Genomic DNA, 72,089 nt, shown 5'->3' with positions numbered 1-72,089 from the left:
ACTTTACTCAAAATCAACGGATAAAAATAATAAAGAGAAGTAAATTACCCAATTGAAATTGCCTAAAATAGCCGTTTTAGAAATAAACTGTAAAAATTCCAATCATTATCCGTCATGTAATGCTTACAAACTGTAAGTATACTCGATGGATAATGTTCAGTGAATTAACAGTTAAGATTTAGACACTTTGATGGATGAGGATAAACTGTTATCCGTCGAGTTTGAAAAGATTCCAGAAAAATAATTGATTTTTATTTACAATTTGTATATCGACGGATGACTCAACTCGATGGATAATGGTCATCCGTCGAGATGCAAATTTTAACTTGGCCAAAATTTCATCCAAGACTAAAAAATCAGTTAAAATTCTGGCTACTTTTCAACTTGCAAAATAGTTCAGATAATTTCAAGAGTAATTAAGCATACCTAACTCACTTACCAACCTAGAAAAGGTGGATTCATCCAGTGGCTTGGTAAAAATATCTGCAATTTGCTTCTCACTTGGAACAAAATGTAACTCTACAGTACCATTCATTACATGTTCCCTTATGAAATGGTACTTGATGTCTATATGCTTTGTTCTTGAATGTTGCACTGGATTTTCAGTGATGGCAATTGCACTTGTGTTGTCACAGAAAATGGGAATCCTTTCAACTTGCAAACCATAGTCTAGCAATTGATTTTTCATCCATAAAATCTGTGCACAGCAACTGCCAGCAGCAATATATTCAGCTTCAGCTGTAGAAGTAGAAACTGAATTTTGCTTTTTACTGAACTAGGACACAAGCTTGTCTCCTAAAAATTGACAGGTTCCTGTTGTGCTTTTTCTATCAATTCTGCAACCTGCATAATCTGCATCTGAATAACTAGTTAGATCAAAACCAGAATCTCTAGGATACCAAATGCCAAGTTTTGGTGTTCCTTTGAGATATCTGAAAATTCTCTTAATAGCTATCAAGTGAGACTCTCTAGGATCAGCCTGAAATCTAGCACACAAACATGTAGCAAATATTATATCTGGCCTACTAGCTGTTAAGTATAGAAGTGAGCCAACCATGCCTCTATAACTTGAAATATCCACAGACTTTTCGGCAGTGTTTAGTTCAAGCTTAGTTGCAGTGGCTATGGGAGTTTTTGCAGATGTGCAATCTATTAGATCAAACTTCTTTAAAAGATCAAAAATATATTTAGTTTGACTAATGAATATTCCATCACTAACTTGCTTAACTTGTAAACCAAGAAAGTAAGTTAGTTCTCCCATCATACTCATTTCATACTTGCTTTGCATCAGTTTGGCAAACTTTTTACAAAGTTTCTCATCTGTAGAGCCAAAATAATATCATCTACATAAATTTGAACAAGTATGCTAGAGCCATTGACATTTCTGAAAAATAAAGTTTTATCTACAGTACCTCTTGTGAAGTGATTTTCCAAAAGGAACTTTGATAAAGTGTCATACTAGGCTCTAGGTGCTTGCTTCAGTCCATAAAGTGTTTTCAGTAGATAATATACATACTCTGGGAAATTTGGATCTTCAAAGCCAGGAGGTTGACTTACATACACTTCTTCCTCCAAATCTCCATTCAGAAAGGCACTTTTGACATCCATTTGATAGACCTTGAAATTGGCATGGGCTGAATAGGCTAAGAAGATTCTGATGGCTTCAAGTCTTGCAACAGGAGCAAATGTTTCATCAAAATCTATTCCTTCTTGCTGACAATAGCCTTTAGCAACCAATCTTGCTTTGTTCCTTACTACTATACCATATTCATCCATCTTGTTTCTGAATACCCATTTGGTGTCTATTGGATTCTTTCCTGTAGGCTTGGGTACCAGCTTCCATACTTTATTCCTTTCAAATTGGTTTAGCTCCTCCTGCATAGCTAAAATCCAATCAGGATCTAAGAAGGCTTCTTCTACCTTCTTTGGTTCTTCCTTAGACATGAAGCTGCTGTATAGACATTCTTCTTGAGTTGCTCACCTGGTTTGAACTCTGAAAGAAACATCACCAATAATCAGTTCAAAGGGGTGATCTTTTGTCCATTTTCTTGGTTGAGGTAGATTAGCCCTAGATGAAGAGACCTCAATGTTGTCTTGATGTGTGATTGAGTTTTGATTGCTAGAAACTCCCCCTGAGTTTGTGGATCTTTGATTTGAGATAGGGGTACTTTCTATGGGTGATCTGCCTTGACTTCCTGCTCCTTTTGATAACCCGACGGATGGTGAATTTTGAGTACCGACGGATGAGGCAGGTTGTCTTCCGACGGATAATACAGATTGTCTTCCGATGGATGAAGCATTATGTAACTCGATGGATGTTGAGTTTTGTGCTTCATTTGTGGTAGATTTGTCTGCATTATCCTTAGACACTGTTTCTTGATCACTCTCATCATCACTTTCATCACTGACTATCTCAACATTGTCGAAGTTGAGGCTTTCATAGTAATCTCCATCTTTTAGTCCTTCAATCTTTTTATCATCAAACACAACATGTATAGATTCAACAACAATGTTGGTTCTTAGATTGTAGACTCTATATGTTTTACCAATAGCATATCCAACGAAAATTCCTTCATCTGCTTTAACATCAAACTTCTCATTTTGATCAGTTTGATTTCTCTGAATATAGCATTTACAGCCAAAGACATGAAGAAAGTTTAGAGTTGGCTTCTTGTTCTTGAACAATTGATAAGGTGTCATGCATCTTGCTTGATTAATCAGAGAGATGTTCTGAGTGTAGCATGCAGTGTTTACAGCTTCAGCCCAGAAATAAGTTGGTAATTTTGATTCTTCAAGCATTGTCCTTGCAGCTTCAATAAGAGATCTATTCTTTCTTTCCACTACTCCATTCTGTTGTGGAGTCCTTGCTGCTGAAAACTCATGCAAGATCCCATTTTCCTCACAAAATACTCTCATGACATAGTTCTTGAACTCAGTTCCATTGTCACTCCTGATTCTTCTAACTTTGAAATCAGGATGATTGTTAACTTGCCTTATGTGATTGATGATGATTTCACTAGCCTCATCTTTGGACTTTAGGAAATAGGTCTAAGAGAACTTTGAGAAATCATCTACAATTACTAGGCACAATCTTTTCTTTGAGATTGACAATATATTGACTGGTCCAAACAAATCCATGTGAAGCAGTTGCAGAGGCTCTTCAATTGCTGAATCAAGTTTCTTCCTGAATGATGCTTTAATCTGCTTCCCTTTTTGGCAGGCATCACACAGTCCATCCTTTGTAAACTCCACCAGAGGAATGCCTCTAACTAGCTCTTTCTTTACCAGCTCATTCATGGTCTTGAAGTTCAAATGGGATAGCTTCTTGTGCCATAGCCAACTTTCATCTTGACTTGCTTTACTAAGAAGACAAGTTACAGATTCTGCTTTAGTTGAGTTGAAGTCAGCTAGATACACATTTCCTCTTCTCACACCAGTGAGAACCACTTTGTTGTTTTGATTATTAATCACAACACAGGTTTCTTTGTTGAAGGTTACTGAGTTGCCTTTGTCACAAAGCTGGCTGATACTTCAACAGATTGTGTTTGAGACCATCCACTAAGGCAACCTCTTCAATGATGACATTGTCCTTTGAAATCAAGCCATATCCCACAGTATAACCTTTGCTGTCATCTCCAAAAGTGATACTTGGGCCAGCTCTCTCTTCAAACTCTGTGAGCAGGGTAGAATCACTAGTCATGTGTCTTGAACAACCACTATCCAAGTACCAACGATTCCTTCTGTTTCCCTGATTGCTTGAATAACTTGTCTCTGTTTCATCAGACTTAGCCATAAGGGCTAGATTGACATAGCTGACATCTTCATCTTCATCCAAGCCATCAGCTGCCCAGTCATTCTCTTGTGTAATAAAAGCCCTTTCCTTTTGTTTGAGTAGATCAAAGTATTTTTGCTTGTAATCTACAGACTCAAATCTTTTCATACTGGAATCTGACTTTTTACACTCATTTGCAAAATGCCCTGCCAAGCCACATTTGAAACACTTGAATTTTGATTTATCCACCATGTTTCTATTTGGCTTGGCAGCTCCAAAGTTATTCTTGAACTTGAGCTTGGAAAATCTTCTTAAAAGGAATACTATGTGCTTTTCAATGTCCTCCATGTCATCTTGGCTCAATGAATCTTCATTTTCTGCAGCTAGCCCTTTACCCTTACTTTCACAGGCCTTTGAAGTTGATTCCACAGCTTCCATCTTCACTTCCTTCTCCTTTTCCAGATCATCAACTAGTGCAATGGATCCTCCTTTCTTCTTTCCTCTCTCCATTCTTTCATCCTGCTCAATTTCAAGTTCATAGGTCTTCAGAATGCCATACAGTCTCTCCAAGGTAAACTCCTTCTAATCTTGTGAGTTTCTCAGTGAGACTGTCATTGGTTTCCATTCCTTTGGAAGAGATCTGAGAAATTTCAGATTGGAGTCTTTAGTCTGATAGACTCTTCCATGCAATTTAAGAGCATTTAGTAGCTTTTGGAATCTACTAAAAATGTAAGTGAGTGACTCACTTTCTTCATTGTGAAAATGCTCATATTGCTGAATCAGGAGCTACATTTTATTTTCTCTTACTTGCTCAGTACCATCACAGATTATTTGTATTGTGTCCCAAACTTCCTTGGCAGTCTTGCAGTTGATAATGTTATCAAACATGTCTGCATCAACACCATTGAACCAGAATGTTCATGGCCTTTTTATCTTTCCTGACTTGTTCAATATCAGGATCAGACCATTCATGCCTTGACATTGGAACAGATGGTTCATTTCCTGTTGCAGCTCTCATTGGAACATGAGGGCCTCTTTCCATGCAGTCCACATAGGCCTCATCTTGAGAAAGCATATGAAGATGCATCTTTACCTTCCAATGATGGTAATTATCTTTATCAAGGAAAGGAATCTTGACTCCAACATCTTTCTTGTTCATCTTGCTGAATTGTTTTGATCTTTAAACTCTTTGTAGATTAAGAGCTTGCTCTGATACCAATTGTTAGTTCCTTAACAATATAGCAAGAATTACAAAAGGGGGGTTGAATGGAATTCTTGAACCTTTTTCTTGAAATAAAAATGTTCAACTCGATTATGGATATATTTGTTTTGATTAGCACAATGCGGAATGTAAACTTGAATGAATCAAAACATAAGTAATTAAAAACAAGAGTCTTTAAAAACTTTCTGGTGGATCTAAACAATTCCACCAGAGATATATATAATATATCGAGAGAACTCTGTGTGCAGAAATGCTCACAGCTGCTTACAAAATAGAACTGCTGAGAATACAGGAAATGTTAAAGATTGTGCTTACAAAGATTTCTCTGTTTTTATGTTTCTCAACTATCTCAGTTATTTTCTATTTGCTACTCTCTTGGTTTATATATTACCAAGATTACAAAGTCAAAAGAACTGAACAAATGTAAAATCTAACAGTCTTGATCTTTGCTGCTTTTCGTCCTCTATTACCCAGTTAATGGGCTTCCACAGTGTGTTTGTATCCAACTCGACGGCTGTGTGTTAGCTTTCACTGTTCAACTGATGTTTGAATCTTGATATGATCATCCGTCGACTTTCAGATCATCCATCGATGACTTAATTGATCATCCGTCGACTGCTATGTTAAACATCTGTTGATAGTCATTTGATCATCCGTCGAAGCTTTGTTAATCATCCGTCGGTAGCTATTTTGGCACTTGACTTCATTTCACTTATACAGAATTACAAGACATTGCTTATGTACAGTTAATCAACCTATTCTGCATATCTAGTTAAAGTCAACATGACTTATATGCTACTACAGATTCTATACAAAGGTGCATACATAACTGTGCTACGAACTTATTATTACATAAGCTACTCACTCGATGGATAATAAGTTAATCATCCGTCGGGACTATAATGAGTTATCCGTCGGGACTATAATTCTTATCCGTCGAGAGCTACATAATTTCACTAAGTAAAATCTATTTAGATATTTTGTTTAAGTGATCATCAAGTACACAACATATTCACAACACATTACACGACGGATAATGGGTGGAATTTTTACAGTTTATTTTTAAAACGACTATTTTAGGAAATTTCTATTGGTTACTTTATTTTACTTTATTATTTTTATCAGTTATTTTTGAGATAGTATAAAAGCTTATTTCATTGCAATTGTTTTCTTTTATCATTCTCAAATTCAAATGCTCTAATTTCATTCTCTTTCAAGCACTTACTCTCCTTCTCTTCAAGCTTTCATTCTCTAACAATGGCACCTGTAGTAAAGATTATGTCTCAAACTGGGTTCATTTATGAGAAGAACAATTTCACTGCATTAGTCAATAAGGGTATTCAGCAATCAGAGGACTACCACAAGATGATGGACTTTGTGAAGAATTGCAAGCTCAACTACGCCATGCTGGAATCACCCACAATCTTCTGTGAAGTTGTTGAAGAGATGTGGACCACTGCTACCTACAACTCTACAGATAAGACCATCACTCTAACCATCAAAGGTAATGAATTCTGTGTCAATAGTGATGTGATAAAAGCGTGTTTCAGAATTCCTGATAACAATGTAACTTCACCACACAATGATACTGATATTATCAATATGCTTAATTCCATGCATTATGCACTTCCTGTATCTAAACTGAGTGATATTAGGAGAAAGGGTCTTAGGAAGGAGTGGAGTTTCATGTGTGATGTAGTTACTAAGGTTTTCTCTGGAAAATCAATAATTTTGATTTAGTGAATATTTCCATTCTTAACATGCTATATGTTATTCCCAGTGGACTAACAATGAGATTTACAGAAGGGGGGTTGAATGTAAATCTCAAAACTTTTTCAAGTTTTGAGCAGTTTCTAAGGCTAAGTGTTTTAGTGAGCAAATGTGTGTGAATTGCTTGAGGCTAATACAGACAGATATATATTCAAACACAAATGTAAAGAACACAAAGAACTTAAAAACTTTTCTGGTGGATTTGTTGTTCCACCAGAGATGTGTTATTTTAGAAAATCTGTGATTCAAAGAATTAAATCACAGCCACTTCTTAGTACAAACTAGATGATTTTCTCTCTGGATTTTTCTAAACAGCTCTTGAAAATTCACACCTAATTACTAGCTGCTACTTGGTTTATATATCACCAAGTTTACAAGTGAAGACAAAACTGTAAAATACAATTAAAAAGGCTCTTCACATGTTTCTTCTTCATTTCTCTATTCAATGCAATTTGGGTTTAGCTGTTAATCTTTGAATACTCCCTTGTTTGCACCAGAATGGAAATGCTGCATTTTCTTGATTCCTCCTAGAGGCTGCCACATTCCAGTTTATCTCTGTCAACCCATATGCCTCTGTCAGCTTATGAATTGTCACTATCAACTGTTATTGAACTAAGCATCCGTTGAAGCTTTCATCCGTTGATGCCTTATCCGTTGAGGCTTTATCCGTTGAAGCTTTATCCGTTGATGCATTAGTAGTTGAAGTCTTATCCGTTGAAGCACTTATCCGTTGATTGATATTATCCATTGAGGCTTTAGAGACATCCGTTGAAGCTTTGTTTCTTATCCGTTGAAGGTCTTTAATATCAGTTCATACTTCTTCACTTATATAAAATTACAAGGCATGAAATATTTATAATTAGCCCTCATATTTGCATATCCACTAGTAGTCAACATGACTGATAATTTCCTACAACATCTAAGAATTACAACTTGAATCCAGAGAATGAAATGTGCTACAAAACTAAACTTATTGCTAAGTAAAGCTACTCCTTCAACGGATAGCCAAGATGGTCTTATCCGTTGAGGCTACAAATACTAGATTTCTACTTAAGTGTTTTGGCCATGGGAGTTTTTGCAGATGAACAGTCCATTAAGTCAAACTTCTTTAAAAGATCATAAATATATTTAGTTTGACTAATGAAAATTCCACCACTAACTTGTTTAACTTGTAAACCAAGAAAATAAGTTAGCTCTCCCATCATGCTCATTTCATATTTACTTTGTATTAACTTAGCAAACTTTTTACAAAGCTTATCATCTGTAGATCCAAATATAATATCATCTACATAAATTTGAACAAGTATTGTAGAGCCATTAACATTTCTAAAGAAAAGAGTTTTGTCAACAGTACCTCTTGTGAAGTGATTATCTAGAAGAAATTTTGATAAAGTCTCATACCAGGCTCTAGGTGCTTGCTTTAGTCCATAGAGTGCTTTCAACAGATAATACACATAGTCTGGAAAGTTTGGATCTTCAAATCCTGGAGGTTGGCTTACATAAACTTCTTCCTCCAATTCCCCATTTAGAAATGCACTCTTGACATCCATTTGATAGACTTTGAAATTGGCATGGGCTGCATAGGCTAGAAAGATTCTGATGGCTTCAAGTCTGGCAACTGGAGCAAATGTTTCATCAAAATCTATTCCCTCTTATTGAGAATAGCCTTTAGCAACCAATCTGGCTTTATTCCTTATGAGAATGCCATTTTCATCCATTCTGTTTCTGAATACCCATTTTGTGTCAATATAACTCTTGTTCTTTCGCTTGGGTACCAGCTTCCATACTTTGTTCCTCTCAAATTAGTTTAGCTCCTCTTGCATTGCTAAAATCCAATCTGGATCCAAGAGAGCTTCTTCTACTCTCTTAGGTTCCTCCTATGATAGAAAGCTACTATACAGACATTCATCTTGAGTAGCCCTTGTAGTTTGCACTTTAGATGTAGCATCACCAATGATCAGTTCAAAAGGGTAATTCTTGGTCCATTTCCTTTGAGGTGGTAGATTAGCTCTAGATGAGGTTTCCTCAGTATTGTCATGATGTGAGATAGAATGTTGATTGGTTGAAACTCCCCCTGAGTTGCTGATCCTTTGAAATGAATTGGGAGCTTTATCAACTGATGAAGTGAATTGATTATCCGTTGACAGACTGTGATCAACGGATGCTTCATTATGAACTTCAACGGATGATGCACTTTGTCTTTCAACGGATGCTGCATTGCTTCTTTCAACGGAAGCTGAATTATGACTTTCAACGAATGCAGCATTCTGTGCATTATCCAAAGGCAAATTTTGAATTCTTCTTGAGATGCCTTCTTCATCATTCTCATCTTCATTATCATCACAATATATCTCAATATTGTCAAATTTGAGTCCTTCATGATGTCCCTCATCTGTTAGCCATCAATCTTTTTATCATCAAACACAACATGCACAGATTCCATGACAATGTTGGTTCTTAGATTGTAGACCCTATATGATTTTCCAGCAGAATAACCAACAAATATTCCTTCATCAGCCTTTGCATCAAACTTCCCTTTGTGATCAGATTGATTCCTTAAGATGTAGCATTTGCAACCAAAGACATGCAGAAAGTAAGTTGGGAGTTTTGACTCTTCAAGCATTGTCCTTGCAGCTTCAATTAGTGATATATTCTTCCTTTCTACCACACCATTTTGTTGTGGAGTCCTTGGAGCTGAGAACTCATGCATGATCCCATTTTCTTCACAGAACAACTTCATGGTTGAATTCTTGAACTCAGTTCCATTGTCACTCCTAATATTCCTTACTTTGAAATCAGGATGATTGTTGACTTGCTTGATATGATTGATAATGATTTCACTAGCTTCATCCTTTGATCCAAGAAAATAAACCCATGAAAACTTTGAGAAATCATCTACAATCACTAGGCAATATCTTTTCCTTGAAATTGACAATACATTGACTGGTCCAAAAAGATCCATGTGTAGCAGTTGTAATGGTTCATCAATTGTAGATTCAAGCTTCTTACTGAATGATACTTTCTTTTGCTTTCCTTTCTGACAAGCATCACACAGTCCATCCCTTATGAATTCTACTAGAGGCATTCCTCTAACTAAGTCCTTTTTGACTAGATCATTCATTGTCTTGAAATTCAAGTGGGACAGCTTCTTGTGCCATAGCCAACTTTCAACTGGACTTGCTTTGCTGAAAAGACAAGTAATAGATTCTGCATCTATAGAGTAGAATTCAGCTAAATACACATTCCCTTTTCTAACTCCAGTTAGAACCACTTTATTGTCCTTCTTACTTGTGACAATACAGGCTTCAGAATTGAAGGAAACAGTATTCCCTCTGTCACATAGTTGACTGATGCTCAATAAGTTGTGTTTGAGACCATCAACCAATGCAACTTCATCAATGATGACATTTTCTTTTGAAATCAAGCCATATCCCGTAGTGAATCCTTTGCTGTCATCTTCAAAGGTTATGCTAGGGCCAGCTCTCTCCTTAAACTCTGTGAGCAGGGTGAAATCTCCTGTCATGTGTCTTGAACAGCCACTGTCCAAGTACCATAGATTCCTTCTTTTTCCCTGCACACAACAAAATCAATCAAGTTGATTTTGGTACCCAAGTTTCCTTGGGTCCAGCCTTGTTAGTCTTTTTCCTAGACTTCATTCCTCCTGCATCTTTTGACTTAGGTAACTTTGGGTCAACCTTGGTCTCAGATGTAGTTGGTTGAAGTGTAGGGTTAGTCACAGAATCATTTAGCACATTTGATTGAATTTGATAAGGCATAGATTGTGCAAACATGTTATTCCACATAGGCATATTGTATGACATTTGAGGCATACTAAATGCTGTAAAATAAGGATTATTAATATAGGGCATATTTGCAAAATGTGCATGGGGATTCTGATGAGACATAACAGGCATAGCATGCAGAGGTGACATAGACATGTTATGCATGGAGGGATTTGAAGGCATGGGAGCATTCTTAACAGATTTGCAGTTATCAGATAGATGACTAACACTTTTACAATGCACACAGCTTTTTCTAGGAGCATACCTATCAGGTGTGTAATTGTTATGTTTATTAATCCCTACCTTCCCATTTATTTTAGATTTTCTTTTAGTTTCCTTTTTATCCTCAACCAACTTAAGCCTATTTTTCAGCTGATCTAAAGTCATGTGTCCTATATTCACCTTACTAGCATCTTTGGATGTGCTAGCTCCTTCTTTGACAAAGTTCTTGAAAGTTGAACCATCCTTCTTATTGAGATTTTTATTTTTGAAATTACTTGCCTATTTTAATTGATGAGCCTTCAACGGATGCTCTTTTTCTTCCTTCAACGGATAACTTTTATCATCCGTTGATTCCACATCCGTTGACAATCCATCAATTAATTCTAACTCCTTTTTGTTTTTCTTCCAGGCATCCTCACAGAATGATTCAATTCCCTGAACCTTGGCAATCTGAACGCTAACATCCCTAGATGTTTTCCATGCCTTGATTACCTCTTGCTCACTCTCTAACTATTTAGAAAGAATTTTTACTTTCTTAACAGCTTCTTCTAGTTCACTCTCAACAGTCAAGCATTTAAGTTTAATCTTTTCAAGCTCAATTACCTGATCCTCTAACACAGCATTCCTATCACTTAAAAACACATTATTCTCTTTGATCCTAGTGTTTTCTTTGGCTAGTGATTTAAGGGAAACACGCAAATGATATAATTCATTGGACATATCATTTATGGCTTTATTGCATTCATTTTTAGAAAGCTGAGAGAGATCAGTAGTAATTACCTGGTTGCTTGATGAACTAGTTTCATTTTTATCAGAATTAGCCATCAGGGCTAGGTTGACATATTCCATATCATCATCTTCATTGACTCCATCTGCTGCCCAATCATCTTGAGTGAGAAAAGCTCTTTCCTTTTGTTTGAGCAAATCAAAATACTTCTTTTTGTAATCAACTTGCTCAAATTTCTTCTTATCAGAGGTTGGCTTCCTACACTCACTTGCAAAGTGTCCACTAATGCCACAGTTATAACATTTGAACTTGGATTTGTCCACCATATTTTTGTTTGGCTTAGTGAATTTTGTATTTTTCCTAAACTTCATCTTTGCAAACCTCCTGGACAGAAAAGCCAGATGTTCATCAACATCATCAGAGTCATCCTGACTAGAATTATCTTCATCCTCAGCTACTTGCTCTTTACCCTTGCTTGATTCTGATTTGCTTGTGCCAATTTTGAGACTTGGCATTGTCTTCTCCTCATTTTTGGCTTCAATCTTCTCACTGTCAGCTACAAGTGCAACTGTTCCTCCTTTTCTCTTTCCCTTTTCCAGCAGCTCATCCTGCTCCATTTCAAGTTCATAAGTCTTTAAAATTCCATATAATCTTTCAAGTGTGAAGTTCTTATAATCTTGAGAATTTCTTAGAGAGACAGTCATAGGCTTCCATTCCTTTGGTAGAGACCTCAGAAATTTTAAGTTGGAATCCTTGACTTGGTACACTCTACCATACAGCTTCAATCCATTTAATAGTTTCTGAAATCTGTTGAAGGTATCATTTAATGATTCTCCTTCTTCAAAGTGAAAATATTCATACTGTTAAATAAGAAGCTGCATCTTATTCTCTCTAACCTGCTCAGTACCTTCACAGATGATTTGTACAGTATCCCAAACTTCCTTTACAGTTTGACTATTGATGACATTGTCAAACATATCTTGATCTAAGCCATTAAACAAAATGTTCATGGCTTTCTTGTCCTTGCGGATTTCCTCCATGTCTTCAATAGTCCATTCTGCTTTTGGCTTAGGAATGGACTGTCCAACAGCAACTGTTGCAGTAGCAGCTGTGGCCACTTTGTGAGGGATGCGAGGACCATTTTCAATACAGTTGATGTAGCTTTCATCTTGAGAAAGAAGTTGTAAATGCATCTTCACTTTCCAGTAATGATAGTTATCTTTTTCCAGGACTGGAATCTTTATTCCAATATCCTTCCTAGCAGGAGGATTCTTCTGTGCACTCATGATGTTAGCAGAATAGATCTTTAAACTCTTTGTATGTTAAGAGCTTACTCTGATACTAATTGTTATTCCCAGTGGACTAACAATGAGATTTACAGAAGGGGGGGTTGAATGTAAATCTCAAAACTTTTTCAAGTTTTGAGCAGTTTCTAAGGCTAAGTGTTTTAGTGAGTAAATGTGTGTGAATTGCTTGAGGCTAATACAGACAAATATATATTCAAACACAAATGTAAAGAACACAAAAAACTTAAAAACTTTTCTGGTGGATTTGTTGTTCCACCAGAGATGTGTTATTTCAGAAAATCTGTGATTCAAAGAATTAAATCACAGCTGCTTCCTAGTACAAACTAGATGATTTTCTCTCTGGATTTTTCTAAACAGCTCTTGAAAATTCACACCTAATTACTAGCTGCTACTTGGTTTATATATCACCAAGTTTACAAGTGAAGACAAAACTGTAAAATACAATTAAAAAGGCTCTTCACATGTTTCTTCTACATTTCTCTATTCAATGCAATTTGGGTTTAGCTGTTAATCTTTGAATACTCCCTTGTTTGCACCAGAATGGAAATGCTGCATTTTCTTGATTCCTCCTAGAGGCTGCCACATTCCAGTTTGTCTCTGTCAACCCATGTGCCTCTGTCAGCTTATGAATTGTCACTATCAACTGCTATTGAACTAAGCATCCGTTGAAGCTTTCATCCGTTGATGCCTTATCTGTTGAGGCTTTATCCGTTGAAGCTTTATCCGTTGATGCATTAGTAGTTGAAGTCTTATCCGTTGAAGCACTAATCCGTTGATGAATATTATCCGTTGAGGCTTTAGAGACATCCGTTGAAGCTTTGTTTCTTATTCGTTGAAGGTCTTCAATATCAGTTGATACTTCTTCACTTATACAAAATTACAAGGCATGAAATATTTACAATTAGCCCTCCTATTTGCATATCCACTAGTAGTCAACATGACTGATAATTTCCTATAAAATCTAAGAATTACAACTTGAATCCAGAGAATGAAATGTGCTACAAAACTAAACTTATTGCTAAGTAAAGCTACTCCTTCAACGGATAGCCAAGATGGTCTTATCCGTTGAGGCTACAAACACTAGATTTCTACTTAAGTGTTTTGTTTAACTTATCATCAAACTAATACACATATTGCTAACACTATACATGCTAGTTACAGATAAATTTTATAATTTCAGTGACCTTGTCCTGTTTGAGTTAGGTTTTAAATTGGGTGAGTTAGCTAAAAGAGGCAAAAATGTGTATTATGCTAGATTTTTCATGTTATTGGCTAACCACCTCTGTGAAGAGATTGTGCTTGAGAACCCTAACAACAAATTGGATTGTTGGGTTCAAGAGAGAAGACTCATTGCAGATTTGAACAGGGCCAATCATCACAAGGATGTGCCAATGTTCTACTTTCCTGTAATGCAGGCACCTCATGTAAGTGAGGTAAGTTCATCCATCCCTACAACTATTCCAACCTCCACAATTTCTTTGAATTCAGGATTAGCCATGGCAATTGTACCAATGACCAAACAGTTGCCTACCAAAGCTACCAAACCTACTACAATTTCCAAATCTAAATCAAAGAAAACCCCCTCTGGTATCTCTCAAAAGATGCCAGTTGAAAAATCCACAAAACCAAAAGAGGGGAGTGTGAAGGAGGGAAAGTCAGGTGAGGGAAGGGGTGAACATCAAAGAAACCCCAAAAATAAGGTTGGAGAGTTGAGTGAATCCCAGCCTAGCCATACTGGAGTTTCCCAACAAATTGTAGTGCTTAAAAAGGATAAAAGCTCACTTCTAGCTACATCCTCCCAAAAGGATGTAGTTATTGAACAAAGCTCTCAACCAAGAGCACAGGCCAAGAGGGTTAGGGACACAAGCTCACCCCAAACTTATACAAGAAAGAAGAAATCTAAAACCTCTGGGGATGCACAGGGTACACACACTGTGCAAACTGGTGCTAAAGACACAATCACTGCACCTTCTCAAGTTTAGTTTGATGTGGCTCCAATAAATGTGGAGTCACAGCCAAAATCTCTAGTTATAGAAGCACCTCATACACCATACTCACCAACAAACTCTCTGGATGTGGATATGATAAACACATCAATTCCTGATTCCCCTTCTTTAACTCTGTTGGGGAAGCCAAAATCTAGTGCAAGTGAGCATCATCTTTTAGATGATTTGTTGGCTCACTTGCCAATTCTTTCAGAATCTAATGTGACATCTGTGCCCAAAATATCTTCAATCGGTACAGAGTCAACAATAGTTTCTCTTCCTAACTCATTCATTTCTACTCTCTCGACGGATATTTCTCATCCGTCGAGTAGTGATTGTATCCCGACGGATAAGCCTAACAGCAGTTATCCATCGGATAGCATTACCACTCACTCGATGGATATCACTCATCCGTCGAGTATCTCTGCACAACTTCAAACTTCAATTATTTCAAGTGCAGAAGATTTAATGGTTGTACAGTCACTCTTAGGATTGAGAGAGGATAGTGTCTTGAGTGAGAGGCTGGGTTGCTCCCAGGCAAAAGGAGAGGAAATGAGTGAAAATCTGCAATCCATTTCTTTAGGATTGGAAAAAGGGAGTGAGAGGAGTCCCACCTTAGTAGGTGAAGGTAAGGGTGTGAGGGTGGGGAGCCGGGGTGAGACCCTGATGCAATAAAAGAGAGAATATGAGAGAAAAGCAGGTACAGAGGGTATAAGGGTGGATCCAGCCATTGCTCATGAGTCAATGATTGTGGATGATGCTGAAAAGGAAAGACAATTTCAGCAACATTACAAAGCTGTATTGATAAAATTCCTTGGATGCTGACACTTTTACTCATCCTGTGTCAGCCTATCAACTGTTGGTTGCTCAGGGCAATGAGGAGGCTGGAAAAGACTTTGAATCTAGTCCATACTTCAGAATTTCTACAAAGGGATAAAGCTGCTGTCAATTTGATGCCTCCTACAGCTGGTGAGCCATCTGAGGAATTTGGAGGAAATTCTAATGATGATGACTCTATTTTATTTGATGGAAGCATGAACTTAGGGGGAGATGAAGGCCCAAGTTCTATTCCAGATTTACCTGAATGGGCATTGACAAAGGAGTCTACACCAGGACAATTCAATGTATCCTTAGTCAAACAAATCATGTCTATCCAAAAGGCCATTCAGAACACTTCAAATGCTGGTACCAAGGCTATTCTTCAAGCTCACCTAGATTCTCTACATCTCATGAAGCTACAAAAATTAAGACATAATCTGAGTGTGGATGAACTCAAAAAGGATATAGATGACTTGAAGACCTACAATTCTTAAAAGCTAGATTCAATCATGCCCTATGGTACCATGCAGGATCTGCTCCTGAGACTGAGAAGAGAATCTGATGCTGAAAAGAAGCTGGCCAAATTGGAGAACGGAGTTCAAGTTATTGAAGACTCTGTGGCCACCATTCTTCAAAATCAACAGTCTCAGACCAATCTTCTAATGCAATTGGCTAAAGCACAAGGCTTGACTCCTCAACTTGATGATAACAAAAAGGGGGAGAAAGGACCAAGTGAGGGGGAGAAGCTTCAGATACAAATCACTAAGGTAATTGTGCCTTCAATTACTGTCTCAAAGCCACCAGTTGCAGATGGTATAGATCTGATTTAAGCAGCAGCAGCCAACTTGAAAGCTGCTGAGAAAGAAAAGTTGAGTTTAGTCAACTGGGAGAAGACTGATGAAGAGATACAGAAGAAATTCCAACTTGTCAAGGAGCCAGTTAAGTCAACCATCCATCACACTCAAGTCAAGCAAATCAGTGTGAATGAGATGAGCATGAACTATCTGAAAAGAGGACAATCTTCATGCATCAAGTCTCCCAAGGCTGAAATGATTCTTAAACCAAGGGCAAACTATTTAAAATCATCCTTGAAGAACCCCTTGGATACTGTGTATGAGACACCCAATCCTGATGAGAAGAAGCTTATGTCAAGATCAATTGCCTTCTATAAAGATCCAGTTGATTCAGCTTTAAAAAGAAGAATTGCTAAGACATTCAGAAATGGGAAGGAAATTTGTGTGGTAGCTGGACATCCACAATTTGCTCAAGCAAAGAGAGAAGAAAAAGCCAGGTTGAAGCAGGAAAAGAAGCAAGCTGCTCTAGATGCAAAGAAGACTAAACAAAAAAAGAGCAGATTGTTATCTTGGCCAAGCTACAGGCTTTGAATTCATCTCAACAAATTCCCTCTCAACCATCTGAAGCTACTAAATGAAGGAAGCAAGTGGAAGAACAGAAGAAATCTCCAAGAAAGAAAGAATTGGCTAAAAGAATAAAAAGGAAACTGGATATTATTGACAAGGAATTGGAAGATCAATTTCCTAAGGAACCCACACCAACTACAACTCAAACATCAAAGCCCTCTGTGGTATTTGAAGATATAAGGGTGGTGGATCCCTACAGGAATATTCATGGTGAACCTATTGTGCCCAAGGATGAGCCAATAGAATGGAATAACATACCAATTCCTGACTTCAGTCTACCAATCCTTAGCAAGCCAAAAAGAATAAAGTCAAGGGCAGTCAAGAAAGTGAAGCTGTCACCTCTCAAATCCAAATCTGTAGTTAAAGCTCAACCCAAAGTCAACAAGGGAGACTACTTGTACTTGTGTGACATCAAAGAATTTTCTAATCTAAACCTCTATCTGGATGAACTGGATGAAGTGAGGGGAATTGATGCATACAGAAACCTACCTGAAAGGTTAGTGTTCAAGTACAAAGGAGGAAGGGAGATTCAGTGGCCACTTTACAGGATTCTTCAAGAGAGCCAACCTGTACTGATTAAAGTTTATTCATCCTTCAAGAAGAACTTTGGATTCAATGTCACTGCAAGAAGACTAGTATTGAAGAAGATTGAAGAACTAAGGAGTGTTAGAGCTAAAGATGCACTCCCAAAGACTCTAATCATCCCATACAAAGGGAGAAGAGTGCATCTAAGGCCTTACTGGCTGATGGAGTTCATGGATGACAAAGGTGTGAGAAGATTCTTCAGATTAGAAGAGCAATTGAGCATCTCTAGCAATGAGACTCTCTTGGAAATGCAAGAAAAGCTAAATCTCTCAAAATCTGATGAACTAGAATTTCACAGGCAGCTCCAAAATCAGATTGATGAAAATAACAGAAAGCTTGGAAGAGATCCAGACCTTCAAGGAACTAGATAAATCTGCTCAGGCTAGAGGAGCATCTTGAAAATGACTGTGAGCCAAACTTTGTACATTTTGATTATTTGAAGCACTTTCAGTATTATCTACTTTTCTTTAAAGCTGTATGTTTAGGATATTTTGTTATAATCAAGTATCTCTTAATTTATGGCTACAATTCCAGTAGACATAAATTGGGGGAGATTGTTGTGCATATGTTGTGTACTTGATGATTTCATAAACAAAACACCTAAGTAGATTTTACTTAGTGAAATAATGTAGCACTCGACGGATAAGAATTTTAGTCCCAACGGATAAATCTTTATAGTCTTGACGGATAATGATTTATTATCCATCGAGTGAGTAGCTTATGTAATAATGAGTCTGTAGCACATTTCTGCATACACCTTTGTATAGATTCTGTAGTAGCATATAAGTCATGTTGACTTTAACTAGATATGCAGAATAGAATGATTAATTGTACATAGATGATGTCTTGTAATTCTGCATAAGTGAAATGAAGTCAAGTGCCTGATTGCTACCCGACGGATAATCTACAAAGCACCCGACGGATGATCAACAATCCAACGGATGATCATTAACTTGACGGATGATCATGAACCTAATGGATAAAGAATTCAAACATCAGTTGACAGTGACAACTGGTCACATCCATCGAGATGTATGCAAACGGAATGAGGAAGCCTATTAACTGGGTAATAGAGAAAAAAGTAGCAAAGGATAAAAACTGATAGTTTTTATAATGATTCTATCTTTTGACTTTGTAATCTTGGTAATATATAAACCAAAAAGTAGCAAATAGAAACTAAGATCTGAGATACAAAAAAAGTGAGAAATATTTATAAGCAGAATTATTAGCATTTCTCTGTATTCTCAGTAGTTCAAATTTGTAAGCAGCTGTGAGCATTCTTGCACACAAAGTTCTCTCAATATAATATATATCTCTGGTGGAATTGTTTAAATCCACCAGAAAGTTTTTAAAGACTCTTGTTTTTAATTACTTATGTTTTGATTCACTTAAGTTTTTATTCCGCATTGTGCTAATCAAAACACTTATATTTGTATTCGAGTTTGAACATTTTTATTTTAAGAAAAAGGTTCAAGAATTCCATTCAACCCCCCTTCTGTAATTCTTGCTATATTGTTAAAGGGACTAACAATGTATAATTAGGGCCTTAATTTTAATTAGGCGTATTATTTTACCTACTATAAATTGCCTAATTTTATATTAATTATTATTAATTAATAACAGAAAATCTGAAAAAATAATTAAAATTCTCTGTATTTCGAGTCGGGTATTTCATGGTCGGGTCGAACAATCAAGAAGTGATTTTGGACTGATTTCTGCATCAAATCGATCGATGTGAGTATCAAAACTGATCCCCTTGATCTGTTCTTTCGATTCCTGAAGTTAATTTCATGTGTTTGATGTGTTGTTTTTCAATTTTAATTTCTAGGGTTTATACCTGAATTAGATCTTTTTGATTCTAGGGTTATTAGGATATTTTGATGATAGAAATAGCTTCCTGATATTGTTTACAGTCGATTCATGCTAATTAATTTAACAAACGATTGTTGGAACTGTTGATTCGATTTCTAGGGTTTATGCCTGATTTTCAATTGATCGTGTTTGATTTTAGAGAAATCTGAGGTTGTTTAGAGGTCAGGGCTTTGATTATACAGTTGATAAGATTTAATTTGCACTATAGAATGTGAAGTTTCATGTATGATTCTGTTTGGTCGGAAAATTTAGAGTTTTGGCCGGAGATGAAGCCACAAGGATGATTATGTGATGTTGTTACCGTGGTTGGATTGTTGTGATGATTTCCAATAAAAACTCCTCAAAAATGACACCTAACGGTGTTGATTTGAGGCTGATCGGAGCATGGCCGGACTCCGGGAACTCACTGAAATCTGGAAAAATTTCGGCGGGTTCTTGGTGACCCGACATGTTCTTCCCCAACCCGTTTTCAACCCCTTTTTTACCCACCTTTGATCCGTTTCTGTCAGAAATAATTTTCTAGACAAATGTTTGTGGGAAATTATTTTTACTTTTTTATTTTTATTAATTATAAAATAAGTTTTATTTATTTTATAAATTGATTAATTAATTAATTAATTAATTGATTTATATTATAAATAATTCTGAAATATTTTCTAAAATTTAGATTTATTTATTTCTTTAATTATTTATTATTTATTTAATTTTTGTTAATTATTTAAAAATGATTAATTATTTTGATAATCAATCAAATTATTTTCAATAAATCATAATAAATTTATTTTAATTCCAAAAATTATAGAAAAATCATTTTTAATTCTGATTTTTCCCAAATAATTATTTAAAAATATTTTTAGGGTTCAATAATTAGTAATAATTATTTATATTGAATAATAAATTGATTTATTTGTATTTATTTGAAAATAATTGAACCGTTCATCCGATTCGAGCGAAACGAAAGTCCCTTGACTCAGAAAAATGATCTATTTTCATTAAAAATAATATTAAATCTTAATTTCTCTTAGAAAATAGTTGACTTTTGATATTTATTTGATTATAAGCCTTATCGCGTGTAGAAACGAGTCCGATAAATTCTAAAAAAATAGGAAACGAGTCAGATAATGATCAGTTAAGCGAACTGTGAGACGATTTCGATTCTAAAAATTATTTTAAACCTAAAATGACTATATGGCTTATGTGCTTATGTGTATTATATGGTTAATCGAGTCCTATATGTTAATAAATGATATATGAGTCAATAATACGCGAATGGGTAGAAAATATGAGCTATGTGGAGTTGGTTTGAGACATGCTGAAGATACGAGATGACTAACTAAGTCTATTTCTTTGATAGAAGCAAAGTCAGCAAGGCAAGTCGAGCCGGTGATAGACAAAAATGAAGTACTTGGAATAAATCGCATGAAAGGCAAGTTTTTCCCCTATTCTAATTTCAGAATAGTGACATTTCTTCAGATTCTTATCACACTTGCACTCTTTTGATTCCTATTCATAAACACTAATGCACAATTATTATTCTTTCGTTCATAGTTCATCTCGATTCCTGATTTCTCCTTTTTCCCGTTGAATTCTCTATTCATATTCCAATAGTTACACATACATATTGATATATTCTGGTGTTGGAATATATCAAAGCATACTGATTGTTCTGTTTGCTCCTCTATGGACTGGATAGTGACGTTTGGAATTAAGTCTACACTTGATCCTAAGGACCAGGACATAACCGGATCCTTGCGATGGGCCGTAGAGCCTGGGTATCTGAGTGGATCTATATAGTGAGTTATAGATATGCACTGTATCCTGGCTGATCAGCAGGGTATAGGTGCGAACTTGTGTCCAGCTTAGTTCATTTGTATTCGCCGATAATGGCCTTCATTCTCTTCTTGCAAGGTTATATCTTTGCAGATGTAACCAGGTTACCGGTTCATTTAACTTACTCTAGCACTGCTTATATATTGCGGACTTGTTGAGCAACTTTTGGCTCACCCCTTTCTTGTTGTTATTCACCTTATTATTTTCAGTTAAGAAGGAAAATGAAACCTATCAGGACTCGAGTGGTAAAGAAGCGAGTCAAGCCACGGGATCCTCTCATACCCAAGGTGTTGTTCCCAATTCAGAAAGAAAGCTTTGAGTTGCCTGAGCAGGTGGAGTGTAGATAGTTAATGTGTGTGTTTGAATAAAGGTGAACTTAGTTTAAAAACTGGTTAGACAATGGTTTGTAATAAAGAGAGTTGTAAGATTTTAAATTTGGTTTGTAATAAAGTTAGTTAGTGGTTCTTGTTTTCATACTTCAACCTAAAAATATCTCGGTTAATGTTAAAGGGGTTTAGATATATATATATATCTATGCTTAATTGTTATACAAGTTTTACAGGTTTGGTGATTAGCTAGTAACCCCCGACTTATACCCCGGGTCTGAAAGGCGTTACAATGTCATTTATGTAATTTTTGAACATAAAAGGGTTATCTCATAATTTCACAACCATTAAAATGGCTCAATTTGCCCTTGGTTGCCTTTTAATATATAGAAGGAGATAGAACTCATCCTTACATAATTTTAGTTAAAAGTAAGTAGAATAATGTATTCACTAGATATTGAACATTTTACATCCTAATTATCAATTTTATGTAGCTATCATATGTGGTAGATAACATTTTGATTTTATTTTATAATTCTTATTTGATAAGTAATATTCTATCTTTTTATCAAATTCTCTTTTTACAAATTTAATTTTTGAGTATATAAAATACTGATTTATATTATTTATTGATGTCACTTTGTTTTTTTTTAATTTAGTTATTATAGTCTCCTATATATTAAAAGAGGACTATGCGCAAATTGAGTCATTTTAATAACTGTCAAATTATAATTTTGCCCTTTATGTTGAAAAATTATAAAAAATAGGTATAATATCGTATCTACTACGAATCGAATCCCAAACCTCATACTCAAACATTTCTTATCACTACCATGGTGCTAAATAACTTCTTGAATTTATTTTAAGTTTTTTTTAGATAAGCCACATCCTCATATTTATCAAATTCTTTTTTACTACTTCAATTTTTGAATAAATAAAATGCAGGTTTATATTATTTACGTGCCTCCTTTTTATTTAGTTTTTGTAGTTTTATTGTAAAATTTTAAAAATGACACCACCTCATATTTATTTCACTCTCCTCATATTATTTCCAATTTGTTTCACGTACTTCACATTTATAAATTCTCTTAATCAACTTCGATTTGTTATACATATACATATATAAGGGTTACTCCAATAGAAACCAATTTAGAATATAAACTAGAAATTAAATATTTTTTTAAAAAAAATTACTTCGAAATATAACACATATGGTATGCAAACCAATCATTGAGAGATGTAAAAAAAAGACAGTGAAATCGAATTTTACTAAAAGCTTACGGATTGACGGGAAAAATCGAATTAAAAACGGAGGGGAAAAGCTGAAATTTAGTGTGGGTGGATGCAGAATAGTTGGGTGGGGTGATTTAAAGGGGGGCCATTAGATTAGGTTGATCTAATGGTTTATGTTATAGGGAGAATTTCGCATAACAGTGTTGTGGAGGTTAATGGGTGGAACAAGGATCAAGGACGGTGTTTGAGGGCGGAGGAAGGATATGTATGGTGGTGGTTGAGCTTGTATGTTGACTCCTTAAGAAAGAATAGGGTTTGTTATTCTCTATCAAGTATCGACTCATGTCCCATACAAGTGCCTACGTACCCTATTTATAGGGATCAAGCCTTACGTAGTTCTTGGGGAACAAGTCATATAGGCTAGGGTTAGGGTTCTCCAACCCGTGCAGCCCAAGCCCATGATAAAGTCAGGCCTTCAGCCAATTAGTCACCTAAATCTCGACCGGCACCACACGCTTCCTACAATCTCGCAACATCTCCGCATTTCTTCCCGTAATTGTAAGAATAACCCGTGTCAGCCCCGAAACTTATGAGCAGCTCAGTCATCTATGAGTCACTTTCCATGTTGCACACAAAGTCCTTTGATGCCGGCCGACCTGGTCATCTCGGCCCGCACCGCCTTCCTTTTTAATTAATAAATACAAGGTTACCTCTATTTTCATAAGATATAGGCTCATGGGCCCAGCCCGCATGTGGCCACCTGAGCCCAGCCCACGTGTGGGCAATCGAGCCCAACTCAAGTATAGACACCTGAGCCCAACTCGCGTATGAGAGCTCAGACGGCAAATGTGAGCCCACCTTACATGTGTGAGCCCAGTTCGCATGTCATGAGCCCAGCCCGCATGTGTTGAGCCCAGCCCGCATGTGCTGGCCCAAGTCACATCAATCCATGATTCTAGCCCACACATGAGAGTACAACTATTCAATGCACCTATGAGGACCTGTTTAGGGCCAATGACCGAAAGCGGGCATAACAACTACCCCCCAAAATTCTTGTTCGCGTCTTGAGGCTAGGAATTTTTTTAACATTATCTTTTTATTTCCCCGCAGGTGCGAGCCCACGAGGTCACACCAAATTACCTCGGGCGCCCCACCTCGCATTTCTTTCAACAATCATGTATTTGAGCACAGGACAACTGTTGGACAGCTGGTGTAGGGATTCGTGTCATCTCTTGAGATGGTGACACGCGTCCCTTGTCCTTTCTCTCTCTTATCCCCATAAATAAGTGGGATTTCAATTTATTTCTCACATTTTCAAGAATACTTCTCGAATTGCTGCTCATTTTGCTCAAGGATCTGCCACAGCGAAAACCATCATCACCACAAGAACAGTCTACCGGCGGCAATATTTCCCGGGAACAGATTCATCAGGATCATCCTACACTTCACCTACAGGTACCCCTTTGATCCTTAATCATCCATATTTATTCATGTTTGTTCATATGTACCATGCGAGCACACACCACCTGTTCGATGTGAGCCCACACACAATCATGACATGCGATGCGAGCCCGTCTGCTCATTTAGATAATTAGGTGTGATCCCGTGTGAGATGTGAGGACACTTAGGTGCAACCCCATACTTGTTTTTACTTTCTTTTAAGGGCCACACACTAATTCTCACCATCTTTTACAGATATCGAGTGCGTCTTCAGCCCGCTCTTACGGATCGTCTCGCTTTTTAGCCACTCCGTCTCCATTAAATCAATATCCACCCGAGCAGCGAGGTTCAAAGGACTTCCAACGTGAGCTGACTTCCCTCTCTGGCCTTCTCAGCCAACCTATTTCTCCTGATTCTGCTATCACCCCTCAAGGGGCCTTGAACATTGCTAGAGTTGAGAACTCGATGCGAGCAGCTGGCTCCGGCTTGCTGGATATTCACCTCGACCCTAATCCTGAAGACTACACCAGGGAGAAGAATATTTATGATTGGTGAAACAGGCCCGTGGACCTCTCCAATATAGCAGCTTCCCTTGGGGTGGAGGAACTTTTAAACCGCGAGCCCGCTCCTTTGGACAAAGAACGAGCTGAGGAGTTTTTAAGATAAATGATTGAAGAGAGGGCGACCCTCCTTAGGTAAGCTACAGCCAATGACCTCGACCCCATTCAGGTCGACTCGGAGTCTACTAACAGCGACCTGGGGAGTGCCTATTATGACACCAAGAAAGGGAAGGAACATGTAGCCGCAGAATATCCCATCTTGGGGCTCGAGGATGAAGAAGACAACTCGCATTGATCTTATGGCTCCACTCAAAGCGAGAAGGTGGCAGATGTTACTAGTCAGTATAAGATCTACAATTATAACTATGTTACTGCGGCCTCTCCTGAGCTTTATGTGCCTCGTGCCCAGCCCGAGCTTGAGGGTGAAATTATTTTTAAGAAGCTGATCATCCCTGATGGGGAGGAGCGCTCAACTGCAGCCGAGGAGGTTAAGGTGCTCGCTTGTCGCGATCTGCCCACCTCGCTTACTCAGAAACTCCTGGCTGAGCACATCGAGCAGTTCCAGCTCGAGGGTCATGTTGCTTTGCCTCTGCCTCACATGAGATGTTATAGGTTCAACCATTCGTAAAATGGAGGCAGGGTGCCTCGCATGGTCTTGTCCACCTTCCTGCTAAGGCTAGGAATCTCCTCTCCCCTTCATCCCTTCATCAAAGATGTTTGCGAGTACTACCAGCTCGCACCCCTTCAGATCAATCCAAATGGGTACCGGGCCGCCCTCGCATTGTACATCATATACCAAAAATATGGGTTTCCTCCCCTAACTGCGAGGCAACTGGGCTACTTCCTAAATTTAAAGCATTCTCCCAACGACTTTGGGTATTTCTACCTTTTTGTCTAGCCATGCTTCAACAAAAAGAACCTCATCCACAACGGGCCGAGCAACTCAGGGAAGTGGAAGAGCCCCTACTTTCATATCCACGAAGTGCCTCGAGTCCAGACCCACTTCTATTATAATCCATGTAAGTCCTTCCTGGACGCTCTTCTTTCCTTCACAATAGTTCTTCTTTTAATAAAAAATATTTTTTACTCATCTCCAGCCACCCCGCCTCGCACTGTCCTTGCTGGAAAGGATAAAATAAACGCGGATAGCCTTCTGGAACATCCCAAGGTGGACAGGGATATCAGAAAACTCATAACGACCTCAAATTTGGTCGCGTGTGGGTTTTTGAAGGAGGGAGTGAGGCTGACTCCTCAAAAGAAGAAATCTAAGAAGAGGGCCAGAAAGGGTAAGAACCTCGGGCCCGCACGTGCGAGCATATCTGCTCGCATATTTATATTTCATGCATGTATCTTACTTTATATTGCATTTTAATTTCCTGCATTTATTATCTGCTCGCTTCTCTTCTCTCCATTGTGACTAATGTATTACTTTATTATCTTCTTTTCAGAAATGGCCATCTCCCCTATCCCCTTTATGGAAGAGGCAGAGCAAGATGCGGCCTCAGGCCCAGTTCAGCCCGCGGCTGCGACCATAGCGGCTCCCTCTCAGGCTAACCCTCCAGCCCGCATGACTACTCTGACTGAACATCTCAGAGGCTTAGGGCCTTCTCCTCGGCTGAAAAGGCATCGAGGCCACAAAGAGGGAAAAACTGTCGAGCCAGACCCGAAAAAGGCTGCTCCATCTGATGCCCCTCTCCCCACTTCTTCTTCTATCAACACGGTCGCGACCACATTTGGCCGGCTCGATCAAGCTCACATCAGTGACCAGGATGTGAAGAATTGGTCCTCTTCTTCTCTCGAGGCCAACCAGGACGCACTGAAACGGGCCGCAGCCGAGGTGTATTACCGTCAGCTGTCTAAGGCTCGAGAAATGCGAGCCCTTAGCCAGACCAATATAAAGCTCGACTCTAAGGTTTAAGTTAGTTAAGGGGTTTGTGGGCGCCTCTCACTATTTTCATAGTTTTATCTTCATCTTTAATCCATTTTGTGCTAAGTACTTTTCCAAGAAGGCCGAGGCCCAGCTCGTTTCATAGATTTGTTGTGAAGCGGGCCGGGGCCCGGATTAACTTGTGATTTTAACATGTTAATAAAATAACTATTTTGTCCTCGCATGGGCTCCCCTGCTAGGTATTTTAATTTATTAACATGAGTTAAATTATCAAGGGCACAAATAGATATCAATCGCTTATTCATAGATAATGGAAAGTGAAAGGAGTACATGTTTGTGATCTCAAGGAGGCACCTATATGGCACTACCCCCGAGACTTAGGAATATTTTAAGATAATATTAAGTATGAGAAGAATAATATTACTGATAATACTTGCAGAGGTGTTCCGCATTCCAGGCTCTCGAGATCAAGTTGTCTTGCATATCATTGAGGTGGTAGGTTCCCTCCCAAAGCACTGATTTTATCTTGTAGGGGCCTTCCCAATTTGCCCCAAAGACTCTGTGGCTCACCACCTTGGTGTTTGGCATAACCCGGCGCACAACCAAATCTCCCTCCTTAAAAGTCCGGGCTCGAACCTTACTGTAGTAGTGCCTAGTTGTCCTCTGTTGATATGTTGCCATCTTGATCTGAGCATCTTCCCGAGTTTCTTCGATCATGTCCAAATAGAGTTGATGGTTGACCTCATTTGCCTCTGAGTCATAGTTGTCCCTTAGAAAAGATCCTGCCCCTACTTCAACGGGCACCATAGCTTCACACCCATACACCAGAGAAAAAGGGGTCTCTCCAGTTGTAGTTCAGGGAGTCGTGTTATAAGACCACAGGACCTGGGTGAGCTCCTCCGGCCATGTTCCTTTCTTCTCTTCAAGCTTTGCCTTCAAGGTGTGCTTAATGATTTTATTAACAGCCTCCATCTTCCCGTTGCTTTGGGGGTGACAAACTGCACTAAAACTCTTCTGAATCCCCAGCTGCTCACAAAATTCTCTCATTTCCTTACTATCGAATGGTTTCCCGTTGTCAGATATCAATTTGTAAGGGATGCCATAGCGACACATAATAGTCCTATGCACAAATTCCTTGAGCTTCTTTTCTATAATAGTGGCTAGAGGCTCGGCCTCTGCCCACTTAGTGATGTAATCTACCGCAACAACAGCATACTTGACTCCTCCCTTGGCCTTCGGGAGTTCTCCAATTAGAACAATTCCCCATATAGCGAAGGGCCAAGGGCTCATGAAGGATGTGAGAGGGGCCACGGGGATGTTATAATAATTGACATATTGCTGACACTTATCACAAGCTCGGGAGAATTCGAAGGCGTCTTTTTCAGCGTTGGCCAATAGTAACCTTGGCGGAGGATTTTCTGAGCTAGAGAGCTACCCCCCGACTGATTACCACAAATGCCCTCGTGTACTTCCCTTATGATATAATTGCATTCATCCCCATCTATGCACTTGAGGAGAGGCATACTGAACTCTCTTCTGTTTAGGACCCCTTCGTATATCACATAGCGAGCTGCTTTGTATCTTATCCTCCTTGCCTCATTCTTTTCGTCCAGAAGTGAACCTTATTTTATGTAGGCTAATATAGGTTTCATCCACGTGGGGTCGAGGTTATCACTGAGGCTACCCACCTCGTGCTCAGGCACACTAGGATGCCTCTATATATCAAGGGGCACGACCCCTAGCAGAGTGGCCTCGCGGTGTGAGCCGAGCTTAGCTAGCTCATTTGCACCTTCATTCTGCCCGCACGGGATTAGTTCCAGCCTCACCTCGTTGAACCTCACGATTATCCTCTGCGCACACTTCAGGTAAAGCTCCGTTCTCGGCCCCTTAGCTTGATACCCCCTATTTATCTGATATACCACAATCATGGAGCCACTAAATATATTCAAATTCTCCACCTTCATTTCTAAAGCTAGCTTGAGACCGTTGATTAGGGCCTCATATTTAGCATCATTGTTGGTTGCATGAAAGGTCAGATGGGTCGCGCGTCTGATCTTGTGCGCCTCCGGGCTGATTAACTCAATTCCAGCTCCTGCACCATCCCCATTAGAGGTCCCTTCCACAAATAGGTTCCACCATAGGGCACTATTTTGGCCTTCCATCCCGACCTCTTCTGTGCTAGGTATGACAACAAGGGCTCCCGGCTCTACTTCTTGATGTGGAGGAAATTCTAGCACAAAATCGGTCAGGGCTTGGCCTTTGATTGCGTTCCTTGGCTTATAATCCACCCTAGAATTGGCCGAGCTCAACCATCCACTTCAGTATTCGACCAGAAGACTCTGGTTTGTGCATTACTTGCCTGAGGGAATATGAGGTTCGCACTTCTACCCTGTGCGCCTGAAAATAGGGCCTGAGCTTTCAGGAGGCCAGGATCAGAGCATATGCTAATTTCTCGAGGCTCTTGTACCGAGTCTCCGCATCGGCCAGCATTTTACTCACATAATATACCCGGAGCTGGATATCATTCTCCTCTCGAACCAATATCGCACTTATTGCAAAGTCAGAGATGACCAAGTATAGGACCAGGGTCTCACCTTCCTTTGGGTTGGACAACATTGGAGGGATGCTGAGATGCTTCTTTATTTTATGAAAGGTTTCTTCACACTTTTCTGTCCACTCAAAATTCCTCCCTACTCCTTTAATCGCTTTGAAGAACTCCTGGCATTTGTCGGAGGACTTTGAGATGAAGCGGTTTAAGGCAACCACTCACCCCGTTAAGCTTTGGACGTCCTTCACCCGTTGGGGGGATCTCATCTCAAATAGGGCTCGTATCTTGGTAGGGTTGGCCTCAATTCCCCTATGGTTGACAATAAACCCCAAAAACTTCCCTGACTCGACCCCGAACACACATTTCTGTGGGTTGAGCTTCATCCTGTACTCCCTTAGGATCTGGAACATATCCGATAGGTGACGAACATGATCTTTTGCTTCCTTTGACTTCACAAGCATGTCATCTACATAGGCCTCTATGGTCTTCCCCAACTGATGTTGGAACATCTTGTTCACCAACCTTTGATAGGTTGCCCCCGTATTAAGGAGCCCGAAAGGCATCCCGATATAATAATAGAGGCCATGATCAGTGATGAAGGAGGTGTGCTCCTGATCTAGCCCATACATTGGGATTTGGTTATATCCCGAATAAGCATCCATAAAGCTAAGTAGTGCGTGCCCAGCTGTAAAATCAACTAGCCGGTCGATTCAGGATAGAGGAAAACTATCCTTCGGGCAAGCTTTGTTTAGGTCGGTGAAGTCCACACATGTCCTCCATTTTCCATTGGGCTTATTGACAAGCACGAGGTTGGCCAACCACAATGGGTAGAAGGCTTCCCTTATAAGCCCTGCCTCCATTAGTCTATCTACTTCTTCTCTGAGGGCCTCTGCCCTCTCTCCACTAATCGACTGTCTCTTCTGTCTAACCCCCTTCTTTTTCGGGTCTAAGTTGAGCCGGTGGCACATGACATTCGGATCAATCCCTATCATATCAGAGTGTGACCATGCAAAGACATCCAAATTTCTCCTAAGGAAGCGGACTAGATACTCCCTCAAGCCAGGACTTAAGTTAGAGCCTATTATGAGTACCTTTGAGGGATCATTTGGGTCTACTAGGATCGGGATTGTGTCATCTGCGGCCCCATCCCTCTCAATCATTGGGGGCATTCTCAAGTCTAAGTCTGCTCGAGCCTCACTAGGTTCTCCCACTTCCGTGATTGTTAAGCCTTCCATATCCTCGAGCTCATGCCGGTGAGCTCGGGCCGGATTTATCAAGCGTTTAGAGGTCATAGTGACAGTGCGAGTGATTCTGTTGGGCATATCCATAATTGTCGTCATTTCTTCGCGTGCCCATTTCCCTTTCCTGAGTCTTGCAGCGATTTGTGCTGGGTTCTCTTCTTCATCACTTGCCTCTTCCACAATCCCTTCTTGTATCAACATGATGGGCTGAGAGGCTTTCATCAGCAAGGCCCCTGGGCCTGGTTCCACTTGAATCTCCATGTGGTCGAAATAGTTCTCGGGCAACTCCTTGATTGAAATTAGGTTATAAGTCTCGTGTCCCTCAGGACGTACTCTCTTCCTGCCCTCTGCCTCTTCCATGAGGACATCATCCTCACCCGGTTGGACCATCTCCTTTGATGTATTTTCAGATTCAGCCGCCCTGAGTGCCTAGTTGTAGAAGACCCTCGATTCATATTGACAGCTCTTCAAGAAGCCTACCCCCGTGGGGGTTGGGAATTTTACCATCATGTGATTGATCGAGGTCACCATCCTCATTGCCCTCATAAGGGGTCTACCCACTATAACATTGTAGGCACAAGGCTGATCTACAATCGTGAACATAGCGATCTGGGTGGCCACATAGGGCTCTTTTCCTATGGTTACCAGAAGCCGAATTATCCCTTTCACTCCGATCGAGTTCCCCGTGAACCCGTATAGGTGTCCACCTGTCGAGGTTAATTCGCTATCCAACAATCCCAGCTTCTTGTAGGCATCAGAAGTTAAAACGTCAACCGAGCTCCCGGTATCCACCATTGCTCGGTGAACATTCACCGTCCCAATCTTCATCTTTATAACCAGGGCATATGTATGAGGGTAATGCACCCATTTGGCATCATTCTCCCTAAACATGATATCATCAGCCTCCCTTTCAAAGAGCTCTGGGAGCCTTTGGCTCAGATGGTTGACATTGGTGAGGGGCTTGTCCTTCGCTTATCGGGTATACCTGTCCATCGCCTTCCGGCTGTCTCCGCCAATGTGAGACCCGCCTAGAATAATTTGAATGCTTCTGGCCCGAGGTACCCTCTCTTTATCTTCGGGGGGTGGAGGAGGGACGGTATGATAATTAGTTATGTGCCTTCGAACCTCCTTGACAACCCATTCTGTAAGCTTCCCTTGCCTTATCAATGTCTTGATTTCATCCTAAATTTGTCTGCAATCAGTTATATCGTGCCCCGTGGCCTCATGGTATGCGCAATACTTCGAAGTGTCCCTCTTGTTATAGTCTGTGAGAGGGGATGCCTTCCGGAATACCCCTTCCCAGCATAGGTAGCATATATGTGGTCGATAGAGGCTACCAGAGGGGTGTGCGTATGCCATTTGCTTGTATAAGGTCTCCCCGAATCTTTATTTATCTCTTTACCTCGGGGAGACTTTTTGGGGCTTGAGCTATGTCGATACGTCTTTCTCCTCTCATCAGGGCTCGAAGACCAGTATCTCTTATCTCGATAGTTCTCGCTGATTTTCATCTCTCTCATCGACTTCTCTACCCTCTTAAAGGGTTCAGCTTGCTCATAGAACTCGGCCAAGGTTCTCGGCTCACTCGGCTGGAGGCTCTTCCAGAATTTCAACCCTTCTTTCAACCCTACAATCAAGAAATTCTTGATGGTCTCCTCACTGGCTCCCCTCACCTTGGGAACTTCGGCGTTGAACCGACGAAAGTATTCTGCCAGAGGTTCCCCCTCCCTTTGCTTGATGTTGGCTAACGTGGCCATAGGAGGTGAGTAGTGGAGGGTGGACTGAAATTATTTGACGAACAGGTCCTCTAATTGCCGTCATGTCCTTATGCTAGCAGGCCCCAACTTGGAGAACCATTGTTGGGCACTATCTCTGAGTGATACCGCGAAGAGTCTACAGCGGGTCATCTTCAGCACCTGATAGACTTCCATTTCAGTGTTAAATTGTATAAGGTATTCCACCGGGTCGGCTTCACCGTTGAATAGAAGGTCGGGGTTGTGCCTAAATACCCGAGGCAGGGGGGATGATCGGATGGCAGCCATGAATGGAGAAGGGGCAGCCGAGCTTGGGGGTCCCCTCTTCTCTTGCTCCATCTCATCTAAGATCCTCCTCAGGTCTCTTACTATAACAACTTCTCCTTCTGTCACCACCCGCATTACTCGAATGGTGTGAGCCTTGTGGTCGCTCGCGGCGTCCCTCTCCACCATCTCGCACTTGTGACTCCTCTTCATGATTGTCTCTGCGTCTACGTCGCTCCTCCCTCCGGGGCGGGGTGCGCTGACATTTTTCGGGAGGGATCACCGCGCGCTCTCTTTTTGAGCCTCTCTGATCCATGGGCTCTTTTTCTTCTCTCTCTTCCTTACAATTCTCTAACTTAAGCCTGAGGTCATGCTCGCTTAGCTTTTTACCCATACGGTCTAGCACGCCAGTCGACCTTGCCATAGATGAAGCTGGCTTCTACCCCGATCTCTTAGAGATCTGGATGCCTCACTCATCATGACCTTGGGGTATATCTTCCTCTTCATGCGATGCTTCTTCTTTCTGCTTGGTCTCAGTTGTCGTGTCATCAAAATCGTGGAACAGTCTCTTTTGAGGATCTTTGCCCTTCCAGCTACGCTGAGAGACCTTGAGGCGGTACGCCTTACGCTTGGCATTCTGGACCGAGCTTCTCTCTACCCTTGACATCCGGGCGTTGATCTGATTCATTTGATCGGATAGCCCTTCAAAATACGTCATGACCGTCTGCCCATCCACGGTTGCGACTGGTGGAGGTGGCACCTGATTCTCTGGGGGCGTGTGCTCGACCTCGTTCTGGTCCTTCTTCTTGCCCCCGCTTCCTGGTGTCGCCGCTTGTTTGCCTTCTTTGGTCATCTCTTCTCCCTAAGATGAAAACCCCCTCCTTCTAGCACCAATTGTTATAGGGAGAATTTCGTATAACAGTGTTGTGGAGGTTGATGGGTGGAACAAGGATCAAGGACGGTGTTTGAGGGTGGAGGAAGGTTATGTATGGTGGTGGTTGAGCTTGTATGTTGACTCCTTAAGAAAGAATAGGGTTTATTATTCTGTATCAAGTATCGACTCATGTCTCATATAAGTGCCTACGTACCCTATTTATAGGGATCAAGCCTCACATAGTTCTTGGGGAACAAGTCACATAGGCTGGGGTTAGGGTTCTCCAACCCGTCAAGCCCAAGCACATGATAAAGTAAGGCCTTCAGCCAATTAGTCACGTAAATATCGACCGGCTCCACACGCTTCCTACAATCATGCGGCATCTCCGCATTTATTCCCGTAATTATAGGAATAACCCGTGTCAGCCTCGAAACCTACGGGCAACTCAGTCATCTATGAGTCACATTCCATGTTGAACATAAAGTCCTTTGATGCGGGCCAGCCTGGTCACCTCGGCCCGCACCGCCTTCCTTTTCAATTAATAAATACAAGCTTACCTTTATTTTCATAAGATGTGGGCTCATGGGCCCAGCCCGCGTGTAGCCACCTGAACCCGACCCGCGTGTAGGAAATCGAGCCTAGCTCGCATGTGGACACCTGAGCTCAGCTCGCGTATGAGAGCCCAGACGGCAAGTGTGACCCCACCTTCCATGTGTGAGCCCAGCTCGCATGTCATGAGCCCAGCCCGCATGTGCTGAGCCCAACCCACATGTGCTGGCCCAAGTCATATCAATCCATGATTCTAGCCCATACATGAGAGTCCACCTATTCAATGCACCCATGGGGACCTGTTTAGGGCCCATGACCGAAAGCGGGCATAACAGTTTAGATTAGTTCCTAGTTTCTATTTTAATTTTAGTTTGTATTTGATCATTCCCGTACATATATATAGGGGGCTGTTAAAATTGAAACTGACTTAAAATAAAAACTAGAAACTAAGGCCCAACCCATTAAAATATAGGTCATCACCCCCTCCTTTTTGTTAACCAAGTACTTTACTTTCTTAGCAACGTGATAAAATACATACAATATATACATACAATACTAATCAGCTACTCCTTCATTTTTCTATCATTGATTCACCACAATTAAACGCAAAATCACTAAATCTTATCAAAAATCCTCGACTTACACAGATTGTTCACCAGCACTTATGAGATTAAACCGAAATCACTATTTTATGTTACACAAATTACTGAAATAACGGGTAAATGCAAAAATAACTAATTTATTTTACATAAATCACTAATATGTGCTATAAAAATCACAAATTTATATTGTAAAAATTACTAAAAATTGATACAGAGTTTTACTTATTAAACACAACCATTATAACACCACCAGCTATCTCACCGTCATCACCATGACCGTAACAACCATAATATCAAACATAAATCACTAACTTTAACTATTAATACAGTGATTACCCTGTGTAGAGGGGTGGGAAAAAGAAAAAACTCATAAAAAAGAGAAAAGTTTAGAGAACATCAAGGGAGGAATATATGGGATAAATGGAGAGAAGCGGATATGGATGGCGACGGCGATGGGAGGGTGATGGTGGTGGTGGAGGTGATGGCAGTGATGGCGGTGGTAGCTGGTAGGGGTGGAGTAATGAGATAAGTTGAAGTATGTATTTTGGGGAAGAGTCGGGGTTGAGTACAATGAATTGAAAGGAAGGCGGGTGGATAGTACTAAATATAACACATATTGTATGCAAATCGATCGCTGAGAGATGGAGAAAAATACAGTGAAGTCGGATTTTAAAAAAATATCGTTTGATGGTAAAAATTAAATTAAAAATGAAGGGGAAAAGTTGAAATTGTGAGTGGGAGGATGTAGATTAGTTGGGTGTGGTGCTTTTAGGGGGACCATTTGATTACATTGATCTAATGGCTTAGATTAGTTTTTATTTTAATTTTAGTTTCTATTTGATCATTCCCATATATATATATATGGATGGGGTATGTGACGACTGAGAATTTTGCGACGTAATTAAGTCAATAAAGTATGTGTTATGTGATGTGATTATAATTATGTGACTAAGTGATGATTAATTGTCTTTTCTGTATACTAGAGTATAGGAGCGTGGATAAAAATGTTCCAATTTAAAGAGTCAGCTTAGAAGTTAAGCTGTGGTGTCGGGCCGTCAGGTAGAACGGAACCCGTCCTAATAGGGAGATAAAGAATATAAAATGTAAAGTATGTGTGATTGAATGAACTGAATGTTTGAATAAAGTATTTCATCCTAAGTGACGTGTCAATTGATAATGATAATGAGAAGCGTAATCGAAACGCTGAGTGTCGGGCCGTCAGGCTGAACGTGACCCGGTACGCGTAAAAGAGGATAAAGATTAAAGAAGGATAAATTCTATGATCAGACCTGAGTCATTATGTGATTATATATGAGAGATTGTCATCTGTGTACATGGCTATGTGTTCTGTGACAATTTTTATGAATGTAAAAGGGATTATGTGTGAAAGGCATATGTCATAGCCTACTCGTTTATTCGAGTATTTAACTCAACTCAAATAAGAATGTAATAAGTAAATAGTGGATCAAGCATCAGAGAGATCTCACAAAGTAACATCTGTCAAAGAATAAAGAAACATTGTTCATCTGCAGACTTGAAGATTCACTGGAAGAAGTTCAAGAATTTGATCATGCCTCAGTGATATAAATCAAGATCGTGGATTTAATCAAGTGACAGAGATCTCGTCAAGGTATCATTTATTACAAGGATTCAATCAGAACAACAAAGTCAAGACATGAAGAAACGTCACGAAAGTTAGTCACTCATGAACCAGACAGTACATCGAGTGTCAGCATTGAAGTGACGGAATTGATTCATAAGTCTCAGAGACTTTCAGAAGATTGTCAGAAGAAGGGATGCTGCTCAGGGATAGTATTAATTCTCTATTAATTAATTAAGTCATATAATCTAATTAAGAGAATAAATTATATCTGCAAGGATTAATTTATTGATTAATTGAATTAAATTGATTAATTAATTTAGAATTAATATTAAGGATTTTCAGAATGTTAATTGATTAAAATCTGTGATAATTCTAAAAAAAGACAACTGATTGTACTAGTATGACAATCGGTATGACAATTGATAGTCATACCGAATGTCTTGCTAATTCAGTTGATTGTATTGATAGAATTTTCAATTAGATTAAAATCAATTATGTATTCAGAAAAACAATTTCAAGTGTACTACTATGACAATCGGTATGACAATCAATAGTCATACCGAAAGTCTTGCTAGTTCATTTTAATTGTCTTCCTAGCTCTAATAGATTGTCTCACCGAAAGTCCTTCAAGCTCAAATAGATTGTCACACCAGTTCAACAACTTCGGCTGTGATTGTTTAAAAAGAAAGCAGAAGACAATATCAACACATAACTCAGCAAAAACAGAGCAGCACATACAGAACAAGAAAACACAGCAGAAAACAAAAGAAAATATTTCATCATTCATCTGCTTATTCAAGATCAAATATTCTAGTTTGTTAATGTTAAATCCAAACCACTAGAATTACTTATCTTGTTCTTGTATATCAATCTAGCGGATTAAAATCCCTAGAACTTAATCTCAAATCGCTTTTAGCATTTGATCTTTTAATTACAAAAATAGAAAAAGTTCATGTCGAATTTATTCTAAATTTGTAATAATTGATTTGAGATTAATCCCTTGTAATCGATACCGTAGTTGTAACACCTTTCAAGTTTAATAAAAGTTTTATTTAACTTGAATTTTGTTTCACAATTTTATTCCGCATTTTATTCGACGAAACAGTATTGTTTGCATTCAACCCCCCCCTTCTACAAACAAATTGGGACCTAACAATTGGTATCAGAGCCTTCTGATTAACGTACAAATCAAGATCCTAGACTTTTGTGTTTCTTTCACTTCTTGAATTTTTATTCACTCAAAAATTCATAATGACTACACAAAAAGTTGGAACCGTTAAAATTCCACTTTTCGATAAAGAAAATTATGTGATGTGGAAGAAGAAGATGCTACTGTTTTTACAGGTTGCTAATCCCAAATATTTGCAAGTGTTGAAGAAGGGTCCAAAAATTCCTATGGTTATTGAACCAGAGGTAATAGAGAATGATGTGGTGATCACCAAAGCGAGAACTTATGTGAAGGATCCTGAGGACTTCTCTCCTGCTGAAATAGAAGAAGCTTCCCTGGATGCTAGCCTTCAATTAATCTTAGTAGATTCCCTTAATCCCCTAATGAACAGACATGTGATGAATTGTAAAGATTCTAAACATATCTGGGAAACTATTGAGATTATTAATGAAGGCACAGAGGAAGTTAGGGAGAACAAACTAGAAATCCTAACCTCTGAGTATGAATACTTCAAATCTAATCCAGGAGAAGGAATCACTGAAGTGTTTGAGAGGTACAATGCATTGATCAACAACCTGAACATTAATGGTAAATACTATTCCATCAGGGAGGTCAATAAAAAGTTCCTTTTAACACTGCCAACTCATCTCGAACATAGAATCACTGCCATAAGAGAAGCAAGAGATCTGAGTGAGATTTCTTTGGAAAGGCTCTATGGTGTGTTAAAGACTTATGAGTTGGAGCAGATTCAGCAGAAGGAAGTTTACGGGAAAGGAAGAGTGGTCAGTACGTCTACTGCTCTGGTAGCTGATGAACAACAACAACAACAACCACTATATCAACAACAATCTCAACAGTCAGATAGAATGGTACAGTCTTCCAAGGTTGAAGATAATGTGATAGTAGCAGAATTTGATTCACCTACTACAAATCAATCAGGAGATGATTATTATTCCTTGGAAGAACTGGAGCAATTGGAGGATGAGTCAATGGCCCTGATTGTCAAGAGATTCTCAAATGTCAGATTCAAAAGGAATCCCAAGTTCAAGTACAAGTCCAACTACAACAGATTCCAGAAAGGTGGATCTTCATCCTCTAACACCAGCAGTGGTGGGTATAAAATAGGGATGGTTGATCGAAGCACCATTCGATGCTTCAACTGTAATGAGTTGGGACACTTTGCCACAGAATGCAGGAAGCCAAAACAAGCAAGGAAGAACTCTTACGATTCTAATCAGAAGAGTAAATCTGAAAGGGCGTACCTGGCAAAGGGAAGAAGCTGGGATGATACTGACAGTGAAGATGAAGAAGTTGGGAATCTTGCTCTCATGGCTAGTGATGCAAGCATCTCATCGTCAAGAAAAGAGGTAAAACTTTCTGATGCTGAAATGGTTTATCATCTAAGAGGTAACTTAGATTGTGCTCGTCGTGATAATGAATTGTTAAATCAACAAATCAAAGACCTTGAGAAAGAGGTCAATGAATTAAGACTTGTGCACATTAATCAAGATAAACTTAAAGACCAAGTATCTTTTCTAGAGAATAGAGTTGACTGTTATAGACAACTCGAAACTATTCTCAAAGACAAGATCACCGGTCTTGAGGCTAAGGTTAAAGCTTACTTTAATTCTTGTTCGAAGTCCAAAGAGTTTTACAATAAGCAAGCTGTTAATCAAACACATGGAATAGGTTATGATTACAATGCTGCTATTGGAAAATTAGGCATAAACTCCCCTCCTCATGTATGTGCTAAAGGCAGGGAAGTACCACATGTGCTTAAGGGTGTTGATGAACCCCTCTATAAGGAATCAATTGCTGAACCATTTGATGAGACCTCTTTTATTATTCAAGAAGAAATCCGTGCTGAAGATAATGCTAATGGGAAAGCTATCTCCAAGTCAAGTGTGTCAAAAGTTCCAGTCAAGGTTGTGAAAGCAACTGAGACTAACTCAGACACACATGAGTTGGATAGCACAAATGCCATGTCTACCATGCATAAGTTGCCTATTGTTAATCCTTCTCATAAAGCATGTGGTGTTCCTGATTGTATGTCTTGTGCTTTTAATCTGTTGTTTGCTTATTTTAATGGTAAGCATGCTTCTAATGATAAGACTACTCCTCGTCAGCATGTGAATAATAGAAAGCATGATAGGTCTAAGACTGCTAGTCCTCCTAAAGCTAGAAAGGAGACATTTGTGCCTAAGCCTAAACATAAATCTGATAAGGCTGTTTTAAAGGTCAAATGTTCAGTCATTGAGAATGTTGAGAATAGTGAAATTAAGAATGTTGTTTTGCCTGATAAAGGCCAATTTTACAAGTATGCCGGACCCAGCCAAGCTTGGGTTCCGAAGAAGTCCTAATCCATTTGTATTGCAGGGCATTAAACAGGTACAACCGGTAGTGTGGATTCTTGACAGTGGATCGTCAAGACATATGACCGGAGATAGAGCCCTGCTATCAAATGTGGTTGAGAAAGCTGGCCCAGTGGTTACCTTTGGAGATAACAGCAAAGGTTTAACGGAGGGATATGGCTGTTTGCAAGCTGGAAATGTTATCATTGAAAATGTATATCTTGTGCAAGGACTTGAACACAATCTGCTTAGCATTAGTCAGTTCTGTGACAACGGCTACAATGTTTTATTCGACAAGCTGAAGTGTCAGATTCTGCACAAGAAAAGTGAAAAACCCTCCTTAATGGGAATACGGAAAGGAAATCTGTTCGTAGCTGACATGAACTCTGGAAGCAATCTTGAAGTCAATTGTTTCTATGCAAAAGCATCGTCAAATGAGAGTTGGCTATGGCACAAGAGACTTTCCCATCTCAATTTCAAGACAATGAATTCTCTTGTCAAAAGAGAATTGGTAAGAGGTCTGCCTCAGCTGGAATTCTCTCCAGAAGGACTATGTGAGGCTTGCCAGAAAGGAAAGTCAAAGAAAGCAAGTCACAAAGGCACTGACACATCTTCCATAACTGGTGTTCTGCAATTATTGCACATGGATTTATTTGGTCCAGTTAATATCCTTTCTATGTCAAAGAAGTGTTACTGTCTTGTGATAGTTGATGACTATTCCAAGTATACGTGGGTTTTATTTCTTCACTCTAAGGATGAAACACCACAAGTTGTGATTGATCATATCAAGATGATTGAGTTAGATTCTAACGTCCCTGTTAGAGCAATAAGGTCAGATAATGGAACAGAATTCAAGAATGCACTTCTAAATGGATTCTGTACAGACAAAGGGATTACCAGACAATTTTCAGCTCCTAGAACCCCTCAGCAAAATGGAGTGGTAGAAAGGAAGAATCGTACATTGATTGAAGCTGCAAGAACGATGTTAAATGAATCAGGTCTTCCAATGTACTTTTGGGCTGAAGCTGTCAATACTGCATGTTATACTCAGAATCGAACTCTAATCAACAAAGACTTCATGAAAACTCCTTATGAGATTTTGAATGAACAGAAACCTTCTATCAAATACTTTCATGTATTTGGTGCCAGATGCTTCGTGCTCAAGGATGGAGATGATCGTCGTGGTAAGTTCGAGGCAAAGGCATATGAGGGTATTTTTGTTGGATATGGAAGAAGATCATATAGAGTGTATATCATTGATCAACACAAAGTAACTGAAAGTGTCAATGTTACATTTGATGACACTAAACTCCCTAGTATCCAAACTGAAGATCCTTCTGAGAAACTGAAGTTTGATGATACGTCAGATTCAGAGTCAGAACATGGTCAAGAACCTGAGGTTGTTGCTGTTGAAGAACCTGTTAATCCTGATAATACTCAAGGTAATAGTGATGGAAACTCTGGAAACAATGGAGATACCACTGCTACTGACGGAGAATCTTCAAGTCAACATGGCAACAACTCAGGGGGAGATGCTGAAGGATCATCTAGTAGGACACAACATCGCAATGAATTTCAAGGCGAATCATCAAGATCAAATCTTCCAAGACAGACTGTCTGGAATAAAGCTCACCCTTTTGAGTTGATTATTGGTGATCCAGATGTTGGAGTCAGAACTAGACGTGCTACTCAAAATGAGTGTCTGTTCTCAGGATTTCTTTCTGAGATGGAACCTAAGAAAATTGAAGAAGCACTAACTGATCCAGATTGGGTGATTGCTATGCAAGATGAACTCAATCAGTTTGAAAGTCAACAAGTCTGGAAACTGGTACCTAGGCCTGTACACAAGAAAGCTGTTGGTACAAGGTGGGTATTCAGGAATAAACTAGATGAAGATGGTGTGGTTACAAGAAACAAGGCAAGACTGGTAGCTAAAGGGTATTCTCAAGCTGAAGGTATTGATTATGATGAAACCTATGCTCCAGTGGCTAGACTTGAGGCCATCAGGATATTTCTGGCATTCGCAGCATTTTCAAACTTTAAAGTTTATCAAATGGATGTCAAGAGCGCCTTTCTGAATGGAAAGCTGGATGAAGAGGTATATGTAGAGCAACCTCCTGGTTTTGAAGATCCAGATCATATGGATTTTGTCTTCTTTCTTTTCAAGGCTATCTATGGGCTAAAACAGTCACCAAGAAAATGGTATGACACTCTCTCTGAATTTCTTATTGAAAATAGCTTTATTAGAGGTGTCATAGACAAAACTCTCTTTTCTAAAAAACATAAGAATGATACTATATTAGTCCAAGTCTATGTGGATGATATAATATTTGGGTCTACTAATGATAATCTCTGTAAGAGATTTGCTAAGTTAATGCACAGCAAGTTTGAAATGAGCATGATGGGAGAGCTGAAGTTTTTTCTTGGATTACAAGTAAATCAAAGGTTAGATGGAACATTTATTTGTCAATCCAAGTATCTCAAGGAACTCCTCAAAAAATACAATCTAGAGGATTCTGCATCAGCAAGGACTCCATCAACTACAGCTGTCAAGCTTGGACCATGTGAAAACTCCATTAAGGTAGATGTCACAAGCTACAGAGGTATGATTGGCTCGTTACTCTATCTTACTGCGAGTAGACCAGATATTATGTATGCTACATGCCTATGTGCAAGGTTCCAAGCGGATCCTAGAGATATTCATCTCGTTGCTGTTAAACGAATCTTAAGATATCTTAAGGGAACACCAAATCTAGGTATTTGGTACCCTAAAGAATCTGGTTTTAACCTTGTCGGATATACAGATTCAGATTATGCAGGAAGTGTTGTTGATAGGAAAAGCACCTCAGGAAGTTGTCAATTCTTAGGAAGCAGGCTAGTCTCATGGTATAGCAAGAAACAGCAAACAGTTTCCAACTCAACGGCCGAGGCTGAATATATTGCTGCTGGAAGCTGCTGTGCTCAGATCTTGTGGATTAGGAACCAACTACGAGACTATGGCTCTGTATTGAACAAGATTCCTATTTTATGTGACAACACAAGTGCAATAGCCATCACCAACAACCCTGTGCAGCACTCGAGGACAAAGCACATTGACATCAGGTATCATTTTATTAGAGAGCACGTCATGAATGGTACTGTTGAACTATTTTTTGTTCCAACAGAAGAACAAATAGCAGATATTTTCACTAAACCACTTGACGAATCCACATTTACCAGATTAGTTGGTAAATTGGGCATGTTAAATAGTTTTTGTGATTAATTTAATTAATATCTGGAATCTGTTCTTGAATGAATTTACAAATGAATTTTTCATAAATGAAAAATTCATTTGCAAATTTATTTTATCATTTTATCATATTTCTTGCTTATTTCTATGTAATATATATTATCTTATCTATGTTATTTACTCTACTTGTTAATTTAAAATATCTCAGAATATTTTATTTCCTCTAAAAATATTTTTCTATGAATTTTATTTGCTAAAATTCAACAGAAATCTATTTTTGGAATAAAAATAATTAATTCTGAAATATTGTCTTTATTTTCTGTAAAAAATTTTAAGTATTTATTTCAGTTTTACTATTTTGTAATAAAGTTTCAGTACATTAATAGTTGTCTGTACATATTCATTTTGTTTTTCTACTGCAAAGACAATCGGCAAGACAATTAAAATTGTCTTGCTGAAAATCATTTCAGTAAACATGGAAATATAAATCTGTTAATGCTTATTTTAATATCAGATTAATTTTATAACTGGCAAGACAATCGGTAGGACTATTGATTGTCATGCCAGTAATAAAATTAATATCAGAATTATATTGTTTTATTTTGTACTGGTATGACAATCGGTATGACTATCAGATTGTCATACCAGTTGTTTATTTTTATTTGTTTCTTTTCCTTCTTTTGCCTGGTATGACAATCGGTATGACAATCCCGGATTGTCATACCAGCTGTTATATAAAGGCTGTTGCTGTTTTGTTTTGAATCATTTTCAACATAGCAGTTCATTTCAAAGAATTTCTAACAGTTTTCTCTCCATTTTCTCTCTTCTCTCTCTTCGAACCAAACCAAACCTGTTATTTCCTTGCTCGAGTTTTTACTCAGCAAACTTAATCATCACTTTAGTGATATATACATATAAGTATATACATAAAGAAGTGCTGTTGAATTTTCTGAAAAATAAAAGTTATTATAAAAAACGCCAAAATCAAATTAAAATCAGTTTGCCCCTTCAATTCCATTTTAATTTTAATTTCTTATTTGTGTCTTTTGGTGTGTCAAAACTGTGTTAGTGATTTAAGAATTTTAACGAGATACATTTCTGTCTAAATTTTTCGATTATAATTAATTTAATTCGAATTATTAAATTAATTTAATTAATTCAAATTTTCTTAATATTATTCTTAAAATTTTGAAAAGCTTGTGTCTTATTATTATTTTATAAAAAATGGCTCTCAATTTCCAAATTGTCGCGCATAATCAAGTTGGTTATTTCAATCCGGAAAAATGTGATGTTGAAAAATTTAAGCCTTGGATTAGATTTTTAAATGATCATTCGATTGTTAGCTCTGCTATTAAATCAAATGTGATTTTAAACGTCGATCTACTTAGACTGATTTGCACAACTTCTACTGTGGCCGATGATTCAAAATCTTTTTCATTCACCATCGCAAACACACAGTATGTAGTTGATGAAACAGTCGTCAATCGTGCGTTAAATTTTCCACTAGACAATTTCTGTAATTTACCCTCTGAAAATGATATCACAAATTTTTTCAATGCTATTCACTATCAGGGGGTGATCAATTTAACCAAACTTTCTAAATTAAATTTGGTGTCTGAATGGGATATATTCTTCGATACACTTTCCAAAGTGTTTGCCAACTGCACAAAATCTAATTTTCATAACATTACTTCCACCCTGCAGTATATTGGTCTTGCGGTTGTTTTCAATCAAAGGATCAATTTTGGCAAACTACTTTTTCCCATTCTCTTGAGACGTCTAACTTCTGCTTTACGTGATCATTCTACAAATCGTAGGGTATCATGTTACTATGCTCGTTTTCTTATGCTCATAGCAGATCATCTACTCACCCCTGAACACAAAGCACTTTTTGCTAACTCTGCTGTAACCGAACCCCCATCAGTTAGCATAAAGATTTACACTCGCCAAGACACAACCTTCAAATTTATGCAAGTACCAGTACTTGTATCTGCTTTCATGGCCAATTATATTCCCTTGCCTATTTTTAATCTTCCCGGCCATGAACAGCAACCTCAACCTCCAGTGGTTCAAGCCACCCAGGCTCTTCCATTACAGGTAGTAACTCCTCACTCTCTCTCTCACTCTCTTCCTACTTCTGTTAACAGACCCTCAGTGGTTGATAGGGCTGACCATGAAGTTGTAGAACCACAGCTTCAATCCCAGGTCATAGAGCCAAACACAGAGTCTCATTCTATCTCACCCTCTCCCCCACTGTCTAAAATGTTACCCAGAAGATTATTAGGAAGTAGTACAATGTCAAATATGAGTGAACCCTCAGCTCTGCCTCCTCCTAAGAAAAGAAAAACCTATTCTGAGGCATCTGAAAGCTCATCCTTGTCCTCCCAACAGGACATGGACTTTGAAATGGCCAATGAACAGTTACTAGAGGCATTCTCTCAACAGGATGCATCTATTGAAATTCGCCATCGGGCCATGGCATCTTGTACTGAGTCAAGCACAATTCCATTACTCACAATGGAACCATACACTTCCCCAGATAATACTCAGGACACCCAGCGAGGAGTGCACGTAGAGTCGGTTACAGTGCCTGCCATAGTTACGGCAGAAGAGCAGTCACATGCTTCAGAGGGAAAATCTGACTCTCCGCCATCTTTAATAGAGTCATTTTCTCCCCTCCCAGATCCAACAACTCTGGCTCCCTTATGGGATTCTCCACTCGCAGATTTATCTGGAGAAAGTGGAGGGCAACTCGGTCAATCTATCCCTGAAGCAATTCAGACATCTATTCCAAAAGATTTGATAGCATTGACTGAGGATCGGGACTCGCGAATTCCCATTGCACCACCACTGACCTCTCTTGAAGAGGCTAGGGTGATTTTTAATGCAGGTACACAAGAACAGCAATTGGAAGACTCCTCACGAGCAATCATATTGAGAGAAACACATGCACGTGAGATGAGTGAACCAAATACGAGTGAACTTCAGGTGAGAGCACACACAGACACTGATACTGTCAACCTGTTAGCTCAGATTGCTGCCCTGAAAGAAGAACTTGCTAAAAGTCAAGCTGAAGCTCAAGAATTCAAAGCACAAGTGGTTGAACGGTCTTCTTCTTCCACCTCTGTCAATAATCAGCTTGCAATCATAAGGAATGACATCTCAGATTTAAAGACTACTGTAATACCAAAGCTCAATTCTATTCAGGACACTCCAAATTTATCAGCTGATGACATATCCAACTTCTGCTCCCTACATACAAGAATGACTTCTCTTGAAGACCTCGTTGAGATGAATCATTCACTGGACAACTCAAGATTTCTAAAGATAGAGACGGGCATGGAACATCTAAATGAAGGCATGAAGCACTTATATTACATGATCAAGAATTCTCATTGCCCTAATGAAGAACAAAGAGCTTATTTTGAAGGACCGTCTGGTGGAGGATCAGGCTCTGGAAGTGGTGGAGGTTTCAAAGGAAAGTCAGTAGAGGATCCCTCAACTAAGGGGGAGAAGAAAGGGAGTAGTTCCAAAGGGAAAGAAAAAGATACTTCTGCTGGAGATAAAGGAAAGGCTGATGATGCCTACTACAGTGGAGAACAGGATGACTTCGATATTTTTGACATTCCCACTGAACCAGTTCAGGAAGATAAAGATGGGTTATTTGAAGCTGAAGAAGAAAGTGATTTTGAAGATTGGGAAGAAGAAGATACAGTGGATCCTAGGTTTGAGAAAGAATTTCAGAAAGAGCAGTCAGAGATGCAAAGAAAAGAAGCTGAACTCAAGAAGGTCTCACAGATCATTGATAGGAGAAAAGACATACAAAGAACAGAAACTCTTCAAAAGCAACGTCTTCATGACATTAAAGCTCAAGAAAGGAGAAGAGATGTCAGACTGAAGATTGGTGGAAAGTGGGATGAAGCTAGGAGAGTACTCGATATGCCTCAGCTATGCACTAACAATGATAGGCAGTTCTTACATCTTCTTGACAAGCTGGAAATCTCAAATCCTAACAATGACATGTACATGAATGCTATCAAGACTGAAGTCTCAAGGATCACAGCTGCTTTTGATAGATCCCTAAATGAGATGAGCATTTTTGTATATTGTCAGAGTGAAGGATCATTCAAAGTGTCACTTCATCTATTTGAGAATCGTTCGTTGTCAGAGATTTGGGTTCTTTTAAACAAAGTGAAAAGAAGCTCAGAGTTGAATGAAGTTCTTCGGGAAAGGCTTAAAGAGTTTGCCAGCAGGGCTAGTCCTCAAGTGGTCAACAATCCTCATCAGGTGAGATTCTTTAAGTCTGATTGTCTTCAAATCTGTCAGCTAGATGTACAATCTCTTAAAGACTACTCAGCTAAGCATCTGGTCTGGATGGAACATCATTTGAGAACTGCTGGATATTCATCCATGTTGAAGACTCAAGCTGCTGACTTGATTCAAGCTTATTGTGAGAAGAATGTTAAAAGGTACAATCAACTCAAGAATAAGTTGAAGACAGTTGGAGTTCAACCAGTCAGACCTGCAAGCTTCACTTCAGAAAAGGATCGTGTTTTTGACAAGGAATTGCTTCAAGATTTAGAAGAAGGTGAAGTCAGAAGAGAAGACAACTAAAGTCAATTAGCTCAAAACTCAATGTAATATGATTAGAGCGTTATGAATCAAGATAGTCTAATGTAGTTATATGTTCAGGCTAGAGGAACATCTATCTTGTATTCACTTGTAAATTTCATTTGGAATCTGGAAAATGTTAAATATAATCCAGAACTTTTCTGCTATTTACTTTACATTACTGTTTATATCTTTTTCTTATTTGTTAGTTGATTTATCCTCTAGGTATTTGTTGTTATTGTCTAACAAGCAAATAGGGGGAGATTGAAAGGCATATGTCATAGCCTACTCGTTTATTCGAGTATTTAACTCAACTCAAATAAGAATGTAATAAGTAAATAGTGGATCAAGCATCAGAGAGATCTCACAAAGTAACATCTGTCAAAGAATAAAGAAACATTGTTCATCTGCAGACTTGAAGATTCACTGGAAGAAGTTCAAGAATTTGATCATGCCTCAGTGATATAAATCAAGATCGTGGATTTAATCAAGTGACAGAGATCTCGTCAAGGTATCATTTATTACAAAGATTCAATCAGAACAACAAAGTCAAGACATGAAGAAACGTCACGAAAGTTAGTCACTCATGAACCAGACAGTACATCGAGTGTCAGCATTGAAGTGACGGAATTGATTCATAAGTCTCAGAGACTTTCAGAAGATTGTCAGAAGAAGGGATGCTGCTCAGGGATAGTATTAATTCTCTATTAATTAATTAAGTCATATAATCTAATTAAGAGAATAAATTATATCTGCAAGGATTAATTTATTGATTAATTGAATTAAATTGATTAATTAATTTAGAATTAATATTAAGAATTTTCAGAATGTTAATTGATTAAAATCTGTGATAATTCTAAAAAAAGACAACTGATTGTACTAGTATGACAATCGGTATGACAATTGATAGTCATACCGAATGTCTTGCTAATTCAGTTGATTGTATTGATAGAATTTTCAATTAGATTAAAATCAATTATGTATTCAGAAAAACAATTTCAAGTGTACTACTATGACAATCGGTATGACAATCAATAGTCATACCGAAAGTCTTGCTAGTTCATTTTAATTGTCTTCCTAGCTCTAATAGATTGTCTCACCGAAAGTCCTTCAAGCTCAAATAGATTGTCACACCAGTTCAACAACTTCGGCTGTGATTGTTTAAAAAGAAAGCAGAAGACAATATCAACACATAACTCAGCAAAAACAGAGCAGCACATACAGAACAAGAAAACACAGCAGAAAACAAAAGAAAATATTTCATCATTCATCTGCTTATTCAAGATCAAATATTCTAGTTTGTTAATGTTAAATCCAAACCACTAGAATTACTTATCTTGTTCTTGTATATCAATCTAGCGGATTAAAATCCCTAGAACTTAATCTCAAATCGCTTTTAGCATTTGATCTTTTAATTACAAAAATAGAAAAAGTTTATGTCGAATTTATTCTAAATTTGTAATAATTGATTTGAGATTAATCCCTTGTAATCGATACCGTAGTTGTAACACCTTTCAAGTTTAATAAAAGTTTTATTTAACTTGAATTTTGTTTCACAATTTTATTCCGCATTTTATTCGACGAAACGGTATTGTTTGCATTCAACCCCCCCCCTTCTACAAACAAATTGGGACCTAACAATGTGATTTAAATAAAGGTTTAATTAACCTTCGCGCATTTTTATAAAATCATCCGAGTAAAATAAAAATATGGGATTTGTTCTGATATCTTCTTAGTAGTCCCAGAGACTTTTTTAAAATGATGAGTGAATTTAATTGTTGGTCTTTGCATTTTTAAATTGATTTTATGTGGAAAATGTTATTATTAAAGCAAGCTTGCGAAATTCATATAAAATCAACCGTCTGCTCAAAAATCTATTATGAGTAATGGTTAAAAAGCTAATTTCGAGGCCTACGTATTAAAATTATCATTTGCAATAATTTTTGACTTCCCGAGAGAGATATACTTTATATTTGATTTTTGTTACATTTGAGTAAAAAGAAAAGGAACAAATGAGCTAAAAGGGAATTAGTAGATTACCAATTTACCCTTGTTTTGGTGGAGTATAAATTCATTCTCCCCCCCCCCTTTTTCCTTTTATTTCCCGTGCACCCACTCTCCCCTCTCTTCTCTTTTCTTTTCTTTCTCTCGAACACTCTCTCTCACTCTCTCTCTCGTCTCTCTCCATCTCTCATCTCTCTCACTTGCATGCAACCTTCAAAACCTACTCAAACTCAAAGATATTGCTACCTTTAGTCTTTATTTTTGGTATACTCTTCGATTCATATTTGCATGTAAGTATTTATAGAAGTTTGATTGGTTAATCACTATGGTGGTGTTCAAGGAAAACCATTTCTTGATGCATAACCATGAGAGTGAATTCAAGCATTTTGGGGGTCATAAACTCGAGAAGAGACCCGTTATGGGCTCTCTCAAGTTCGACCACCACCGGCCATGATCCAAAGGAGAGCCGGTGGAGTTTCCATGATTTGATCATTTGATTTTAGCTTTGCATGTTATGGTTTCTTGAAAGCTTGAAAAAGGGTTTTGTTTCTTTTGTTGAAAATTGAGTATGTGATTGATAAAATGGTTGTATTGATTGTGTTAGGAAGTAAATGGATGTGTGTAAATGATTGTTGTTTAGAAAATCAAAAATTAAGGTTTGTATGTGAGTTTATCATTCGGCTTTATGCTAATTAAGAAGAGGAATTTGATTTTGTGTGAACACTAAGTTTATATGGTATAAATAGTGATTGCATCTTAGTTTTAAAGAAGATCAAGATGTGCATGTCATTGATTAGTCCTTGAGTTGTAAATCATGTTCTTGCCGAATGGAAAATAAACTAAAAAGGGGGTAATTTGGTGATTTAGTGGATGCATGTTGACTAAATGAATTGATTAAAGCTAAAGTCACTAGGTAATGCTTGGATTTGGTGTTTAAGTGAATGGAATGATCTAGTTAAGGACTAAAACAAGTGGGAAATGTGATAAATAACCTTGCATGTCAAAATCCATTCTTGCATGTTTGATTTATGGAAAACCCGAATGGGTTCTTAGGAGTAAAAAGGTGGAATTAAGTTGGTTTAATGGCTAGTGAGAGCTTGATTGCATGATAAAGATTAAGTAGTGTTTGTGTTCGGATTTTGATGATTAAAAGAAGTTGTTGATTTTGACCCTTAATGTGTTTATGATTCGGATTTTTGATTAAAAAGGATAAGGTTAAAGTGAGTAAATGAATCTTGTAAATTACATTAGTTGTGCATGAATGTGTGAGATTGAAATTGAATATATGTGGATGTGTTTTGTATGTTTGGTTCGAATTAAGAGGAATTAAATCGTTTGATATTAAAAAGAGCTATAGGTGATACCTATGCTCGTAAATGTTTGGTTGTGAATAAATCATGTACTCGTAAAGTTATATTAGTGTGATTTGAGAAATAGCTAAGATTAAGCAAGTGTGCTTCGATTATTAAGTATATAAAGATATAAAGGTTACGAGAAGCAATGTGTTATGTGTTATGTGCTTATGTGTATAAGTTATATTCGCGTACTCGAGTCAAGGATATAATCGAGTTATCGTATAGAGTGATCGTTCCGGGAACGAGAGTTGAGAATCTGATTAAGGTTTGGTTTTATTGTAGATTCGGAGCATGAGGGCATTCAGGCTAGGAAAGGAAAGGGTATACTAGGTGGCAGTAGTTCAACCTTCAGGAAAGCAAATCCAGGCAAGTAACTCTGATTACTTGTGTGAATGGTTATAAAGAGAATGTTGTTCATACCATGTAGAGTATTGAACTGTTTAATTATGAAACCTTGATATTGATTTGAAGTACTCTTGTTCTTGATAAATTGTTATTGATAAGCTTATTGATTCCACCCTTTGATAATCTGTCCTTCATGTTCAAATTATCTATTGAGCCATGAAATATATTGGACCCTCTGATTATTCTTGTTAACCCTGTTTAATGATACCCTGTTCTCCCTGATCACCCTATTGATCCCTAAACAAATGTTGATCCTTCTAACTTAAGTGCTTTGTTATCCCTGATACAGAATTCTTATGAATTGTTCCTTGCGTATCTTTGAATCACTCCCTGAACTTTGTTTCCTTAAAATCTGATTTAAGAATGAGTTTCGACTTGAAAGAGTCCTAATGATTTCAAATTCTTGGTAATGATAAAATAAGTTTTAGAAAACCTAATTATTTTTCCAACTCAAGGTTTTCCAAATGAATTCCTGATGGATTGGATTGGGACGGAAGAGGCTAGTGGGACTAGTCCAGTCATGGTAAGAGGCTAGCGGGGCTAGTCCAATTTAAGGCTGAAATTATGCCGATTGGTACCTTAAAGACCGGATGGAGGTCGGTACGGGCTGATCACCCGTATTATAATGAAATGGAAAGAGGAAATGATCCAATCAAGGGTTCTAAATGATTATTTAAAAAGGGAAATGAAACCTTCTGTTCAGTAAATTGATTCTTGAAAATGAAAATGGTTTATATTGATTTGAAAAGAGTTGATTATGTTAATGTGAAGCTTGAAGCTCGAGAACCCTAATTCTTGCATTTGTTGATCATATGATTGATTCCATATAATGAAATATTGTTAGTTTCCTCTATTGGAAGATCTATTTTGATCCTTTAATGATTTGTGATGAATGTCGGCTTTCGTCCTGCTTTGAGCCTTGTTCCTTGAAAGTCCCACATTATCCTTCAAAAACCTTTCATTAACCCAAAAGCTGGAAATCTGCCACCTAGATCAAATAAAGTAGAATGCCCTGAGTTTGGTAAAGTATATTGTGATTTGATATTGTAGAACTGCTATATAGTTACTTGCTGAGTTTTATACTCATTTGTTTTGTTTAATTCAACCATGGCAGTTAAGGAAGAAGATGGTCAGGCTTAGGCGCACTGCTCGTAAGAGCGTACCTGGTGGTCCCTACCGTGTTGAGGGCTTCCGGTTGCCAGAGCAGGTAGTGGTAATTAAGAGTGAGCTCGCGCCTAGAAGGAAATGTTTAAAGATACAGTGGGTTATCTGTCGGTTCCCAGCCGGAATCGATATTGTTTATTTAATAATATTTTGGGTTTGTAAGTTATATTTTGTGATTGGTAGTTATAATCTTGTCTCATACTTTATCTTGTTGATCCTGTTAGTAGTTAATCGGGGTTTATGCATATTTAATTATTAGATTAGAGGTGTTTGAGTCCTCATTTCCTAACCCCGAGATTGAGGGCGTCACAAGTTGGTATCAGAGCTACATGATCTAGTCCCTGAGACAAGTTAGGATTAAAAAGGGTATTTTGGGAATATATCTATATCGCGAGAGAGTTCGACTCATATAAAGTTGGGTTAGACAATTAGGTATAGTCTAAGGAAAGTGTTTATTGATGAAGTGGAAGCTAGAGTTAGGGTGTGAGTTAGCTGGAAGCTTTATTTAACCCTAACATTGTTTCTTGGTTGATATTTTGTGTTTTCTCTCAGGATCCTAGTAGTGGTAGTGACTCAGACTCAGAGATTAGTTTGAATGGTACCCCTGTGGACCCCGTTCCACCCTCTCCAGAGGAGCCTGTGTATGATAGTTCAGATCCAGAGGAGGACCCTTCTGAGAGTAGTGAGATCCCTATGCAGATTTCACCCTTGAGGCCAGATTCAGAAACCTCTGCCCCTGAGCCAGAGTCTGAGATGCCTAAGACTGTTCCTGTCAGTGTTGGTGGCAAGTTAGCCCAGGATCGAGACTTTGTGTACTCTCGCATTCCTGAGTTGGGAGCTTTGGTGGATAGGCTAGCCAGAGAGTCTAGGCAAAGTGCCTCTGTTATGGATGATGAATGGCGAGTTCGGGTGAAGATGATGGAGCAGGTTGCCAGGAGGAGATTGGATGAGGGACCATCCACTAGTGATGCTGATGCTGAGGCCCGGAGGCTGCATAAGATCATTCGCTGGATGTTGGTTGTATTGAGAGAGATTCTAGATGATTAGACGGGACTGTTGGTTGAGCCCGTAGATTGTTGTTTTTCAGCGCCGGTAGGCTTTGGGTTACTTGGTCAGATGTCGGGATCCCTTTTTCATTTATTTCATTGTATTTCAGATCAGTGTTGTAGTAGTAGGTGGTTGGAAGTTAGGGGTAGATAGGGGATGTTTTCCAGTTTTTCCTCTGTTTAACCCTGCTATTTATTGTACTTTATTTCAGAACCTGTGATATCCAGAATTATCTTTATGTACGCTTGTTTAAATAAATCCATTGTCTTGCTTTCCATTGTGCACCTTGAATATCTCATAAACTGTTCTCAATACCATGTTTTAATACAACCATGTTTTCGTATAACCATGTTTAAAGCTCATAAATCCCTATTATGTGCCATAATAAAACAACACTGATATGAGAATTATGTAGTAATAGGATTGCATGTGCAAATTGGGTAAAACTTACAACCCACAAAAGAGATTTTGTAGAAACTGTTATTATATATATGCCATGCCATCGTATTGCTAAATAATTGCTCAATCAGGTTTGTAAGAAATGGCCAACTCACCAGATCACCAAGAAGAATAAATTCCCACCCTAGACCCAGAAATAAACCCAGAAACCACTATGATGAGCATACCTGCTCAGCTTTTGCAACAACCTGTGGCCCCTAAAGTTGGAAACTTTAAGCACTTTCAATCTGTTCATCCCCAAGAGTTCTTAGGTTTTCCATACCTGATTAAAGCACAGTCATGGTTGAGAGAAATGGAAAAAGCCTTTGAGTTAGCAGAAGTTAAGGACGACAAGAAAGTTTAGTACGCAAGTTATTACCTGAAAGATGAAGCAAGTTTCTGGTGGGAGTCTTCTAAGGCGTTGTTGGAAGGCAAAGAATTATCTTGGGAGAAGTTCACCGAGATGTTTCTGGAGAAGTATTTGCCAAGCTATATGCAAGATCAGTTGGAAATAAAATTTCTGGATCTTAGACAAGAGGATATGTCAGTAGCAGAATATGAGGTGAAGTTTTCAGAATTGTCTAGATTCGTACCTGAGTACGTAAATACAGAGGCGAAGAAGGCTAAGAGGTTCCAGTAGGGACTTAAGCAGTGGATTAGGAATCAAATAGCAATGTTGGAGATCAAGAGTTATGCTGCTTTGGTTCAAAAATCAATGATAGTGGAAGGTGAGCGGGAAGCTGCCAGAAGAGAAAATGAAGGAAGAAACAGGAAGTTTGAAAGCTCTGAGCAAGAGCAAGGAAGCTCAAAGTTCAGAGGGAAGTTTGGGAAGAATGGTGGAGGTCAGAACCAAAAGTTCCAGAAGTTTAGACCCGGTAATGGAGCTCAGAAGAACCGTTTCCAGAAGGCTGGACAACCGGGGAAGGATAGCAGACCCCGGATTCAAGAATGTAGGAATTATGGAAAGAGACACCCGGGGAGGTGTAATAAGCTGGATATAACATGTTTTAAGTGCAACCAAAAGGGCATTATTCTTCAGAATGCCCAAGTGGAGCGATGAAGCCTGATTTGACTTGTTTCAAGTGTGGCAAAGTGGGCCATGTGGCCAGGAATTGCAAGGAGCCTGTTCAAAAGGCTAATGTTCTCAGAATTGCTGGACCGCCGTCTCTCCCAGCACCATCAGCTCAACCCAGAGCTAGAACCTTTAACATGACGATGAAAGATGTGGTGCAAGATGTGGACGTGGTAGCAGGTATGCTTGTTGTTAACTCAGTAGAAGTAAAAGTTTTGATGGATTCTGGAGCAACTAGATCTTTTATCTCTGAAAGTATTCTTGATAAGTTAAATTGTGTTGCGTACCCTCTAGAACCTAATTTTATTATAGAGGTAGAAAATCAAGAGAAAGTTATTGCTAGTAAGATTTGTCCTGATTGTGATGCGACTATAGAAGGTCGACACTTTTCTGCTGACTTAATTCCTTTTAAGTTAGGAGAATTTGAGGTCATACTAGGAATAGATTGGTTGTCAAACCATGAAGCGCAAATAGAATGTAAAAGTAAAAAGGTGAAGTTAAGAACCAAGGATGGTGAAGAAGTGATATTTAAAGGAAAGAGGCAAGAAAAGAAATTTCTAACGGCCACTGAGGCAAGAAGATTAATACATCAAGGATGCGAAGTTTATTTGGCTCATGTCGTGGACGTGGAAAAAGAATATGTGAAGATCGAGGATATTCCGGTAGTAAGAGATTTTCCGGATGTGTTTCCTGATGAATTGTCTGGACTACCTCCAGACAAAGAAATCGAGTTTATGATTGATTTGGCTCCTGGTACGGAACCAGTGTCAAAAGCTCCCTATCGCATGGCGCCGGTCGAGATGAAGGAATTGGCAACTCAGTTGCAAGAATTGTTGGACAAAGGAGTGATCCGACCGAGTGTATCCCCGTGGGGCGCACCGGTGTTATTTGTAAAGAAAAAGGATGGAAGTATGAGGTTGTGCATTGATTACCGCGAACTGAATAAGTTGACGATTAAGAATAAGTACCCTCTACCGCGGATCGATGACTTGTTTGACCAGTTAAAAGGAGCTTCGTGTTTCTCAAAGATTGATTTAAGATCTGGGTATCATTAGTTAAAGATTAAAGCGGAAGATATACCCAAGACAGCGTTCCGAACGAGATACGGACACTATGAGTTTTTTGGTAATGGCATTTGGCTTGACGAATGCGCCAGCTGCATTTATGGATCTTATGAACAGAGTGTTCAAGCAGTATATGGATAAGTTCGTGATTGTGTTTATCGATGATATACTAATTTACTCCAAAACGAAAGAAGATCATAAGGAGCATTTCCTTGGAAATTCTGCGAGAAGAGAAACTGTATGCTAAGTTTTCAAAGTGCGAATTCTGGCTAAAGGAAGTACAATTTCTTGGTCATGTAGTTAATAAAGAAGGAATTAAATTGGACCCAGCCAAGATAGAAGCTGTAATGAATTGGGAAAGACCCAAGACTCCGACGGAAGTCAGAAGTTTTCTGGGATTAGCCGGATATTATAGAAGATTTGTGTAAGATTTCTCTAAGATTGCCGTTCCGTTGACAAAATTGACAAGAAAGAACGAGAAGTTCGTTTGGACAGAAAAGTGCGAGGAAAATTTTCAAGAGTTAAAGAAGAGATTGGTAACCGCCCCAGTGTTGGTATTAACAGATGACAAAGGGATATTTGTGATATTCAGTGATGCTTCATATGAAGGACTTGGATGTGTGTTAATGCAACACGGGAAGGTAATAGCATATGCATTAAGGCAACTCAAGCCGCACGAGCAAAAGTATCTAACGCATGATTTGGAATTGGCAGCAATTGTGTTTGCCCTTAAGATTTGGAGGCATTATTTGTACGGGGAAAAGTGCGAGATTTACACGGATCATAAAAGTTTAAAGTATATATTTACCCAGAAAGAATTGAATATGCGACAAAGAAGGTGGTTGGAATTGATCAAAGATTATGATTGTGCGATAAACTATCATCCTGGAAAGGCAAATGTGGTAGCTGATGCTTTAAGTCGAAAAGCAAGATTGAATCTGTTAACATCATCAGAAGAAATAATCAAGGATTTCGAAAAGATGGAAATAGAGGTGCAGACTCCAGAATTTGGAAGTGAAGCTATATATGCAATGTTATTTCAACCCGAGATTTTGGAAAAGATTCGATGTTGTCAAGAGCAAGTGATGAATCGCGAAAAGGATAGGTTGATGGGAGAAGAAATTAAAGCTCAAAAGGATGGAAAAGGGATATACCGTGTTAAATTTGGATACCTAATGTTGTGGAACTAAAGCACGAGATTTTGCAAGAAGCGCATAACTCGAGATTTTCAATTCACCCTGGGAGTACGAAGATGTACCAGGATTTAAAAGAAAGTTATTGGTGGCCCAACATGAAAAAGGAAATTGTGGAATGGATAAGTAAATGTTACACGTGCCAAAGAGTCAAAGTGGAACATCAAAGGCCAAGCGGATTGCTTCAGCCACTGGACATACCTGAATGGAAATGGGATCATATAGCGATGGATTTCGTGGTGGGATTACCTAAAACCAAGTCAAATCATGATGCGATTTGGGTGGTAATCGACCGGTTGACAAAGTCAGCACATTTCTTGCCGATAAATGAAAGGTTTTCATTGGAAAAGTTGGTCAAATTGTATTTAGATGAGATTGTGATGCGCCATGGAGTTCCTGTATCTATCGTATCTGATAGAGACCCAAGGTTTAATTCGAGATTTTGGCGACAATTCCATGATCATTTGGGAACGAAATTGAAAATGAGTACGACATATCATACGCAGACAGACAGACAAAGTGAAAGGACAATTCAGACGATTGAAGATATGTTGCGAACATGTGCAATAGATTTCAAAGGAAATTGGGACGATCATTTGCCCTTAATTGAGTTTTCCTATAACAACAGTTATCACGCGAGTATTGGCATGCCGCCTTATGAAGCGTTGTATGGAAGAAAGTGTAGATCCCCTACTTATTGGGACAAAGTTGGTGAGCTCAAATTAATTGGCCCAGAGCTAGTTCAACAAATGAAGGAAAAGGTAGAAATGATTCGAAAGAGATTAGTTGCAGCTCAAGATCGACAAGCAAAGTACGCAAATCAAGAACGGAAAGATGTGCAATTCGAATCTGGAGACAAAGTCTTGTTAAAGATATCTCCTTGGAAAGGTTTAACTCGATTCGGAAAGAAAGGAAAGTTGAGTCCTAGGTACATTGGACCATTTGAAGTATTGCGACGAGTTGGGAAAGTGGCGTATGAATTGGCGCTACCTCCGCAAATGCAACATCTGCACAATGTGTTTCATGTCTCTCTTCTAAAGAAGTATAATGCTGATGCGAGCCATGTGATCGAGTTGGAACCAGTGGAAATCCAACCAGAATTGTCCTATGTGGAGCAGCCAGTGCGAATTTTTGATCGAAAAGAAAGGACGCTTAGAAATAAAGTTGTACCTCTAGTTAGAGTATTATAGAGAAATCCATTAGTCGAAGAGTCGACTTTGGAATTAGAAAGCGAAATAAAAGAAAAGTATCCCCATCTATTTGCTTAGACTAGATTCTGGGGACAAAATCCTTTTAAGGAGGGTAGATTGTGACGACTGAGAATTTTGCGACGTAATTAAGTCAATAAAGTATGTGTTATGTGATGTGATTATAATTATGTGACTAAGTGATGATTAATTGTCTTTTCTGTATATTAGAGTATAGGAGCGTGGATAAAAACGTTCCAATTTAAAGAGTCAGCTTAGAAGTTAAGATGTGGTGTTGGGCCGTCAGGTAGAACGGAACCCGTCCTAATAGGGAGATAAAGAATATAAAATGTAAAGTATGTATGATTGAATGAACTGAATGTTTGAATAAAGTATGTCCTCCTAAGTGACGTGTCAATTGATAATGATAATGAGAAGCGTAATCGAAATGCTGAGCGTCCGGCCGTCAGGCTGAACGTGACCCGGTACGCGTAAAAGAGGATAAAGATTAAAGAAGGATAAATTCTATGATCAGACCTGAGTCGTTATGTGATTATATATGAGAGATTGTCGTCTGTGTGCATGGCTATGTGTTCTGTGACAATTTTTGTAATAAACCCAATTTTTGGAAATTTTTGAAACCCTTATGAATAGTGATTTTGTAGATTATGCTGAATGAGAAAACTTTTCATGTCACACTATGTAGGGGTTCTGTTATTGATCTTCTGGGATATTATTAGTACTCTATGTGGTATATAAGTGTATGTAAAGATTGTTAGAATCCAATTCCGAACACTTTGATTTTTCCCAGAAACCCACCAGATACAGAAAGAAGTGAGTATAAGGTAACAGTATAAATAAGATTTAAATTCAAGGATTTTAAGAGGGGATCATAAAAAGGAATATAAAATATTGAGGAAGGTTTAGGGGAACCCAAGTGATAAGATCCCGGATATGATTCCTCAAACGATAAACGAGAACGAAAGTTAAGCGAACCGTATAACAGATCAGCGGTCATTAGGCAAACAATTAGGAGTTAATCAAGGAGGTTAGGGATGATGATGTCATCAAACCAATAAGAAGAAGACAAGTGTAACAAGATAACCTAAGCTTGATGACCTAAGCATGACAACTGGGAAGGATTGGTTGGTTGATTGTGAGCCACACATTTTTCACCATGGTAAAAATTTAATTTAATTCCAAGACAAAAGGAAGCAACCAACCAACAAATATCATAACACAAATACAAATTGAAAGTTGACTTTCCCATTTCAAGAAGAAAGCTCTCGGCTAAAACAAACCCAGCAACTTCAAACTGCCATATCTCCTTCAATACTCACTCAAATGTTGTGTTCTATAGCTCGTTGGAAAGGTATTGAGATGGCCTACAACTCTTGTTCACATGTCTCTTCCAAATAAGCATGGTAAGACCCTCATTTTTACAGTTCTTTAAATCGGATTTTTAGAAACTTCAAAGCCTAACTTTGTGTTCTTGATTTCTTTGGAAAGATCAAGCTTGTAGGAGGCTCCATAAGGCTTCCTAGTAACTTTCCACCCTCCAAGAAAGGTATAAATCTTCACACCCTTTAGTAATAAGTTTGAATGTTGAAGTTTGGAGATGGTTTGGATGGATGAGTAGTAACTTGAATGATAAGCATGATTCGAGCTTAATTGTTAAGCAGTTTAGTTGAATTTGGAGATGTTATAATATATGATTGGATTGAGATCCTTGAGCTTATTATGACTGAAATCAGTAGCATTGATGTGTATCTTGAGTTGTTGTTGATTGGTAGTTGGATTGATATGATTTAGAATGGTAAAATATTTGGAAATCGCGTAAACATAGCCGTCGTAATGTCTGATTTACTTTAGACTGCTTTTGTTCATAACATTAGGATCCGAGAACTCCCTGCTAGGTTTTGACCATTGCCATGTTTAGATAGTTCATGTTATGAGCTTCGTTTTGATATGTGGTTCGTTTGATTCCGATATACGGTTTAGGAGAAACGGCCATTTTAAGTAACGACTTTTCGCGAACGAAACATTACCCCTCGCCTTACTTTGAAACATAGGTTAAAGACCTTAAAGGACTAATTGGAGTATGAAAAATTTATGTAAAGTGTAATAGGTAGTTGGTAAGACACTCGCGAAGGAATCGCCTTAAAACTCGTAATGATTAATTTATTAAAAATGGTGGAGCCGAGGGTACTCGAGCGACTTAAGAGAATCAGTAAGCGCAAAACGAGCGTTATAGTCTAATTTGGTTAAAGTATAGATTTACAAGTGACTTCGGTTTAATTCCAACTTATATGTTGTTTATAGGTTACCAGACTCGTCCCGAGTCATTTGTAACCCCCAGTCGCTCAGGCAAGTTTTCTACCCGTATAACTGTTGTTGTGATGTATATGTGTATATGCATGATCTTGCGATAAATGCATATTTGTTATTAGCAAATTCTTGCGATATATTGTAGCATGTGATATGGTATATATGCATGCCTGTTTCATATTCTTGATTTATATATATCTGTTGGTTCAATGCTTATAGTTGCATAATACCTATACTAGAAATAAGCAGTAGTTGCGTATACCCTTAGTATAGGGGACCCAGGGTGAACATATTTCTAAACCGGGAGTCGATGTTCCCGAGTATATTATATATATATATATATATATATATATATATTTATATATATATGGTTATAGTTATCAAAACTATTAATCGAATAAGGTTTATTCAATAACTTTAACTTTTATTTTATTTAATGAATATTATTACGAATATTCATTCGAGGGCTTATGACTCCTTTTATTTTATTTAATGAATATTATTTGAATATTCATTCGAGGGCTTATGACTCCTTTATATTATTTAATGAATATTATTTGAATATTCATTCGAGGGCTTATGACTCCTTTTATTTTATTTAATGAATATTATTTGAATATTCATTCGAGGGTTTATGACTCCTTTATATTATTTAATGAATATTGTTTGAATATTCATTCGAGGGCTTATGACTCCTTTATATTATTTATTGAATATTATTTGAATATTCATTCGAGGGCTTATGACTCAGTTTATATTATTTAATGAATATTATTTGAATATTCATTTGAGGATCTATGACTCCGATTATTTGTTGAAATATATTCTTTATTTTATTAAAGAATAAGGTGTCGATAATCAAACTTATCTTTGATTATTCAAATAAAGATAGTACTTTCGTATAAGTATATCTTTGGTTATTTAATACTCATTTCAAGTATCAGTCTTACAACTTCTACTTCAATTATTTGTATAAAGATTATTCTTTATGAGAATATTATTTAAATAATAATATTCAGACATTTTCTAAATATATTGGGACTGATTTACTTCATTAAATCAGCACTACTCCAAACACTCTTTAAAGTGTTTTCGAGTCTTCAAAATGATTTTTAAAAGTTAGAGCGGATCCCAAAACTCATTTTTATATTTAAGATCTTCCTTTTAAAGGGGATTTAAATACTCGCTCAAAACCTGAGGGATCTGGCTCTGTGGTGTATTTTATATTCGCAACGAGGTTGCTGTTTTGGTAAATGAATTGATTACTTACCCAACATTCGGGAAGTAAGTCCATCTATCGAGTCGGCATAAGCAACATGGGCTCAGTGGGCGTCCATGATAGTGTAAGTGGCTCAGTGGGAGTCCATCAAATGCGTAAGTGGCTGAGTGGTAGTCCATCATAAGGTCCTATTGCGACCAGGGTGATGACCAGTGGGGAATTCGTCCATCTACTAGTAGAAAAGATTACTTATTGGTATCTTTGCCTGATCAGCAAGATATCAGGTTTATGCCAAGGTTTTCTCCTTTCCAAATTCATTGGATATTGCAACTCTGTTTATAATTTTCATAACAGAGGTTTTCAAGGAGTGTATGAAATGTATATATATAGGTGTATATATATATCAGGATTTAATGAAGTATCTCGTAACTTCATTATTTATAATGATATTCAAAGATTGAATCTATTCAAATCTTGTCTTGTACTCTCATCTATGTAATGAACTTTTGAACTGATTATAACTTGAACGGTGATAGTTCAAGTAATATTTGGAAAAGATATATGTATATTGGGGTATCTTGTAACTTCATATTTTCAACTTATATCTAGTTAATGATTATCTTATGCATATCAAAGATTTTCAGAAAAACGTTGAGACAAGGGTAGATATATGAGATCACCTTGCAACGATATTTTTATACAGTTATAAACTGGAACTCTGTGTATATTATGCATGGAAGAGGACTTCCAAGATTTTGAAAAGTATATATGTATATATACTGAATATTTTGCGACTTCATCGCATTAAGATATCAAACTTGGTTCATTTCTTTTGACCAAGACTTTCATGAGTACTATGAGAAGGCTCATATATTGTTAATCATTATACATATTATTTTGGTGGGCTTGCTGCTCACCCTTGCTTTCTTCTTTCATCACACAACAACAGATAGAAAAGATGAACAGGACCAAGCTCCCGATTCGCAAGCGGTTAGAAAACGTTCCGCAGTCTTCTGGAAGCGTTGATGCCGCCGTAGCTGAGGTAGGAGCTACCAATAGGCTACGTTTTCAATTATTGATGAACCAGACTTATGTATAATATGAATTGTAATAATGGCAAGGAATATGTAAATTTATTCAGAACCTTTTTAAGGTGTAACGGTTTATAATTGTGGAATATAAGGACTTGTGTTATTTTTTAGTGTTCATCTCTGAGACTATAACTTGTGGTGTGTGTGTTTATTGTGGGGTCACAGTACAGAGTAGTTGATTATTTATTAAGATTGGGTGTTATTAAGGGAAATGGAACTCGTGACAACCCGGATCCCCGACCCCGGATTTGGGGGTGTTACAGAAGTGGTATCAGAGCTAAGCGTTATAAACCTCAGAGATGATGTGACGTTAAGATAATAAGTTCACAAAGATAATAAGAACTCTTGCCAAGTTCATAGTCGGGCTACCTAACGTAGTACTGACAGTTAAAACCCTTATGGGAACCCTTATTAATATCGTGATAGAAGCGTAGTTCGTTATCGTAAATGGTAGCGGGACTCCGAACCCTGAGGTTGAGGAGTAAAAGCGCGATGATGTTTTATTACTAATTGGAGATCGGATTGTGGATCCGATAGAGCGTCCTAACACAGGACCGGATGATGTTGATATTGAGGATGTAGCGGTTGAGGATGTTGTCTTAGAAGGGATTGTTGCTGAGGAGGATCCCGTGAAGGATCCTGAAAAGAATGAATAAAGGACCACTGATGAATTGATGACCATGGTTAGGTCGACTACCAGAGGTAGAATTGGTCGGTCATTATCGGAGGTTCGTTCAAGTTTGTAAAGATAGTAGCCCCCTTTAACGCGGCTTACTCGTAAGACTGAGAAGTTTGAATGGACAGAGAAATACGAGAACAACTTTCAAGAACTGAAGCAAAGATTGGTGACGACCCCTATGATGGCGTTGCCGGATGGAAAAGGAGATTTTGTGATGTGTAGTGACGCTTCGCATAAGGAATTAGGGTGCTTCTTATATAGCACAACAAGGTAATCGCGTACGCATCAAGACAATTAAGGGAATATAAAATTCGATATCCCCACCCATGAGCTTGGGCTCGTGGTAATAGTTGTGCCCTAAATATTGGAGGCACTACTTGTATGGAGAGAAGTACGAGATTTACACAAGCCATAAGTGCTCTAGTGCATTTTCACGCAGAAAGAGCTCAACATGTGCCAAATGAGGTGGTTAGAGCTAATCAAGGATTACGATTATGAGATTCTTTATCATTCGGGGAAAGCCAATGTGGTGGCTGATGCCCTTAGTAAAAAGGAGAGACTCAAGATGATAATGTCTTTGAGAGAGTTTATAAGAGATTTTGAGAAAATGGAAATAGAAGTGAAGGTAACCGGAGCCGGTACCGAAAAGCTGTTTGAGATTGCAAGACAGACCGAATTATTGGAAAAAAAACATATTGTGCCAGAAAAAGTGATGAATGAAGGCAGAGAGCCAACAAATAGATATGAGATTAATACCGAGAAAGATGGTAAGGGAATAATGAGGTATTCCTATAGAATTTGGGTTCCAAATGTTTAAGAGCTTAAAGATGAGATCCTAGATGAAAGTCATAGTTCAAGGAATAAGATTTAGGGTAAACCTTGAATTTGATAGTCAGGGAGGATGCCATCAAGATAGAAGGAACCTATAACATAATGAAGTGGAAAATGAGGATTTTAACGTATAAGATAACCCCACGTATGGGAGAAGGATGAAACATTTCATACTGAGAAAATAGAAGTCGAGCAAGATAAGAAGACCCGAGACGGTACTCCTATATGGAAATTCATGGACCTGTCTAAACAGAACTTATACTTTTATTCCCAACCACCAACTTGAGGAAACAATGCGGTAGGAAATCCTTCCATGACCTTTAAGTCGCTAAGCTCTCAGAGTTCCAAGGAACAGTTTGACCCAGTCGAGGCAAGAGCCTGGCTAAAGGAAATATAGGAATCATTTGAGATTGTAAATGATGGACGAATCATAAAAGACTATTTTTGTCACTTACCCTCCTAAGAGAAGGGCCACCACTGGTGAAAGACCAAGAAAGGCACGGAGCCAGAGGTTAGAATAAACTGATTAAAGTTCAGTCAATTGTTTTCGGGAAAGTAATTCCCAAGGTTATGGAGATAGTGTAAAAGCTTTAGAGTCAGAACAAAAGCGGACGAGTATGATGAAATATGAAGCTAAGTTGTAAAAGTTGTCAAGATTCGTTCTGATGACAAGAATCCCAGAACGATGTGATGCTTGAAGTCAATGATTAGTGGGTTCATGAAATAATGATAAGAGAAAGGAAAATAAAAAGAAACTGAAGTGAAAAGGAATATAAAGGCAGTAGAGTGTGAGGAATGACAAAGGAGTTGGGTATGAGGAAACCCTAAAGACTCGTAGCAATAGAAATAGAAAAGTATGTAATCGTCAGGATGAGGGTGATTCACCATGAGTTAAAATTGACGGTGGAAGGCATAAGAGATACATATATTTTATCCCCTGTAAGTTGGGAGGATTCGAGGAAACCTTGAGATAGTTCGAAGGATAAATAATAAGACGCGGATAGACTGAGGAGACAAGGAAGTAAGAAATTAGGAAAATTGGATGAAGGAAGTGACCTTCAAGAATATGAAGTGTAAGACCGGTGGCTTGATACCCAGAAAGGGAGACACCAGATATGAAAGATATCCCAACATTGAGATGACTGTTGAGATAAACAACAAAAGTAAATAAGGAATTATTAAGAAGAAGTATACGTTGAACATGACCAATATCTTCCAGAACATCCATGTTATCGATACCAAATTAGGCAAGAAAAGCGGATAACCGTTGTTATCTTTTGGAGGCCATATTGATTGACCTCATTTGGAATACATATGTTATTGTAAAATTAGGCATATACTATCGAGGTGGGAATGATTGAATAAGACACCCTCATCAGGGATATATGACTTGATTTATCCATGGAAGGATGCATGTACTTTTTCTAAAGGTGGAATTAAGGATAGAATATCGGTAACTTAAAATGAATCCCAGGGGAATGCATAAAGGTTGGCATTTCACCCGTAATAGGGATAGTATGAGTTTGACAGTATGAATTGGAAAGGATTAAGGTAATAACAACCTTTAAGAATCAGTGGAGAAATTTTTCAGAAGTATATAGACAATGATTCTGGTATTAATAAATGGTATCTTGATATGCCCTGTATCTAGGGAATACAGGAGGGACGATTCAAGGATAACCTTAGAGGTTTTACAAGGAGAAAGGTAATATTCAAAATTCTCAAGAATAGAAATGTTGATAAAGGAAATATGATGTAATTATAATGATGCCAAGTGGGGCACGTGTTAAACCACGAGAAAATATGGATCGACCCAGTAAGGGTCGAAATTGTTCAGGGCAATTAGGACTTAAGATAAAAGATGTTCTAAGTATGATTGAGAGTCAGTCGTGACAGTGATTAACCTCTAAAGACTGAGACAATAACTTATGGAAAAATGGTGATATTTTTTTTTCTCATCAGATTTGAAGGAAAACATCTTCACATAAGCTGTGATTGAAATGAGGTAGAAAATTATTTAGAGGTGGTTAAAATGACATTGACTGTAAGGAAATTTTACTATAAGGAAAGGCCAAAGAGGTGGCCGACACTTTAAAGGTAAGAGGATAATTATAGGCGCTTGTGCCAAAGGAATACAGTGATGATGGTTAAAGCTATGCAGGTTGTATTATGGTTTGGAAGATTGACATTCCTTCTGATGACTGTGCAATACCCATCCGTAATAGTAGTTGGTAAAGGTTTAATTCGTGTAATCGCCATGAGCGGGCTATCTATCTCAGAAGATACTATCTTGAGATAAGCCAGGACCATGTTTCAAAAAGGACTAGACGAACCCTTGAGTTAAGTCTTCTATTTAAGGTATACGATTAAGAATGGTATTAACCTGCTATCGTTGCTTTGACGGGAACTCTTCTGCAATTTTATCTACTTCATGTCATGAAAGTACGTCAGAGTTTGGAGTGTTCTTCATGAATTATGATTGGTGGTTATGTTAACTCCTTAGAAGAATTCTATACGAGATGTATGGACTCCGTATGGTTAGATATTAAGATTTCATGGAAAGTGAACGACGACAGTAGCTCAGTAGTGGACCATAGTAGTGCAGCAATGATTCTGCGAGTAATGAGCTGATTACAACCGTGAGAGTTGTATTGGAATGGATGTTGAGATTGAGTACCACTAATCGGGTCGTGGTAGTGTATAAGTTATCATTGATAGACTAATTAAGTAGAGTATCTACCTATTGAATATTTATTCCCTTTTATGAAAAGAGAGTCGTATTACTATATGAGGAAGGTTGCGGTGCAAGCATAGAATTCTAGTAACGATGATATCTAGAATGAGATCCCAGGTTCGATTTTTGATATCGAGGGAGTTTCAAAGGTGATTGTGTATAAGCTCGAAGAAGAGCATGGGTCCATAGAGTGACGGACGGAATAGCAAAAATATTTAAGCATGCGAAATGCGATGCGATAATACTTGATGTTGATATATATACACATATGTTTTGTTCTCCTATGACAAACATCTATAATTCAGAGGTAGGTTCCAAGCCAGATATTTTGTGGCAGTATATTTTTTTTTCATATATACAATTCTCTTCAATTCGTTCTTTTCTCTTCTTTTCATTTCATGTAAGCTGAGAAGAACAACCCTTCCAGAAGGGGAGGTATTGCCGAATGACTATCTATCTGTGTGATAGAAGCCTAGTAGGATACCATCTATTGTTTAATTGCTTATCGTGTACTAAAGGCTGGCCACCTTCTGTACTAACTATGTGATATAACAAGTGTTCATGATCATAGTGATCTCTCAACAAATTCCTTTACTTCTATATGATTGATCAAACTTTGGGAAATAGAAACAGCTGAAAAAGGAGTAGTAAAGTTGTGGTGGTATTCGGAATGGAAACACATTCGTGATATTAAGGTTGAAGTGGTTATTAAAAGGTTATAGAACGCTAACGAGCAAAAGTATAACCAGTATAATATTAGGAACGGAAGGTAGTAGAGATTACGAACTGGAAAAGAATAGGTATTGAGAAGCAAAAGCTCTAATACTAAAAGCTATAATGAGAGTCTGTGCAATAGACTTGAAAGAAATTGGAATGATCACTTAACACGGATTGAGTTTTCTTACGACAATAGATCATATGTCAGTATTGAGGTATCGCCTTATGAGATCCTTGAGGGAAGACAATGTCGATCTCCCTTATGTTAGGATGAAGTTGTAGAGCGCAAGATGCTCGGACCCGCAGTAGTCCAAAGGACCAGGGATATAATAGATCTAATCAGAGGACGGCTGGTAGTAACCCAAGATGGACATAAGAGGTATGCTGATTTGACTCAAAAGGACAAAGAGTATGAAATAGGGGACCTAGTAATGTTATAGGTATCCCTTGGAAAGGATTGATGAGGTTCGGAAAGAAAGGAAAGCTAAGTCTACAATTTGTTGGACCCTTGGATATATTAAGACGTTTTGGGAAGTTAGCATATGAGCTAGCCCTACCCCCGAACATGTAGCAAGTCATAACGTGTTCCACGTATCAATGTTAAGGAAGTATAATTCGGATGCCAGATAAATAGGGGCATATGAGCGCATAGACATGCAACCCGACGTCACCTATATGGAGCAACCAGGAAGGGTTATAGAGTAAAAAGGAACAAGTGCTTAGGAGAAGGGTTATCAAACTATTCAGAGTTTGATGGAAGAACCACAATGTGGGAATATTTACTCGAGAATTAGAAAGTACAATGTTAAGAAAGTATCCCTATTCATTTTCTATCTGATTCCGGGACGGAATCCTTTTAAGGAGGGGAGACTGTAATAACCCCAATTTTTGGAAATTTTTGAAACCCTTATGAATAGTGATTTTGCACATTATGCTGAATGAGAAAACTTTTCATGCCACACTATGTAGGGGTTCTGTTATTGATCTTCTGGGATATTATTAGTACTCTATGTGGTATATAAGTGTATGTAAAGATCGTCAGAATCCAATTTCGAACACTTTGATTTTTCCCAGAAACCCACCAGATATAGAAAGAAGTGAGTATAAGGTAACAGGATAAATAAAATTTAAATTCAAGGATTTTAAGGGGGGATCATAAAAAGGAATATAAAATATTGAGGAAGGTTTAGGGGAACCCAGGTGATAAGATCCCGGATATGATTCCTTAAACGATAAACGAGAACGAAAGTTAAGCGAACCGTATAACAGATCAGCGATCATTAGGCAAGCAATTAGGAGTTAATCAAGGAGGTTAGGGAAGATGATGTCATCAAACCAACAAGAAGAAGATAAGTGTAACAAGATGACCTAAGCTTAATGACCTAAGCATGACAAGTGGGAAGGATTGGTTGGTTGATTGTGAGCCACACATTTTTCACCATGATAATAATTTAATTTAATTCCAAGACAAAAGGAAGCAACCAACCAACAAATATCATAACACAAATACAAATTGAAAGTTGACTTTCCCATTTCAAGAAGAAAGCTCTCGGCTAAAACAAACCCAGCAACTTCAAACTGCCATATCTCCTTCAATAATCACTCAAATGTTGTGTTCTATAGCTCGTTGGAAAGGTATTGAGATGTCCTACAACTCTTGTTCACAAGTCTCTTCCAAATAAGTATGGTAAGATCCTCATTTTTACATTTCTTTAAATCGGACTTTTAGAAACTTCAAAGCCTAACTTTGTGTTCTTGATTTCTTTGGAAAGATCAAGCTTGTAGGAGGCTCCATAAGGCTTCCTAGTAACTTTCCACCCTCCAAGAAAGGTATAAATCTTCACACCCTTTAGTAATAAGTTTGAATGTTGAAGTTTGGAGATGGTTTGGATGGATGAGTAGTAATTTAAATGATAAGCATGATTCGAGCTTAATTGTTAAGTAGTTTAGTTGAATTTGGAGATGTTATAATATAAGAATGGATTGAGATCCTTGAGCTTATTATGACTGAAATCAGCAGCATTGATGTGTATCTTGAGTTGTTGTTGATTGGTAGTTGGATTGATATAATTTGGAATGGTAAAAAATTTGGAAATCGCGTAAACATAGCCGTCGTAATGTCCGATTTACTTTAGACTGCTTTTTTTCATAACATTAGGACCTTAGAACTCCCAGCTAGGTTTTTACCATTGCCATGTTTAGATAGTTCATGTTACGAGCTTCGTTTTGATATGTGGTTCATTTGATTCCGATGTACGGTTTAGGAGAAACGGCCGTTTTAAGTAACGACGTTTCGCGAACGAAACATTACCACTCGCCTTATTTTGAAACATAGGTTAAAGACCTTAAAGGACTAATTGGAGTATGAAACATTTATGTAAAGTGTAATAGGCAGTTGGTAAGACACTCGCGAAGGAATCGCCTTAAAACTCATAATGGTTAATTTATTAAAAATGGTGGAGCCGAGGGTACTCGAGCGACTTAAGAGAATCAGTAAGCGCAAAGCGAGCGTTAGAGTCTAATTTGGTTAAAGTATAGATTTACAAGTGACTTCGGTTTAATTCCAACTTATATGTTGTTTATAGGTTACCAGACTCGTCCCGAGCCATTTGTAACCCCCAGTCGCTCAGGCAAGTTTTCTACCCGTATAACTGTTGTTGTGATGTATATGTGTATATGCATGATCTTGCGATAAATGCATATTTGTTATTAGCAAATTCTTGCGATATATTGTAGCATGTGATATGGTATATATGCATGCATATTTCATATTCTTGATTTATATATATCTGTTGGTTCAATGCTTATAGTTGCATAATACCTATGCTAGAAATAAGCAGTAGTTGCGTATACCCTTAGTATAGGGGACCCAGGGTGAACATATTTCTAAACCGGGAGTCGATGTTCCCGAGTATATTATATATATATATTTTTATATATATATATGGTTATATTTTTCAAAACTATTAATCGAATAAGGTTTATTCAATAACTTTAACTTTTATTTTATTTAATGAATATTATTACGAATATTCATTCGAGGGCTTATGACTCCTTTTATTTTATTTAATGAATATTATTTGAATATTCATTCGAGGGCTTATGACTCCTTTATATTATTTAATGAATATTATTTGAATATTCATTCGAGGGCTTATGACTCCTTTTATTTTATTTAATGAATATTATTTGAATATTCATTCGAGGGCTTATGACTCCTTTATATTATTTAATGAATATTATTTGAATATTCATTCGAGGGCTTATGACTCCTTTATATTATTTATTGAATATTATTTGAATATTCATTCGAGGGCTTATGACTCAGTTTATATTATTTAATGAATATTATTTGAATATTCATTTGAGGATCTATGACTATGATTATTTGTTGAAATATATTCTTTATTTTATTAAATAATAAGGTGTCGATAATCAAACTTATCTTTGATTATTCAAATAAAGATAGTACTTTCGTATAAGTATATCTTTGGTTATTTAATACTCATTTCAAGTATAAGTCTTACAACTTCTACTGCAATTATTTGTATAAAGATTATTCTTTATGGGAATATTATTTAAATAATAATATTCAGACATTTTCAAAATATATTGGGACTGATTTACTTCATTAAATCAGCATTACTCCAAACACTCTTTAAAGTGTTTTCGAGTCTTCAAAATGATTTTTAAAAGTTAGAGCGGATCCCAAAACTCATTTTTATATTTAAGATCTTCCTTTTAAAGGGGATTTAAATACTCGCTTAAAACCTGAGGGATCCGGCTCTGTGGTGTATTTTATATTCGCTACGAGGTTGCTGTTTTGGTAAATGAATTGATTACTTACCCAACGTTCGGGAAGTAAGTCCATCTATCGAGTCGGCATAAGCAACATGGGCTCAGTGGGCGTCCATGATAGTGTAAGTGGCTCAGTGGGAGTCCATCAAATGCGTAAGTGGCTGAGTGGCAGTCCATCATAAGGTCCTATTGCGACCAGGGTGATGACCAG

The 72,089-nt window shown here is 38.0% G+C and overlaps 1 protein-coding gene across 1 annotated transcript; it reads right to left on the bottom strand.

Annotated features, from left to right (window-relative positions):
• Nucleotides 1-27,181: 27,181 nt before the first annotated feature.
• On the bottom strand, nt 27,182-28,051 carry LOC141679408 (uncharacterized). The gene is made up of 2 exons (XM_074485910.1): nt 27,757-28,051; nt 27,182-27,570 (listed from the first exon to the last, which is right to left on the bottom strand). Exons 1-2 carry the CDS (start codon nt 28,049-28,051, stop codon nt 27,182-27,184), a joined length of 684 nt encoding a protein of 227 aa, XP_074342011.1.
• Between the last annotated feature and the right edge of the window lie 44,038 nt (nt 28,052-72,089).

The sequence above is a fragment of the Apium graveolens genome, chromosome 8, assembly GCF_009905375.1.
Source record: "Apium graveolens cultivar Ventura chromosome 8, ASM990537v1, whole genome shotgun sequence".
Classification (NCBI taxonomy): Eukaryota; Viridiplantae; Streptophyta; class Magnoliopsida; order Apiales; family Apiaceae; genus Apium; species Apium graveolens.
This window is presented reverse-complemented; position numbering and strand designations above follow the sequence as displayed.

Bases quoted from the DNA above. Each gene is read 5' to 3' on its own strand.
- LOC141679408 (XM_074485910.1), bottom strand. From the start codon at position 28,051: ATGAGCCCTTGGCCCTTCGCTATATGGGGAATTGTTCTAATTGGAGAA. The intron at 27,571-27,756 runs GTCACCCCCAAA...ATGGGTGTGAAG, and splicing joins GAAGAGTTTTAGTGCAGTTT to CTATGGTGCCCGTTGAAGTA.